The sequence below is a fragment of the Micromys minutus genome (assembly GCF_963924665.1).
Source record: "Micromys minutus genome assembly, chromosome: 15".
NCBI classification, from domain to species: Eukaryota; Metazoa; Chordata; class Mammalia; order Rodentia; family Muridae; genus Micromys; species Micromys minutus.
In genome coordinates, this window is record NC_137984.1 from 32,590,400 (window position 1) to 32,662,488 (window position 72,089).

Sequence of the window (72,089 nt, forward strand, 5' to 3'; positions counted from 1 at the left end):
TTCCATTTTCTGAGATCTTCCTTGATTTTCTTCTTTAGAGGTTTGAAGTTCTTGTCAGACAGGTCCTTCTCTTGCATAGTTAGAGTCACACCAAGGTATTTCATAGTTTTTGTGACTATTGTGAAGGGTATTTTTTCCATAATTTCTTTCTCCACATGTTTGACCTTTGAATATAGGAAGGCTACTGATTTTTTGAGTTAATTTTTGAGTTAATATCCAGCCACTTTGCTGAACTTGTTTATCAACTGTAGGAGTTCTCTGGTGGAATTTGTGGGGTCACTTAAGTACACTATCATGTCATCTGCAAAGAGTGATGTTTTTACTTCTTCCTTTCCAATTTTTATTCCTTTGATTTCCTTTTGCTGTCTAATTGCTCTGGCCAGGATTTCCAGTACTTTGTTGAGTAAGCAGGGGAAGAGTAGGCAGCCTTGTGGAGTCCCTGATTTTAGTGGGATTGCTTCAAGTTTTTCCACCATTAAGTTTGATGTTAGCAGTTGGTTTGCTGTATATTGCTTTTATTATGTTTAGCTATGGACCTTGGATTCCTGTTTTTTCCAGGACTTTTAACATGAAGGGGTGTTGAATTTTGTCAAATGCTTTCTCAGCATCTAGTGAGATGACCATGTAGTTTTTTTCTTTGAGTTTTTTTATATAGTGGATTACATTGATGGATTTCCTTATATTAAACCATCCCTGCATCCCAGGGATGAAGCCTACTTGATCCTGGTGAATGGTCTTTTTGATGTGGTCTCAGATTAGTTTTGCAAGGATTTTTTTTGAGTATTTTTGCATAAATGTTCATAAGTGAGATTGGTCTGAAGTTTTCTTCTCCTTGTAGAGTCTTTGGTGGTTTAGTAAAGAGTGTTATTGTAGCCTCAAAAATGTGTTAGGTAGTGTTCTGTCTGCTTTTATTTTGTGGAATAGTTTGGAAAGTATTGGTATTAGGTCATCAATAAATGTCTGATAAAATTCTGCACTGAACCCATCTGGACCTGGGCTATTTTTGGTTGGGAAGCTTTTGATGACTGCTTCTATTTCTTTAGGTGTTTTGGGATTATTTATATGGTTTACCTAGTCCTGGTTTAACTTTAGAATCTGGTATCTGTCTAGGAATTTATCAATTTCCTTCAGATTTTCCAACTTTGTTTAGTATATGCTTATATAGTAGGATCTGATGATATCTTGAATTTCCTCAGTTTCAGTTGTCATGTCTCCACTTTCCTTTCTGATTTTGTTAATTTAGATACTCTTTCTTTGCCCTCTAGCTAGTCTGGCTAAGGGTTTATCAATCTTGTTAATTTTCTCAAAGAACCAGCTCTTGGTACTACTCAACTATCAGAAACAATGACTTAATGAAAATCTTAAGAAAATGGATGCATCTAGACAATATCATAGTGTGTGAGATAACCCAGTCACAAAAGAACAGACATAATATGCAGTCACTGATAATGGGATACTAAACCCAGAAAGCTCTGAACACCCCAGAAACAATGCACAGACTGTGTGAAGTTCAAGAAAAAAAAAGAATAGAAAAGAAAAAAACCATTATGCTCAATCCTTACACACCAAGAAAACTTTGACTAAATCCGGGTTACTTACTGTTTTATATGTACTTTATGCTCATTGTAACTAGCAAGACCTTAATGCACAGTATCAAACCTTTGGGGAAAAAAAGCCAAGCACTGACAAAAATGTATTTGTATACTTTTATGCAAAAATGCTTAAAATTTGTTCATTTTTCTTTGTTTTTTTAAAATAAAGCTGTTCAAAAAAGAAGAGAGGGGAGCAAAATCATCACAGAAGTTAGAGAGATGAAGTGACCTGAGTTGGAGAGAGAAGGAGAGGAAAGAAGTAGGAGGATCAGGTATGGGAAGTGACAAGAGAGAAGCCCACAAGGTCAGGAGAATGAATAAAAATATGTAGCAGTGTGGGTGGAGAACTTTGTAGGGGGATCTACTAGAAAGTCTTGGACGCTTGGGAAGTGAGAGGTTCCAGAACTCAACAGGGATGACATTAGCCAAAATATCCATAGAGGGAGATAGAACCTGAACAGTCTACCTCCAGTAGATAGGCATGGCCCGAAGTTGAGGGATGGGGCCACCTACACATCTCAGAATTGTTACTGTATAAAGAAATATAGGGACAAAATTGGAGCAGAAATCGAGGGAAAGGCTATCCAGATACCTTCCACCTTAGGATCCATCTCATCTGCAGAAACCAAAGCCTTACACTATTACTGATGGCAAGAAGTGCTCATACACAGGAGCCTAGTATGACTGTCTTCTGAGAGGCTCAACCAGCATCTGACCAAAACAGATGCAGATACAGCCAACCATTGCATAGAACCCAGGGACTCCAATGGCTGAATTAGGGGAAGGGCTGAAAAAGCTAAACAGAATTGCAACCCCATAAGAAGAACAACAATATCAACTACCTAAGCCCCTCAGATGTCCCAGGGACTAACCCACCAACCAAAGAGTATGTACATAAATGGGTTCATGGCTTCATCTGCATATATAGCAGAGGATTGCTTTATCTGGCATCAATAGGAGGGGAGGCCCTTGGTCCTGTGAAGGCTTGTTACCCCAGTGTAGGAGTATGCTAGAGGGTTGAGGCAGGAATGGATGAGTGGATGTGGGAACAAGCTCTTAGAGGCAAAGGGCAGGGGTTATTGGATGAGGGTCTTGTAGAGGGGAGACCAGGAAGAGGAAGGGACAACATTTGAAATGTTAACAAATAAAAAAAATTAATTAAAAAAATAAAAGAACCAACTCAGCTAAGTAACTTGTGAACAGTAGGAGATCTATCTTCTTCTAAATAAAAGCACTGAAATAATTACTAAGCTCTTTTGAGTTTTTTTTAATGGAAGTATAAGAATTGTGGGCCCTTTTTTAATCTTGTAGAGCTTAGTGAATAAGTCACTATATTATTGTTAGTGACTAGGACTCTGGGAGCAGCAGAGTGAGGCCTAGTAGAGAGGCCAGTGATGTCTGCTTTGTCCTGGGACATCTGTCTGTATCCTGGGGTGGTGATGAGGTACTGTTCAGCTTCCATGGTTTAAAGAAGGCAATGTGATCTACAAGCTAAGAATCCACTAACACTGATGTCTCTAGTTTCTAACACTCCATATGAAAAGGATCAAGAGTTCTTTCACTATGAGTACAAATGACAAAGGGGCCTGAGAGCCACCCTGATGGGATCTTCTGCCAATATTTGAAGAAATAAAAGCATCAAAGCATACAGTAACACAGGAAATAAAAAAATAATCAGTGAGTGCTTACTGATTTGAAGTAATGATAGACTGGTGATGGATGGTTGACACATGAATAGATGATGGGTTAATAAGTAGCTGATTGATAGGTAATAAATATTCTAGATAATAAATACATAGGAAGAAAATGGTGACAAAACAGAGTTAGAAATTTTTCATCCTATTATTCATAATAAATGAAAAGTGTTCTTCAAGCAAGTATAGGCTCCCAAGTGTGAAGTCTTGAAAATCAGGGCCAGGGCCCCTGTGAAATGCAAGCAGCACCCGGGCTCTTGCACTTAGTAAAATTCAGGCATTTTGTATAGAATTTAAACAGTTATTTCAAAGCCTCTGCAAGAGCTTTATACGAGGCTTAGGGTGAGCCTTATGTTGGAAATCTGTAGTCTCCAAAGCCTCCTGCCCATTGTTCCTACCTGAAGGCTGACACAGAGGAAGAAGTGTCAAGCCTTACAAGGTTATTCTTCACCAAAACCCAACCCCATTCTTCTTGTCATAGAGGGTCTGTAACCCAAATGCCTTTAAATGTCCAAAACCTCACACTGAAAACATAAAATAAGCAGAGAGGATGATTTCAAACTATGAAAAGGATCATGGTATTAATCTATGAATAATTAACTAAATATCCTGATGAACTAGCATGCCAACTTCATCTTTGACATTTAAAAGTGTTTTAATACTAGAAACCCATTTTTAAGTATACCATCTCTCTTCGGTAATAATTGCCTGCTGTATACAGTTGTTAGAAGAAACCAAAATTGACCTTATTTAAATGAATGGCTTAGAAAAATTAACTGTCTTCCATCTTTTTGAGGTCCCTCCAGTGAAAGGTTGGGATGCATCAAGAGATTTTGGTGGACAGCATTTTCATCTATGCACAGTTGAGTTAGTATAAAACTCTATACTAACCACTGGAGACTACAGATTTCCAACACAAGGCCCACACTAAGCCCTGTATAGTAACGCACCATAATACCTCCCTATCCTTGCCTGTGTAAGCACCTTCCAAAGCCCAAGATCTTTCCTCCATGTCATAATTGAGAGGTTCTGTGACTGATAATTAACTTGACATTTTCATGGAGTCATTCCTTGCTATCCTAATGATATGATAAAGGGTTTAGTTACCATGGCAACTAGAGGGTTTCTTCTTTAGCTTCTTAGATTTCTCAGTTCTCCTGACTGAGCTGGTTACTCTATGTAGATTTAGATTTTTCAAAACCTACTTAATAAGGGTTCTCAAATGCTTCATCTTCCCTCCTAGCTCCTCACCATCTAAAGGTAGAAGGAAATAGATGGTAAATAGGACAAGGGGATGTGGACCTGTTTAGAAGTAGTTCTCTGGGGGTCAGAATAATAGCCGTCCAGTTTAGTAGTGTCAAGATACCAACAGTCCAGTTCAAAAAAATTTCACCTAACACGAATCAGCAGTGGAGGCATGATCTACCAGAAACAGCCTGGCCTCCACCAAATCAGTATGAGTCAGCAGGAGTGACCAGGACCATCTGAAATGCCTCTCTCAATGAAGTAAAGATCAGTAAATATGAGAGACAAAAAAAAAAAAAATTACAAGGCTAGCTATGTAAGTGCCTGTTACTGACCGTTGAGTCTTACTCATACTTCCTCCAAATATCACATGAATCTGCTTCAGGAAAACATCATGGGACTCTGTATCACATGACAAAACCAGAAATTTTCACTTCATGCCAACTTCACTGCTAGCCCTGCCGCATGCCAGACTTTCTCATTTTACCTCTCTTGTCATTCTTATGGGCATATGTTTTCCCATTTCTTTTCCTTTACCCTCAATGTTCCAATACTTAACATCAACTCAAAATACTACATGTCTTTTCTGTCTCTTCACATTGAGAGCTTAGGGTTTTATAATCTCTTTTGTGCATAGGATGTAGAATTAGTACACATCATTTTCATCTATTTTCAACTGTGATGCAAACATTTATTGAACATCAACAATCTATTATTTGCCAACCTAAGGGACATATTAAGTTACATCTGAGAACATGTGCATCTTGGTACTATTTATGTAGGGTCTAAATGCCTGCTGTTGCTCACTAAAGTCCAGAATGTTCAAAACCCAGAACTTTTTTTCGTTTTTTTATTAGATACTCTATATTTACATTTGAGATGTTATCCATTTACCCCACCCGTCTCCCATCCCCCTCCCCTCCAGTTGCCTTCACAAAGGTGCACTCCCTTCTGATCCCCCTCTTCACCACATTGCCTTGTCATTCCCCTACATTGGGAAAACGTGCCCTCTCTGGAACAAAAGCCTCTTCTCACATTGATGCCAGATGCTGCTATCTTCATCTACATTTGCAACTGGATCAAGAGGTCTCTCACGGTGTACACAGAGGTTGGTATTTTGCTCTATGGGAGTTTTGGAGGGTTTGGTTGATTGATAATGTTCTTATCTTCCCATGAGGTTGCAACCCCTTTCAGCTCCTTAGGTCCTTTCTTTAGCAACCTCATTGGGATCCCTGAGTTCAGACTGATGGTCAGCTGCAGGCATGCTCAGCTGTATCTATGACTCTAGCATAGTTCCTGAGGGGGCATCTCTGTCTGGTTCCTGCCAGTGAGTACTTTTTGGGACCAGCTATGGTGCTTGGATTTGGTGACTGCTTATGTGTTGGATCCCCAGGTGAAGTGACTTCTGAGTGATCTTTTCTTCCATCCCTGTTCCTCTATTTAACCTTGCATTTCCTCCCATGAGAATTTTGTTCTCTTTTCTAAAAGGACCGAGGCATCCCCATTTTGGCCTTCCTTCTTTTTGAGTTTCATAATTTCTGTGAATTGTTTCTTGGATATTGGGTATTCAGAGCTTTCTGGTGCTAGTATCTGCTTATCAGTGAGTGCATACCATGTGTGTTCTTTTGTGACAGGGTTACCTCACTCAGGATGATAGTCTCTAGTTCCATACATTTGCCTACGAATTTCATGAAGTCATTGTTTCTAATAGCTGAGTAGTACTCCATTGTGTAAATGTACCACACTTTCTGTATCCATCCATCTGTTGATGGGCATCTGGGTTCTTTCCAGATTCTGGCTATTATAAATAACGCTGCTATAAACATGGTGAAGCATGTGTCCTTGTTATATGTTGGAGCAACTTTGGGGCATATGCCCAGGAATGGAATGGCTGAAAACCCAGAACTTTTAGAGACTGACAAGATACCAGCAAGAGGAACCTCCATGCCTGATATTTTGTTATCATCTGTACTGGAACACAGATGCTTCTAGCAAATAAAATATCTTCAGAATGTAGGTCTGCTGTATACAAGAAATAGCCATGGACTGTGCCTAGACTTAGTCTCCATCCACCAGAAGGTAGCCGTGTTCTCTCTGTGTGTGTGTGTACGTGTGTGTGTGTATGTGTGTGTGTGTGTGTGTGTATGAAATATAAAACATTCTTCCCACAAATATTTCAAATAAAGTATAATCAGTCTATATACCTGCATGGTCTAAATGAGATAGACAAAACCAACATCAGGTTTATGTTGGAGACTTGCATAACAGCTGCCTTCACCTTTGTGAGTGTCATAGTCAGAGTTCACAGCACTGTTGCTAAGCCTTTTAAGCATTACTCTCAGGAGCTCAACTGCAGTAATCAGTTCCATAGGCAAGTACTGGGCCATCATCAGAGAAGCATCAGCTCAGTTATCAACTAATCATTATTATACACAGTCCTCTGGAAGTCTCTGTATTCTTATAGCAGATCAATCAAGCTGAAGCAATTTGTTTTCATAACCAATCCTATTTATTTCAAGCCTATAATTTTAAAATATCTTTTTGTAGCTTTGGTTCATTACAGTCTTTTTCTCCTTGGTGACACTGGAGTTTAAGATGAAAAATCACACCAGAATGACATTTGTCATGATTGTCTCCGTTTTCATGGAAAACAAATATAACAGGCAGAGATGAATTAATACTACAGTTTGCTTACTAGTTCTTAACTCAGAATCTATCAGTCACTTTTTGTATTCTTGCCAGGAGCTTGGGAGAAGTTTAACTATTGATTCTAAATATTAAGTAAGATTTTTGTCTATCATAATAATAATTTTTAGCAGGCCTGCTGTACATTTCTTACCCTACATTCTTAGACCTGTGTATGTGTGTATATGTGTGTGGATGGTGGTATACATGCATGTATTTACATGTGTGGAGGTCAGAGCTCTATGACAGTTATCTTTATCAATTACTCTCTAATTTATCTTCCAGAAAAAGTCTCTAACTGAACCCGGAGCTCACTGATAAGCTTCAGAGATTTGCTGAGATTTTAGGTGCCTGTCACCACACCCAACTTCTTTTAACCTGTGGACTAAAAATTAAACTCAGATTCCTGCTCACATATAAAGCCCTTTTCTGACAGAGTTATCTTCCTAGCTTTTTAAAGGCTTTTAAAAGAGGCATATATGATTGTGTGAGTTCCTTGCTTAACTTTTCCAGCTTTCTTAGTTAGGGTTAATATTGCTATGTGAAATACCATGGCTAAAAGAAAGTTGGAGAGGAAAAGGTTTATTTGGACAACACTTCCACATGACTGTTCATCACTGAAGAAAGTCAGGATGGCAGGAATTGATTCAGAGGCCATGAAAGAATTCTGCTTCTGAGACTTGCTCAGCCTGTTTTCTTCCTTCCTTCCTTCCTTCCTTCCTTCCTTCCTTCCTTCCTTCCTTCCTTCCTTTTTTCCTTCCTTCCTTTCTTTCTTTATTTCCTGTATTCTTTTGTTTATCCTTCTATCATACAATACATGATGACTGCAGTTTCCCCTCCTTTGACTCATTCCAATTCCCCCACCATCTGCTATCTCCCCTAGATGTACTGCTACTGTTTGTCTTCAAAAAAGAGCAGATCCCTCGGAGATGTCAACAGAACACAGGATAGCAAAATGCAATAAGACTAGGTACAAACCCTCATATCAAAGGTTGTTGAGAAAACCTAAAATAATAAAAGGGTTCCGAGAGCAGGCAACAAAGTCAGAGATATCTCCATGCTCTAATGCTATAGGTACTACAAATAAACCAAACTAAACAACCATAACATATGCATAGGTAGGACCTAGTGTAGACCCATGCAGGCTTCATGATTGCTGCTTCAATCTCTTCGGTAGAGTCTATTATCCATACTTATTTGATGCAATGGACCTTGTTCTCATCGTGTCCTTGATCCTTCTGGCTCTTGCAATCTTTTCTCCCCTTTTTCATGGGGTTCCCTATTCGCCATCTAATGTTTGGGTGTGAGTCTCTGCATCTGTTCCCATCAGCTGCCAAAGGAAGCCTCTTCAGTGACAATTAGACTACCAGCCTGACTTTTTATAGAACCCAAGGCCATCAATTCAGGGTTGGCCCCACAAAATTGGTGAGACCTTCCCCCTGTCAGTCACTAAATAAGAAAATGCCCTACAGGCTCAGATGGGTACAGTCCAATCTTACAAAGGCATTTTCTCAATTGTAGTCCCCTCATCTTAGATGACTCTAGCTTGTGTCAAGTTCACCTAAGGATTAACTAGAACACTAGTCTTCATTATCATAAAGTGCTAACAATCTCCCATGTAATGCAATATCTTCTATTGGGTAGAAATTTCAAAATACCTCTCTTGTTAAAAGGCCCCTGAATTCTCCCAGTCCCTACCCTTTCTTCCACCCATGGTGAAGACAGATGTAGAAGAGACTCCTTAGCCCAGCTTTCATAGGAAAGGAAATTTTGTGATTTTGTGAAAAGAGTACACACATTATATTTTTTATGTGTGATCATGTATCACAATGCTAATATTACTAAGAGTGTCTGCTTCACAGGCTTAAGGGATCCATTCATCATTTTGGTCTTTCTCTAGTCTTTTGTAATTGGTGGTAATTATACCTTTAACTTTAATACAAATAATTTTCAATATAAAGACTGAAAAGTCAATAAATGAACAAATAAATAAAAGGCAAAGGCCTTCATGGCTTCCATACCTATTGGGCTTTCAGATGTCTATTGTCCCAACGGTCTGTGGGTGTACTGATTTCAGGAAGAAAATTGGTCAAGACACAGTGACTGCAGCATAGTAGGAACTTGGAATCATAAAAAGAGCCCGAGCCTTTAGAAAATAAAGAACTTGGAAGGTACTTGATAAAAGGGCCACAAACAGAAAACCTTGTTTTACTTGAAGAAGCAAAGCTAAGTCATTTCTTTAGAAGTCCAAAGGGGTACTTATAGCTCCTTGATGTTCTTCTCCTGTTACTGAGTGCAGTATATTATTTCACAAGGACTAATACACATGGTATAGTCATTTTTTGTGCCAGACACTTGGGTTGAACAGAAATGTCAAGAATGAGAAGTCTGTACATGAGAGGCTATAATAAATACAGCCATGTGCTAGTAGAAAAACGTGCCCAGATTCAGGAATTTCCAAAGAACAGTGTTTTGAAGGAGAAACTGAGAAAGTAATGCCTGTGTGAAAAAGACAAAACAAAACCTAAAAAGCTCCTAAACCCCTACAGAGCAAATGATTCTTGGCCTTCAGACTTTTCACAAAAGCCATGTGGATTTAAGGAATCTTGTCCTATGACATGACCCCATTCATTTTCTTCAATATTTAAAAGCAAGTCTAAGACATCATGTCATTTCACTCTTAAGTATCTCAGCATGTACACAAAATGCAATAGCCTGTACACCCTCAGTACCATTATCAGAAATAACATTAGGATTGTTTTATTGCCATCAAATTCCAGTCTATATTTAAATTCTCACTACCATTGTCTTAATTTAGTTGGTTCAAATAAACATCAAAGCAAACCTGGCCATTATATTTGTTGCTCTTTGACTTGTTTTGACATCTCTTTGAACTTAGAATAGTGTCTCACTCCCTCTCTCTTCATTCCTTAGTGCAAATAATTCATGGGCCCAGCTACATCAATCTCCTACCTTAATGCTTCAGCGTCTGCTAGTTGTCATTAATCATCAATGTCTGAAAACTGTATAACTCTACTGCTCTCTGTGTTAACTAGCTGGTTCTGTGTTCCTTGATATTTATATATGGGTACCTGAAATAGAAACAGAAAGCAAGACAAACTGCTTAAACTATTCTCTTATCTGCCAGCATTTGAAGTAATGACTTGATGTTCTAGAAATCTTCAGCATGTTCAGCTTGAGAATATTATTTCTGTCTGTGTCTCTGAATCTTTCTGTTTTTGTGATCTCTCTCTCTCTCTCTCTCTCTCTCTCTCTCTCTCTCTCTCTCTCTCTCTCTCTCTCTCTCTTTCTCTCTCTCTCTCCTACTCTCTTTCTGTTTCTCTCTTCCCCCTTCTTCCCCTAGTCCTCTACCTCTAGAACAATTAGAAGCCATTCATCAATATTCACTATTCTGGGTAATCCATCCTGAATAAAAAAAATGTTTTATGTCTATTCCTATTTTCATTTGACAAGGCCCCCTTTTTAAAATAAACTTATGTATTACCAAGATTTTTAGATGAAACATAAACATTTAATCATTTAAATAAGTTTAGATTACCCCATGTCCCAAATACCTAACATTTTTCATATGTAACTTTTGTATACAAGACTTGTAAAATTGTTACAGCTAGAATATTCTCGTGAGTAGATCATTCTTAAAAGGAGATTTTATTCACAAGAGAGAAAACCCAGGGAGAAATCTACCACAAACACAGATAGGAGCTGTTGAGCCAAAAGAGCAATGAAGTCATATTGCTTCATAACATTTCCAACGGTCTTGTTAGAAACAGTCCAGTGAATATTTGAGTTTTATCAAAGTCTTATAATGCACTTTAGTAAAGTTAATAGTGTGGTGACCACAACCACAAAATTATTTTGTAGCTACTTTATAATGATATTTTGACATCACTATGAATCATAATGTAAATGTCTGATATGCCAGATGTCTGATTGACATTTGACCCCTAAATAAGTCATAACCCACAGGTTGAGAACCATGGGTTTTAACAAATTTTCTCAGGGCATTCTTTTAATCATAGCTTTATTCCACAATTTAAATAAATATTAAAGTCCTACGGTAGCACTATGGGGAGGACACCATCCTTAAGATTTTCTCATAATGGCTATAATTAAAAGATTAAACAACTTTTGAAACTAAAAAAATATATGTTGGAATTTTTATGTATTTACATTTCAAATTTTATCCCCTTTTCCCCCACCTTCTTCTGAGAAGATTCTCTAACTCCCAAACATCTACTTCCACCTCATGACCCTGGCATTCCTCTACACTCAGAAAACTTCTCAGAACCCAGGGCTTCTCTTATTGATGCCAGGCAACACCATCCTCTGCTACATATGTGGCTGGAGCCATGGGTCTCTCCATGTGTACACATTGGTTGGTGTTTTAGTCCCTGGAAGCTCTGGGGTGGGGGGGGTTGGTTGATAATGTTGTTCTTCCCATAGAGTTGCAAACCCTTTCAGCTCCTTAAGTCCTTTCTCTATCTCCTCCATTGGGGTCCCCGTGCACAGTCCGATGGTTAGCTACAAACATCCTCAACTGTATCAGTATGACTCTGGCAGAGCCTCTGAGGAGGCATCCACATCAGGATCCTGTCAGCAAGCACTTCTTGGTATTAGCAATAGTAACTGATATGGGGTGAATTCCCAGGTGAGGCAGTCTCTGGATGATCTTTTCTTCAGTCACTGCTCCATTCATTATCCTGTATTTTCTCTGGTGAGTATTTTGTTCCCCCTTCTAAGAAGAATTGAGGCATGCATATTTTGGTCTTCCTTTTTTCTTTCTTTCTTTCTTTCTTTCTTTTTAGCTTCATGTGATCTGTAAATCATTTCTTGGGTATCCCTAACTTTTAGGGGAGTATATGCTTATAAGTGAGTGCATACCATATGTGTTCTTTTGTGACTGGGTTACCTCACTCAGGATGATAGCTTCTAGTTCCATCCATTTGCCAACAAATTTCATGTAGTCATTGTTTTTAATAACTGAGTAGTACTTCATTGTGTAACTATACCACATTTCCTGTATCCATTACTCTGTCGAAGGACATCTGGGGTTTTTCCAGCTTCTGGTCATTATAAATAAGGCTGCTATGAACATAGTGGAACTTATGTCTTTGTTGTGTGTTGGAGCATCTTTTGTGTATATTCCCATGAATGGCATAGCTACATCTTCAGGTAGTACTATGTCCAACTTTCTCAGGTACCTCCAAACTAATTTCCAGAATGGTTGAATCATCTTGAAATCCCACCAACAGAAAAAAAGAGTGTTTTTCTTTTTCTACATTCTCACCAGCATCGGCTTTTGTTGAAGATATTTACTGGTCCTTTTAGTTGAGAGTTGTTGCTCTCTTCCATACCTATTATCCTTAGCTTTGGTCTTCTCAATGTGTCCAGGATTTCTTGGGTGTTTTGGGTTAGGAACTTTTTGATTTTTGCATTTCTCTGATTGTTGTGTCAATGATTTCTATGGTATCTTCTGCCTCTGAGATTCTCTCTTCCATCTCTTGTAGTCTGTTGGTGATGTTTGCATCTATGACTCCTGACCTCTTTCCTTGGTTTTCTATCTCCACGGTTGTCTCCCTTTGTGTTTTCTTTATTCTTTCTATTTCTGTTTTTAGATCCTGGATGGTTTAGTTCAATTCCTTCACCTGTTTGCTTGTGTTTTCCTGTGTTTCTCTAAAGACTTCTACTTGTTTACCTGTGTTCTTCTGTATTTCTTTAAGGGAGTTATTTATGTGCTTCTTGAGGCCCTCCATCCTCAACATGAAGTATAATTTTAAGTCCAAAGCTTGTTTTTTCTGGTGTATTGAGATAGTCATTACTTGTTGTGGTGGGAGAGCTAGTTTCTGATGTTGCCAGGTTGTCTTGGTTTCTGTTGCTTAGGGTTTTGCACTTGCCTCTTGCCATCTTGTTATTTTCACGTTAATTGATCTTGTTGTCTCTGATTGAAACTTGTCTCTCCTGTGTGTCTGTGAGTCTGTGGGCTCTGGAGGTAGACCAGTCCTGGGTGCTCAGCCCTCTACGGGCAGGCAATGAGTTCTGATGGCGATAAGCTGGCTCTAGCTGTGGGTGTGGGTAGAGTCCGGAAGGGTCCAGAACCAAGCAGTACTGTAATACCTATGCTCCAAGAGTTCCCGGCAGTCTCACTCCAGGTAGTCAGTGGAGAGAAAGTGAGGGCTCACCAGTGGGCTCAGGAGGGAAAGCATTCCTGAGTCTCTTCTGGGAGCTCACTTCCCTGTGGGCAGGCCGTGAGACTTGATAGCAGTGAGCTGGCTCTGGCTCTGGGCACAGATAGAAGTTGAAACAGTTCATTCCCAGGCTGCACCATGGTATCTGAGCCTGTCGATATTTTCTATGGTATCTTCTGCACCTGAGATATCTCTTCAATCTTTTGTATTCTGTTGGTAATGGTTGCATCTATGACTCCTAATGTCTTTTCTAAGTTTTCTATCTCCAGTGTTGTCTCTCTTTTGATTTTTTTCAATTCACCTGTTTGGTTGTTTCCTGTAATTCTTTAAGGAATTTTTGTGTTTCCTGTTTAAGAGCTTCTACTTATTTATCCTTGTGTTCTCCTATATTTCTTTAAGGACGTTATTCATGTTACCAATTCTCACCAATGTTTGCAATTCAAGATTAATGTCATGAGGCTTGTAGTCAATATTTTTTAGTCTTTCTCTCTTTAAAATATGTATTTCTAATAAAATTAGTATAATTACCATTTTTCTTTTCCCAGGTTCAAAATAACACTATGGACATTTTACCAAAAATAAGAATACTGTAGGCTGAGAATTCTTTGCACTTCATAGTATATAATCAAACACTGAATCCAAGCTCTATTGCAGTAATTATTTCTATGAATAATTATGTAACAAGATGTACTCCAAAAATTATCACAGGACTTGTTTTAATTCATCATCTGCTTTTAGATGACTTGTTGCTAATGTCATTAAATTATTTTAATATTTCTCTTTCACAGTTAGGGCATCCTAGAGCTTGTCTCTCAAGAAAAGTGCCTGAGTGACTTTGTTACCTTCTCAACACATCTGGCTGATTGTCACTGTAAATGTACCATGAGCTCCTTTTTCTCTCAGCTCTCAGGTATTATCCCCAATACATGTTTACAGCCCAATCCTCTTCTGGTCTAGTCTCTTTACCATGAGCATTCCTGACTAGTCCTTGGTTGTTATGGTCACTAAAGCTGTCCTCACAATTCCATGTGACTGATGGAAATGACTGTCTACATCCACTTGCTAGTCCCAATAATTCAACAGAAACAACATCACATGCAAACATATTAACATTTCATTTTTACAATGAATAAAATTAAACACCCCACTTTGTTATCTCTCCTTCTTTTACTGTTCCATCATTAAGCATTTTACATTGCAATAAACCTATTTCCACCAACCACAGTTATCACCAGACCTATTTCCATTTTTAAGTTGTCAGTTTTTCCTGTAGCGGTGCCACAATATTTATTTAAATTCCTCTGTTCTCTGAAAGCAGGTCTAAAGAAGCAAACAAATAAACCAACTAACCACCAGATCTTTTTTCAAACTCCAACTTCTTGTTGGAGAATTGTTCTTATTGTTCTTTTTCAAAACATTTATTTATGTTTTATGTTTTTTGTGTATATATACAACACATCCACATGCACATAAACGTTCACACAAAAACACACAGCATATATGTGGAAGTCAGGTGACAGCTTATGTGGATTAGGTTCTTTCCTTCTAGGCTGTGAGATCTTGGGATGTGACTCAGGTCACAGGCTGGCAAGTCCCTTTATCTACTGATCCACCTCACTGGACCCTGAATTGTTCTTACCTCAACTCTTGGGATAAGCTGTCAGATTCTTGGTCCTTCTAGAGGCTGATAATACTTATATTCCCTCTTGTCTCTGCCCTCACCCTCCCTTTTTTGTTCCTCTGTGGAGCATGTGCCTGTGCCTGTTTGTGTGTGTGTGTGTGTGTGTGTGTGCGTGTGTGTGTGTTCTTCCTACTGGCTACAAAACTGGAAGTTTCCAGGAACCATTGTAACTCAAAGCATCCCTCACCAATGATCTCAAGAAGATGTGTGAGAACATTTCAGCAAAAAGGGAGAGAGCAGAGCTGTCACACCAACTGTGATGTGACCCCCTCGAGTCTTCTATTCCCATTCTTCCTTGCTCCATCTTGCCTCTCCACCTCCTTCTTCCCTGAAATCCTCTTCAGTGTCAGCTTTAGAATTAAGCCTGGGCACTGGCATCTGTCACTGCTGTGGTGTCAAAGCTGTAAACACACATCCCGAGATTTACCTTTGTACAGTGTGTGAGTTCACCATAAGGCTTGCTAATAGACGCCCCATGGTAACATGTGGTGATAAGAACAAAGGTACCTGTCTGATGGAAAAGGCTGGACTCTGGCAAAGAATTCATTCCAGCTCCACCAGAGTTATCAGACACTCATGTGTCGAATGCAGGGCAAACAGAACACAAAAGTAAAAGAAAACAATTCATAAAATGTACATTTTCCTGTCAGAAAGCTGGAGAATTAAAAAGGCCATATCTTGACATTTATAATCTTAAAAAGGTCACATATTCGTGGAGAAATGGCTCTTATGTCTTTAAAAATTATACAGATTTAAAAGAGAAAAGTGGAGATAATTTTGGCGATGTCTAGGTATAAGTCATGATGAAGAATTTTCTTACTTTCCTGTCAATCTCTTTTAAAAGTCTCATAAAATACCTTCAAACAAATATGTAAATTGAATCCACAACTGATCACAATATCTACCTTCTATTCATAATTTAAATACCTTAACTTCTGTCAAACACATTCTCTTTACCTGAGGATTGTATTAGTTTTTTCCCCTTGGAGACCATTGAAAAGCAAGTTCCAAGTGCAGACTATACTAAACTAAGCAGTACTTCAGGAGTTATAAATTCAACATTGTAATGTTTTATATACTTATGTTGATTGCTTAATTATACAGAGAAAAGTAGGCACTTCTTCCAATAATCCTGTGGTGTGTGTGCAAACACATAACAATGGGCCATTCTCAAAATGCATACCCAAAATGCTATGTCTGTTTGGAAGTAGCCTTCTGGTCTCTAGACACTGAACTTCCTTTCAATTGTATGATCAATTCTTCTGATTCTTTAAACTTCCAGTGTGCTCACTTTTCAGGGAACCCCACCCATTGCTGAACCTGTGCAGACTCCTGTCACTCTTCCCGTGGGAACATTCTGAACAGATTCTTGTCATTCCAGGACACTAAGGGAACACGTGTTTCACTTGGATTTCTCACCAATGTGGTAAAATACTTGGCAGAAGAAACAAGAGAATTTGTTGGAGTTTCTAGTTTGAAAGGCACACATGCAGTCTGCATACCAGCTTGACAAGCTGACATAAGCAGTAAGCAGTTGTCTCTAAATGATCTTTTCCTCAATCCCTGCTCCTCTATTCGTCCCTGTATTTCCTCCCATGCGTGTTTTGTTCTTCCTTCTAAGAAGGACTGAGGCAACCACATTCTGGCCCTCCTTATTTTTGAGCTTCATAAGGTCTGTGTATTGTTTTTTTGGATATTCTGAGCTTTTGTGGCTAGTATCTGCTTATCAGTGAGTGCATACCATGTGTGTTCTTTTGTGACTGGGCTATCTCACTCAGGATGATAGTCTCTAGTTCCATCCATTTATCTAGAAATTTTATGAAGTCATAGCTGAGTAATACTACTTTGTGTAAATATACCACGATTTCTATATCTATTACTCTGTTAAGGGACAACTGGGTTCTTTTCAGCTTCTGGCTATTATAAATAAGGCTACTATAAACATGGTGGAGCATGTGTCCTTGTTTAAATGTTGAAGCATCTTTGGGTATATGACCAGGAGTGGTATAGCTGGATCCTCAGATAGTACTATGTCCAATTTTTTGAGGAACTGCCAGACTGATTTCCAGAGTGGTTGTACCAGCTTACAACCCCACCAACAGTGGAGGAGTGTTTCTTTTTCTGGGGATCTACCCCATATGCAGCCACCAAAATGAAACATTACTGCTGATGCCAAGAAGTGTTTACTGGCTGGCCCCTGATATATATATATATATCTTCAGAGGCTCTACCAGAGTCATACTGATACAGAGCAGGATGCTTGTAGCTAACCATTAGACTGAACATTGGGACCCCAATGAAGAAACTAGAGGAAGGACTGAATGAGCTGAGTTTGCAACCCCATGGGAAGAAAAACATTATCAACCAACCAAACCCTCAAGAGCTAAAACCCCAGGGACTAAAACACGAACCAATGAGTATATACAATGGAGAGACCCATGGCTCCAGTTGCATATGTAGCAGAGGAGAGCATTATTTGGTATCAGTGGGCAAAGAGGCCTTTGGTACAGTCAAGGTTCATTTTCCCAGTGTAGGGAAATGCCAAGGCTCTGAGGTGAAGTGGGTGGTTGAGAGAGGAAGCACCTTCATGGAAGCAAGGGGACAGGGAGAACGGATGAAAGTGGGGGGAAGTAGGTAACATTTGAAATGTAAATACAGAAAATATCCAAGAAAAAAGGAAGAAAAAAGCAACAGTTGGTTGAGGCATGGGATGCCTTGAGAAGGCTGCTCATGCCTTTTCTGTAGATAGGCAGTAAAGAGCCCTGTCAGCAAAAGTGGATGTATCCAGTAATTCTATAGGCCCATCTCTCGGCATCTTACCTCTATGTAAGCCCCATTTCTATAATGCTCCACAATTTCCCCAAACAACAGCGTAAGTTGAGACAGAGTACTCAAACATGCAGGCCTGTGGGGTGATTGACATATAAATATAGCAAGGTACTAGAAATAGCTTTTGTCCTTTATCCTCAAAAGGATGCTTTAAACATGTCTGCTGTGAGTAATTAATGCATGGTAGGCTGCCTTGGCTGCAGCACTAAGTTTACCTGCCAGTGCTGGACCACCTCCACCAGCAAAAAGAGGCATTCTTGTGTCTTCAGGCTGTGAATTAATGACAAAATGTGGAGCTCTGTCAGTATTCTGTGAGTTTGCCTCTTCTGATTTCTCATTGTAGCATCCAAGGGATTCTCATTGCAGCAATTTAGCTTCCCTATCTTGTGTTCTGGGAAGTATAGGACTTTGGTCTATGTTCTATATGGAAATCCAGAGACAGAGAAGGAGAGACATTCAACTACTTACCTAAATGAGTACTGAGTCTTGTTTTAATGGTTTTTCTTATTTTCCTTTTAAATGGTTTTTATGTCTCTCTACCAACCCTAGGTGCAATAGCTTCTTATTTATTCTACTTCTAGGGAACCAAATTTTGTATTCAATCAGAGCAGGAAGCCAGTGGAATCTTTTAGGTGCTTAATAGGAGAAAGGGAAGATACAGCATTTTAATTCCAAAAATCTGAAAGTATTTACAGGCAAATGGTTCAGTCACAAGTAAGGCAAATCTTGGCCTCCAGATCCCCACTTTCTCTAGCTAGGCTCACCTCCTAAAAACTCCACAGCTTTTCAAAAGGTATAGTTTGAGACCTAGTAGTCAGACAATCTAAAATGACTATGGTGGATGTCAGTCATAAATTTAAGTGTCATAGGAATCTTGAAATGTCAGAAGCAAAGCCCATCTCAATCCTGAACTCTGGTGAACATTGATAACTTGTCACCTTTGTAATTTTTCTCTAGAATCAAGGTAACAGGCTTAGCTATTGTCCCTCCATGTTCATGTGTGCAGTTTGATTTTGCTTTTATTTGTTAAAACTTTAATAGTCTAAATTGCTTAACATTACATACATACATACCTTCGACACCGGTATGCAGAAGATCTCTAGAACTGACAGTGCTGGTTATAATATTCTTAGCCCACAGGAAGTGGCACTATTATGTGGTGTGGCCTTGTTGGAATAGGTGTGTCCTTTATGGAGGAAGTGTGTCACTGTGTAGGAAGGCTATGAGGTCTACTAGTGGTTGGGCCCCACACAGTGCAGAAGAGATCTCTCCTCCTGGTTGCCTGCAGAAGAGTCTCTTTCTGACTGACAATGATTAAGATGTAGAATTCTTGGCTACTATAACACCAAGTCAGCCTGCATGATGTCATGCTTCCCACCATGGTGATAATGAACTGAATCTCTGACACTGTAAGTCAGCCCCAATTAAATGTTTGCCTTTGTAAGTATTGCCTTGGTCATGGTGTCTTTCCATAGCAATGGAAAAACCTGAGACTGACCTACCTAGCATAAAAAGCTTTGGCAAAAGAATTGTCTCCATACACCAGGCCCCACTGCCTATAAGTTTAGTTATGAGAGATAACCCAAAGAAATAAAAATATTAGTGTGTGCCCTCCTGTTGCTAGATCATTCTGTACAACATAATGCACTCAATCTTTACCCTTTTAGTGGCATGTAGCAGGATTTCCTTTTTAAATATAAAGCTTAAGACAAGAAATGTATATGATTACATGCAACACAGGAAATTATGATGAGGGTGATAAGACATTTTACAGAATGGGGAAGAAATCATTTCCAGCTACACATCAGATGGGAGATAGTATCTAGAATATAAAAAGAATTGCAAATATTATACATCAAAGAACCCTCAATTCATATAGTTAATAAGTGAGCTTCTGCACTTTATATACAGTTCTCAGGAAAAGAAATACAAATGGTCATTAAATATTTGAAAAAATACTTGAAAAGGTAGTCACCATCTTAGGTACCAGGGAACATTTTTGAGATTTCATCTCATACCAATGAGAAAATTTATTATCAAGAAGACAAATGACAATAAATATCAAATAAGATGTGGGGAAACTGCTGGTAGGAATGTAAGTTTGTGTAACCACAAGAGGCAGATGGGGGAGGGTAATGGATGGGAGGGCTGGGGATAGAAATAGAAATAGAATCAGATGTGGGTAAGGACAAGAGTGATGGCTATAAAAATGAATGAAAATCTGCAACTGGTTGGGGTAAGGAGGTGAGGGGAATCCCCAGGACAGAGACCTGGGATAAAGAAGGTGCCCCAGAATCAATGGGGGTGACCCATTGTAGTGAGATGTGGCTCACTACATTGGAGATATGGAACTCTAAGAGGCTACCTCCTGTAGGAACCCCAGTGGGGCAATACAGACATCAACCCACCCACAAAACTTTTAACCCACAATTTATTCTGCCTATAGGTAATGCAGATATAGGGGAGAGAGAAAGAGAGAGAGAGAGAGAGAGAGAGAGAGAGAGAGAGAGAGAGAGAGAGAGAGAGAGAGAGAAAGAGAGAGAGCTGAGACTGAGAGAATGGCCAACCAATAACCAGCACAACTTGAGACCCATCCCATGGGCAAACATTGATCACTAAAACTATTAATGATACTGTTATGCTTGCAGACAGGAGCATGTTGTTCTCTGAGAGGCTCCACTTAGCATCTGACTCAGATAGATACAGATGCCTACAGTAAAACAGTAGATGGAGCTTAGGGTCTTTTACGAAAGAAAAGGAAGAAGGATTGTGGGCCCTGCAGGGAATAGTAACTCCACAGGAAGACCAACAGAGTTAACTAACCTGAACACTTAGGGTTCTCAGAGTCTGAACCACCAACCAAAGAAATACACCCGCTGAACCTAGGCCTCCCTGCCCTTATATAGCAGATGCTCAGCTTGATCTTCATGTGGGTCCTGAACAATTGGAATGGGGGTTATCTCAAAATCTGTTGCCTATGTGGGGGAAATGTTCTACTATCTGGGCTGCTTTGCCTGACCTTTATAGAAGAGGAAGCCTTCCCAGAGACTTGAAGAGCCAGGGTAGGGAAAATACTAGGGGGCCCCACCCAATGAGAGAGGGGGAAGGGACAAAGAACCAGAGGATGGGATGACCAGGAGGAAGAGGGCAGTGAGTGAGATGCAAAATGAATAAAAAAACATTTTTTAATTAATTTTTTAAAAAAATAAGTAAGTGTGGAACTTAAAGATAAAAACCAACCAGTCAACCAAACATAGACAAACAAAAAAGTAATAATGAACTCACCGCAGTTTTAACATGATGTGTGAGGGGTTATGGAACTAACTAGAAAGACAATTGTGAGAAGGGAAGTTTTCTGGAGAAGGTGGACAATTAAGAAGGTAACAGCCTGGAGGGGTGAACCTTGACACGCTGTCCTTCCCCTCAGCTCTAAAACCATTCAGTTGCTACAGTTATGCATAAAACCTGTTTTATGTTTTCTCCATCTTAATGTCATTAAGAAGTCAAAAAAGATGAGACACCAAATTGGCACAAGCAATGAACTAACTACTGGGAAAGTGTTCAGATAGTGGCTAAATTTTCCTTCCCAATAAGCCACGTAATGCCCATGGATAATGTCATCTCAAACCCAGTTTCAGTCTCTGAGCACTGCAGATCATTCTGTGCAAAGCTGAAGAGATAGTCCCATTTGATCTTCACAGGTTTCTATGGAAACACCTTTTCAGATGTCCTTTACTAGAAAAGAATATTTTGCTTTATTGTAAAGGGAAAGGCAACACATTCCATTTATCTATGCAAAGCAAAGGTGTTTGATAGATTTGGAATATGGTATAAAACGTACTTTCGTCACTTGTCCCTCAAGAGACATTATTAGAGACATCATGTCCCAGAGTTGACACCTAAGAAGATGGCTCTTTCTTCCAGGATAAAGGGCATGAGGGAGTTCCTATTATTATATCTGTATCATCATGTAAAACTGAGATGGCAGATCCTTAATGGCTGAAATTTTTTCACAAAGTTATTTGAAATTTTAATTACATTTTGCCTTTAGTAGTTCCTATTTGTTGTTAAAATGAAACTAATTTTCTTAGGAAAAATGCACAAGTATACACACTGATGTTCATCTAACACACAAATGTTCATCTCATACACAGATGTTCATTTCACACATAGATGTTCATCCCTCACACACACAGATGTTCGTCTCACACACAAATGTTCATCTCACACACAGATGTTCATTTCACACACAGATGTTCATCTCACACACAGATGTTCATCCCTCACACACACAGATGTTCATCTCACACACAGATGTTCATCTCATACACAGATGTTCATTTCACACACAGGTGTTCATCTCACACACAGATGTTCACATCACACACATATAGATGTTCATCTCACACACAGATGCTCAGCTCACACACAGATGTTCATCTCACCTATAAAATCAAAGCCCTTTAGGAGTAAACCTGGAGTAGCCGTGTAAACTTCATTCAAAAATTTACCTCCAAATTTTCAAGATTTCAAGATAAAGTAGTATGTATCCTATCTATGATAATTAAAATTTCATATTTCACTCTTGCCTGGTGTCAGCTCCATGGTGTGTCCTCCATGAGAGATTTAGTTTTGATCTATGACCTTCACTTGTGATGTTAAGGCACTTGTTATGTATACACAAAAGTACAGATGCAGAGTGCATCAACCAAGAGTTATGGCCTTTCCTTAGGGAAAATAGCTGTGTGGCAAGAAATGCAAATACCTTCATGTAGATTCTATATTTCTAAAAATCATGCCAAAATTTAAACAATTAATTGAATTTATTTAAACAGCTAGTTAGGTAACAGTACCCCACTAACCCAGGCCAGGAAGTAGAGGATCATAGGATAGGAAACAGAGAATGACATAATTGGAAATATCTTTATACTGTTATGATTTTTCAAACTGAACACTGGGGATACGTTCTACTGTTGTCATTGTATGAGTATCATAGAGTATTTACACAAACTTAGAAGTGTGTGTCAATCACTTGATAAGGCCTCTTGACATAATCAAGAGGTGTGGTAAACCTGAGATGAACGGGGCTTATTCTGGTGTAGCCCGCTGTGCAACTTATCGTAATGTTAAAAAAATAAGCCTGAGTGCACTCTAAAATAATGACTGAAATACATAAAACAATAACACAGATGCACACAAACAGATATGTGGGAATAAATACTAGCTGACCAGGATTATTAACTCACACCCAAGACAGGGTTAAGTCAAAACTGATATGCATACTCTTCCTCCTTTCAGTTAATATTTATCTCTCTTTCAAATCACAGACAAAGCCTTGGGCCTTTAATCAGGAACAGAGATCAGCCACCTGACAGACAAGCACCTACTAGGCAATAAAAAGGGACAGGTGGCTCTAGAGAAAGAGTAAGAAAGCACCAGGAAAGAAAATGTACTTGAGCTCAGCCAGCTTCCAACGAAAGAAGGAAAAATAAGTATACCTTTTTGAGTCGGGACTCAAAGTTAGACAGATCCAACAGAACCCCATGGCAACCCTGAAATGACTATGCTAGGGCCAGGAATTCCGGAAAGTAAAAGCACAATATCCCATTAAAAGGCATAATTTTACTCTCATCTCTTTAGTATGGCTTCAGGGGGTTCCTGGAGGGAGGGGGACCTTTAGCCAAGTGATCGAGTGACGCAGTTGGATTTATATTTTGCAAAGCTTGGAATGGCAGCCCCTCTCCAGAGAATAGCTTCTCTATAGTGCGACATTTTCTTTTAATTTAAAAATACTAAGCTAATTTCCCTAAAAAGAAAGTTGCATTATATCCTTTCCTATAAAAAATTGTTTACACAAAATTTTGCTCTTTTTATTATTGTCCTATCTATATGCATTTTTTGTTGTCTAACCCGGATCTTATGCTAATCCATTTTCCAGAGAACACCAATGAGCCAGGCAGAATTTTTCTTAAGGCTGCATGTACTGAGTTTACCTAAATTTATAGGTATTTAATGTTGACCCAGTTGACTACTTTTATGTACAAAATCTTGAATGCTATCTTCATGGTTGTTCCTACCATCTTGTTCCTTGTGGCTCACCAGGCTCCTCGTCACTTTTGATTTACAACAGTTTTGTTTGCTTGTTTGTGTGCTTGTTTATTTGGTTGGTTGGTTTTTATAGAACTAGCCAGCATGGGTTTTGATATCAACATCCAGTGTTCATTTACTGTCTTGCAGGAAGCCCTGTCTGGCCCCTTTCTGTCTATTCCTGTCTGAGTATTTGGACTCAGCTACTGTGACAGTTTTTACTCTTCTGATGAGAGCTGAGCCTCTGGATAATATGAACTGTCACCCATCCATTGGAACTTCACTAGAGGTAGCAATAAAGTATCAAAGGAAATTAACTCCAGCCTCTGTATGCTATAGTGCATTGTTCCTAATTCCTCCTTTTCATGAAATTTAAGAACATCTTGACACCAGGCAGAGCAAAACACTTCACCTTTGTCCCACAGCTAAAAATACATGCTCCACATACAGGTCTTCAGTTGAGAAAATGGACTTCCCTTCACCTGGGACAGTTAGTCTTTTAAAGGCATAATAACTAGATCTAAAAGTTTTATAAGCCCTAAATGTGAAAATAGAAATGTAATCTTTTATGAAAAGGATGACTTTTGCAATGAAATCATCAATCTCATATCTTATAGTCTCATATCTTATCATCATATGGAAAAACAAAAACAAAATTAAACAAAAGAACAAAAAATACAAACAGGATAGATAAAACAATTCTGTACAATAAAAGAACTGGAATTATTACCATCCCTGATCTCAATATTTAATACAAAGTAATAGTAATAAAAATTGCATGATATTGACATAAAACAGACAGGGTGATCAATGTAATTAAATTGAAAACACAGAAGTAACCTCACATACCAATAGAAACCTGATTTCTGACAAAGAGGCCAAAACTATAAAATGGAAAAAAAGAAAGCATCTTCAACAAATGGTGCTGAACCATCTGTTTATCTGCATGTAGAAGAGTGCAAACAGATATATATATCTACCAACCTGCATAAAACTCAAGGCCAAGTAGATCAAAGACCTCAACATAAAACTGGATACACTAAATCTGATAGGAAGGAAAGTAGGGAATACCTTTGAACGTATTGGCATGGGAGACAGCTTTCAGATCAGAATACCACCATGTTGTTCAGGCACTGAGATCACCAATTAATAAATGAAACCTCAAGGAACTTAAAAGCTTCTGTAAGATGAAGGACACCATTAAAGATACAAAAATGGCAGCCTACAGCATGTGGAAAGATCTTTACCAACCCTACATCTGAAAGAGGGCTGATGTCCAAAATATATAAAGGTCTCAAAAACTTAGACATTAATGAAACAAATTACCCAATTAAAAGTAGAGGACATCCTGTTTTACATGTACTTTATGCTCAATGTAACTAGTAAGATCTTAATGCACACTATTAAACCTTAAAAAAAAAACCAAGCACTGAAAAAAATGTATTCGTATACTTTTATGCAAAAATGCTTAAAATCTGTACATTTATCTTTGCTTTTTAAAATAAAGTTGTTCAATTAAAAAAATAGAGTACAGATCTAAACAGAGAATTCTCAACAGAGGAACTTCTAATGGCCAAGAAGCACTTAAAGACATGCTCAATGTCCTTAGTTATCAGGGAAATGCAAATCAAAATGACTATGAAGTTCCATTTTATACCCATCAGAATGGCCAAGACCAAAAACTCAAGTGACAGTGTATGCTGATGAGGATGTAGAGCAAGAACACTGAAATGGAAACTTCTAGTTTCTTTGGGAAGTTAGTCATGTCAAATGATGTTTTGCTGGGGCACACAGGTAAAAGGATGTCTTGCTAAGGCAGACAGGTGAAAATATTGTTTCCCTGAAGCAAACATAGGTGAAAGAGTGCTTTAATAAAGCAGACAAGTGAAAGAATGTTGTTCTGAAGCAGACACAGGTGAAAGGATGTTCTGCTCTAACAAACATGTGAAAGGACACATGATGAAGGGCTATAAATATGACCCCACAGACAGTGGGAACTGGAGTCTTGGTTTGCTCTGCCTCACTATTCTTCACTAACAACTTTCATGTATTGGTTCGCCTTACATAGTGTTGTCCATCTCCGCTTCTGTTAACACTGCTACTCATGAGATTCCTGTGGCTTCTTGCTGCTTCGGCGGCCTTAGACCGTTTGGGAAGCCTTGCAGTTTCTTCAGGACTGAAATACAACTGCTGGTTTATGTATGGTGTCTGCTTGGTGGGAAGACTGTAGTGTAGCTGTAGTTCATGTAGCTTTTGCTACCCTGCCTAAGTTCTGGACAAACTGCACTACCAGGTCCTGCCCAGAGAATATTGGATTTGCAGAAGAAAAACACAGATACATATATTGCTTAATTTTAACTTGCCTTGTTGGCTCAATAGCTGGGCATTATTAATCGTCCACAGCCAGTGTGCTCTTAGCTCAGCACCCTAAATCTATCCTCAGCTTTATTTTCTCAGTTACCTTTAGTCCCAACTCAACATTCCCAACCTCCCACCTGTAGAAGCAGCCTGTGGTCACTCCATTCAATATCTCACATGGCTAGTAACCTTTTCTCCCTCAGAAGCATGGTGAACTCTCTTCTTTCCTTGCATCTGATAGCTTGGCTGCAGGGATCCTGAAGTTTTGCCTATTCCCAGAAGGACACACATGGTATGTACTCACTTATAAGTGAATATAAGCCAAGAGGTGTGGAATAGCCATGTCATAAAACACAGAACCAAGGAAGTTAGGTAACAAAAAGAGCCCAAGGCAGAAAATGTGACACTTTCTGAGAAGGGGAAATAGATTAGATATCAGGGGTACAGTGGGGGAGGTTTGACAATGTTAATAAGTGGGATGGGGTGGGGAGTACTGGGGGAGAGAGAACTAGAAGAGGCATCTGAAGTCTGAGAAGTGGGAGGGGGCATCTGTGGGATGAACTAGAAACCTAGGACAAGGGAAAATCCAAGGAGTTTCTGAAGGTGACCTTAGCTAAGAAGCCTAAGAACAGGGGTATGGAATCTGAAATGGCCACTTGCTATAACCAGGCAAGACTTCCACTGGAGGGATGGGGACACAAACCATCCACAAAACCTTTGACCCCAAATTTTTCCTGCCTATAAAATGTGCAGCGATATAGATAAAGCATAAATTGAGGGAATGCCCTACCAGTGACTGGCCCAACATGAGACCACCCCACATGAGAGCCAACCTCTGACACTCTTAATGATATTCTACTATACTTGTAGACAGAAGCCTAGTGTAACTATCCTCAGAGGCTTCATCCAGCCCATTGATAAAAATGGATGCAGAGACCCACAGCCAAACATTAGGGATGTTGGGGAATTCCATGTAAGAGGAAGACAAAGGATTGAAGGAGCCAGAGAAGTCAAGACACCACAAGAAAACTTACAAAATGAACTAACCTGGCCCATGGAGGCTTAAAGAGACTGAACAACCAGAGAGCATGTATGGGATGGGCATAGACCCTCTACACACATGTATATAATTTGGTCTTTATGTGTGACTCCTAACACCAGGAGCAAAAACTCCTGTGACTCTGTTGCCTACATTTGGATCCCTTTCTGCTAACTGGAATGCCTTGCCTAGCCACAATATTAGAAGAGATGCCTAGTCCTCCTGAATTTTTTTTTTTACCAAGATTGGTGAATATCCATGGGAGGCCTCCCAATTTCTGAGAATTTTCTGAGGAGAACAGGAAGATGGGAGGTTGTTGGGGAGTTGAAAGTTCATGATTATCACATAAAAAATTTAGATTGAAAAACATCCCAGAGGATAAGGCAACTCCCATTTCTGTTGTTGACAAATAGGTGGGGCTGGACAATTGTGTCTATTTTGGGTAAAGTGGGAACTCTGGGTTCTGCAGAGGTCTTAAATGATCTCCTATAAATTAGCTTCACCTATGTCTACAGGGGTGATCTGCTTAGTGGACCAGCTACAGAGCAATGCCACTGTTTCATAATGACAGTAAGTCATCAGGTACAAGGACTCAGATTCATGGTAATTGCCTTATACCAACTCATAGTTTTCCTGTACACAAATTAATTGTATCATTAAGTAAATTTTCCTCACAGAATACAAACAAAAAGATTAACTTTTATGCAACTCAGTTGACGCTTGAAACTCACGGAACTGTTTTTGCTGGTTGAACTATATATGCATTGTGTAGTTAGTGCCGTGGTCTTCCATAGAATAGCAAAAATGGAGGCTTTCTTAAGTTTGCGTTTTTATAGTTGTGAAGAGACACTATGACTAAAGGGGCTCTGGGCAGCTCAAGCATGGTACACATAGCTCCCACAGCACTTGCTCTTCTCCTGAATTCCCTCTGCCTTGCTAAAACTCTTAGATTGCATTCCTAAAGCTAGCCACCATGGTCTATTCCCTTATTTGGCAGACTGGGGCTGACTACCAAGATCTAGCTTTCAAAGTATTAAATTCCAGCAATCAAAAGCTCCCTTTAGCTCACCTAATTAACGTGCCCAATTAAAATTAAACATCTCCTCCTAATTCTGAGTTTCCCCTAGTTTCTTCCTAAACTGCCATTTCCTACGGGCTATGCCTGTCTCCTCTATCCAGAGGCAGTCCTTTGCCTTCTCTCCCTACCACAGGACAGGTACCCATTCCAAATCTCCCTTATTCCCTTTGCCTATTCTCTTGCTTTCTATCTCCAGTTTTTGTCTCTTATTCTCTGCCCTTTTTCTCTCTGTAGAAAATAAATCTTTGTGCTGAGAACTTGGTCTTGGGGTCCTGAGCAAATATAAGCCATAAGGTGTGGGATAGCCATGCTATAAAACACAGACCCAAGAAAGTTAAGTAACAAGAAGAGGCCAAGGCAGAAAATGTGACACTTGCTGAGAAGGGGAAATAGATATTAGGGGTACAGTGGGGGAGGTTTGATGATGACAATAGGTGGGATGGGGTGGGGAATATTGGGGGAGAGAGAACTAGGGGAGTTTCAGTGAATCCTGCAATTCTTATAAAGAAAAAAGTCAGGTCTGGTATACACTTTCGGAAGCCTAGTCCATTATTATCAAGGTAGAAAGCCTGGCAGAATTCAGGAAAACATGGTGCTGAGAGTTCTGCATCTGGATCAGCAGGGAGTCAGAAGAAAGACTGAGAAACTTCTTCCAATAAGACCACACCTACTTCAACAACACCACACCTACTCCGACAAGGATACACTAACTCCAAAGATGCCACACCTACTCCAACAAGGCCACATCTCCTAATAGTGCCATTCCCTATGAACTCACCTGGACCATTTTCTTTCAAACCACCACAGATGCCCATAACCAAAGTTACTTTGAAACAATAAAACTTTGCTGTCTGGAAATGTGGGGACCATATGTCTGAAACCATGGAGCCAGCAGCCTCTCTGTGAGTCTATGGGGGAATATGTTTTTGTCTCTCCTAGATTCCTCAGGTCCCTGGTCCTCCTTGCTTTATGGTGGCCACGGGTCCATATCTGCCTTCATCTCAAATGTCCTCCCTTCTGCCTAAGGTCAAATGGGTTTGCTCTTCTAAAGACATTACTCACTGGATATAAGGCTCAGTGAATCTTATGGTTATTGATATCTGTAAATTGATTACATTTTTAACTATTCTATTTTTAACACAGTCACATTCATAGATATACAAGGAGACGCAAATCTAGTTCAGGCTTATCTTTGTGGGGATAATTAAATGCATTACACACTGATTTTTTGTTTCCTGTGATAGACATACAGCTCCAATCCTGTCCCCACCTATACCCACATGTTTAGTAAGAACAACTCTTTAAGACTTACTTTCATTGCTAAACCTGGGTTTTGTCCTAACCTGTAATCAATCTCATCTAAATAAGATGGTCTAAGCTGAGTTAAAGGAGATCTTTTCATTTAAACTGCATGCCTCCCTTGTAGGAGCCAGTCTGTGCCTCCCCAGGGACAGAATTTTCCGATGAGATGCACGTTTCCCTCAGTGGTAGGCTGGCAGGGACCCTGCAAGAATCATCTGTAAAGAATCCAAGAACCACAGAAGCCAGAGGAAGCTGAAAATTTTCCCTAGTGGGAGCATTTACACCATAAAATTTTCTAAACGTTACAGCAAGGGCCTCCTCCCCAGGTCCCAGAGGATGCACCCTCATCAACAATAGGCCCTGGGTGGTTTGGCAGTTTTAGAAGAAAAGTAATTACTTGATTTCACTCACCTACAAATACTGTTACTTCTTTTGATAATTATTTCCTTAAATAACATTCAAGGGCACAAGGATAACCATGTAGTTGAGAGTGTGCACCAGCCCCCAACAGTGAATGTTTGGTAATACAAGTCAGATGAGGACTGGAGAATGATCCTCCCAGAATTCTAAATGACAAGATAAATTAGTGACCCGATTTCAGAAAGGCGGAAAAGTAATAACAAAGGAAGTACAAACGTCTGCCCATCAAATATGTAAACAGCATTTCAGTGCAAATGTAGAAATTAAATATTTTCACAGACTTGAGAATAAAAGTTGCAATTTTAGAACTAGCTTAAGGTAGATGATGCTGAGGACAGATCCAACCAGCACCATCTACCTGGGTCTTGTGCACTGTGATTCTACAGGAAATGCCACAGATAGGCAACACTCTCATTTCTAAAGCACGGTGACCCTTCTGGTCTACGAACAGTTTTCTGAATGAATGCCTGGTTGGTAAGATGCAGTTGAGTCTCTCATGGGACAAGTGGGATCTCAGTATGCTGGCAATGCTACATTCACAGGAAAGAACAGGCGCCACAGAAAATTCCCTTCTCACACAGACCCGCTGGGTCTCATTTACAAAACAGCCTCCTGGAGAGAGTTGCTCCTGTCAGTATATACAAGCTACTGCAAGGCACCTGTCCAAAACCTGGGAGGTTACTCATTACCCGATACACTTTTGTGAGACCCTTGACATTTCACAAATGTTGCATGAAAATCTGGACTCATGGTTTTTCAAAAAATTCAGGACAAGACTGTGTGTGCTCAGACTGCCACTATATGATTCCAGTGTGTGCAACATGGGGGATCATTGAACTCATCAGTGCCTCCCTGCAGGGGTGCTGGCAGAAGCCTCCTCAGCTACACTGAGGTCTTTGGATTCTTAGAAAACTATGTCATACATACATACATACCAAGGAATGGGATTTACTATGGCATTTATGGACAAGCGTGTCTTTTTAGGACGTTCATATACATCTCTCTACCTGGCCACCTTCCTGGGCTCTTCTTCCCCCTTTCCACTTCCAACAAAGGTGATCTGTCATCTTCTCTTTCACACACTGCTCTAAGCTCCTCCTTCCCCTGTTGTGGTCCTTTTCATGACCTGTCACACCAATTAGAATTTAGATTCTCCATGTGAGAAATACCTGGGGCTTTTGTCTCTCTAAGACTGTCTTATTTCACTTAATATAATAATCTCTAGTTCCATCTACTTTTTCAAAAGTACCACACTTTTATTCATTTACTTGCTTATTTATTTTTATTTTTCTCTCATACATTACATCCTGACCACAACTTTCCTTCCTTCCACTCCTCCCAGTTACCACCTCCCCATATCCACTCCTCCTCCATTTCCCTTCAGAAAAGAACATGCCTCTCAGGAATATCTGTCAAACAGAGCATAAGAAGTTACAATAAGACTAGGCACAAATCCTCATATCAAGGCTGGATGAAGCAACCCAGTAGGAGGAAAAGGGTCCCAAGTATAGGCAAAAACAGAGAGAATGTGCTCCCACTGTTAGGACTCCCACGAGAAGACCAAACTACACCATCACAACCATATATACAGAGGGGCTGGTGTAGACCCATGCAATTGCTGTAGTTTACTCTACAGTCCTTGTGAGCTCCTATGAGCCTGCTTAGTTGATTTTGTAGGCCTTGTTCTAATGGTGTCCTCTACCCCTCCGGCTCCTACAACCCTTCTTTTCTCTTTCTGTGAGGGCCCCTGGTTACACCTAGGGTTTGGCTGTAGGCCTCTGCATCAGCTTCCGTAACTTGCTGGATGGTGCCTTTCTGATAACAATTGGACTTAGGCACCAATCTATGAGTAGAGCAGAATATTATTAGGAATCATTTCATTGCCTTTTTTCAATCCTGTTTTGTTCTAACCTGGGTCTCTGGACTGTCTAGATTCTAGTTCCTGGACACCCAGTCAGTGTCAGATATGGGTTCTTTCTCATTTTGTGGTTCTCAAGTCATGCCAGTCATTACTTGGCCACTCCCACAGTTCTTGGCCCTGCTTCCATGACCACAGCACATTTTGCTGGCAGGGTATATTGTTAAGTAGAAGGTGTTCTGATTGGGTAAGTGTCCCAGTCCCATTGCTTGCCTGGCTCTATAGTAAGCAAAGAAGTTGACTCACTGTTTTGAAACTACACCTCTACTTTTAAATTCCTAGAAGAATGAGAAGCAGCCTTAGTGGTTCTGGTGATCATGCATACATCTGGTCTTTTCTTAAGCTATCATATGAACCTACCAAAGTACATGAATAAATGGACAGTGTACATACATCTAATATAGCACCTTTTATTGATACTATGGTACTATTTTACTTCTTATACATTGAGATGAAAAGAAACTAGTGGTTTGTAGCTACCTACTATATACATTACACAGTAACTCAAATACAGTGTTGTTCTGTGAAAATATAAAATGTCAACCCAAGTAAACCCTTTATACTCTTTTGAGAAATTTAATTTGTGGTTCTCTGATTAATTTTCTTCCTCTTTTGACATAGTTAGAATTATATGCATCTTTCAAAAGCGGCTCATCACTAAATATTTTATTTGACAATAAATACACATGTAATAAACATGTTTATATCCTTAAAAAAAAAAGGAACCTTGCCTGGTTATAGAAGATAGCCAGCTAGGGCTCCATGTTCCCCATTACTAGGCTTTGCTAGGGTCACTCACATAGATTTCAGGGAGTTTCCAATGCATTAGGTTTCTACATCACCCCAAGTCTCCCCCGGACCCCCACCACCAAGTGCCTCTTATTTTTAGTCATCTAACTCAGTTTTACTCCCTTCATCTCTTCCACTGCCTGCCTGATGGCTTCTGTCCCCACCCCCACATGCCCTCATCCACAAAGTCTACTGTATTCTCCCTTGGGTCTGTGGATTGTAACGTGATCATTCTTTACAGCTAATGGTCACTTATAAGACAGTACTCACCATATTTATCTTTCTGTATCGAGGTTACCTCCCTCAAAAAAATTTTTTTTCTAGTCATGTCCATTTGCCTGCAAATTTCATAATTTCATTATTTTCTTAGCCACTGAGTAATACTCCATTGTGTAAATGTACAATTTCTTTATATGTTTTTTGGTTAAAGGAAATCTAGGTTGTTTTCAGTTTCTGGCTATTATGAATAAAGCCACAATGAACATGGTTCAGTAAGTGTCCTTGTGATAGGATGGAACATCCTTTGGGTATATTCCCCAGAGTGATACAGCTAGGTCTGAGGAACCACCCTATTGGTTTCCATAGTGGCTGGACCTAGTTTGCACTTTCACCAGCAATGGAAAGACATTCCCCATGTTCCACATTCTCAAGCTGTTGTGTGCACATATCGGTTTTCTTCCTTTGCTCATCTGTATGTGAACATCTAGCCTGGTTCCAGTTTTTAGCTGTTGTGGAGGGTGCCACTAAACACGAAGTGCAAATGCCAATATTGAAGGCAATGGTCCAGATTAAACATACAGTCTTACTGTTTTATCAAACTTGTATTGTTTATGGAGATGTTAGTTTAACGAGGTTTGATAAGATATCCCATCTTTGTGATATTGGATAGTGTATGGAAAGAAACACATGATAAACCAAAGTAACTTGTTACATAGAAAATATGACAGCTGTAGTCCTAGAAAATGACCATGTCATGTGGTTTGACTTCATATTTTATTCTTTTAAAAGATTTACCTATTTTATATGTATGAGTGTTTGCCTATGCATATGTCTATGGACCACACCCATGCCTGGCATATCTGAATGACAGAAGAGGGTATTAAATTTCCTGACAGTGGAGTTGCAAGTTATTGTGAACTGTCATGTAGGTACTGGGAACCTAACTCAGTTCCTCTGCAGAAAGCAGCAAGTGCTTTCTCAGCAGTCACTGAGCTAACTCCAGCCCCATCATTCTGAGATGTCAGAAGATGAAAAATAGATAAATCATTGTCAGACACAGATAAATGCATGAGCCAAGCTACAAGATGAAGAAAAAGAGTGCAAAGGAAGGAGGGCATGCTGGCCAGTGAGAGGCAGGGCAGTCTTCCCTATGTGGTCTGCTTAGGATGCTGGGCTGAGTGAGACTGGCAGTGAAAACAGGACTTCTTTCTCCACTGATGGATATTAACTTCAAATTACAGCTGATCACAGGAGGTATTTTTAAAAATGAGGGAAATGGTTAATAGTGAGTCATCATATACCAATGTTATGGCTATTCGCAAACCTAAGCTGTGGGCTGTGTGCATAAAAGCTATGCCCATGTCTTGTAAGCAAGTCTTTGTCCTCATAGCCAAAGGCCAGTGCTGCTGCCAGGACTGGGGACATCAGGGTTTTATGTTGACTAGGCATCAGGATAGGAAACTCTACTGCTAAGGGTTTGGGTTGTCTCCAGTGTTTGTCAGAGAAATAAATGGGATTTATCTTTAGCTAAACCACAGTACTACAACAGAAGGTTTGTTATGAAGCCCGCACTGGCTGCCATCTGAAGAGAAGACAGGGGGCAATGCCCATGTCTTCAAGGTAATGCTAATTTAGCTTTTTTTTTTTTTTTTTTTTTTTTTTTTTTTAGAATGCTGGAAATAGACTTCAGTAGAAAACTCCAATATTTTGGTTATATAAGTTGTCTGAAACCTGGACCCATTTGAAGGAACTAACAAATGCCTTGCTTTATAAAAGCTATCATAATGCTCTTTCTTTTCTGCCACCGCCATGCCATCCAGACTGAGAAAGACCCGGAAACTCCGGGGCCACGTGAGCCACGGCCACGGTCGCATCGGTAAACACCGCAAGCATCCAGGAGGCCGAGGCAATGCTGGAGGCATGCATCACCACAGGATCAACTTTGACAAATATCACCCAGGTTACTTAGGGAAAGTTGGTATGAGGCATTACCACCTGAAGAGGAACCAGAGCTTCTGCCCAACTGTCAACCTGGATAAATTATGGACGTTGGTCAGCGAGCAGACACGGGTCAATGCAGCAAAAGCAAGACTGGAGCTGCTCCCGTCATTGATGTTGTTCGATCAGGCTACTACAAAGTTCTTGGGAAGGGAAAGCTCCCTAAGCAACCTGTCATGGAGGTGCTTGTGTTCTTGTGGCTTAAAGCTACTTCAGAGGTTAATTAAATGCTAACATTTTCCATGTGGTCTGAGTAAAAAAAAAAAAAAAGCTATCATAATCAAATGATTTCTGGATTACAGAGATAAAAAACAGATATCGGGAAGCAACCCTCACTCCCTAACCCTGAGCACAGATATCCAGGCGAGGCAGTGAGGCAGAGAGGTCTGGAGGGCAGGGCAGTGTCTGTTTCAAAACTCAGACACTTGGGTTGCAGTCTCATCTTCGTTATTTAATTGTACTTAGTCAATTCATAGCCTTGAGAAACTTGTATAATGTCTCTATTATACTGAAAATACTCCCAATGCCAACCCCATGACATCAATGTGACGGCACATTGCTAGGGCTTGTAGAAGAATTGAGAACTGAAGTGGGAGGAGCTTTTTATGAAAACATGGGAACTTTAGCTCAGATCTTAGCACCCATGTAAAATCTGTGCAGAGTACAGTTGTGGGTGCTTGCAATCCTGGTACAGAGAAAATAGAGGTAGGAAGATCCCTTGGCCTCTTCAGTCAGTCATCTTGGCTGAATTGCCAAGTTCTAGGATCAATAAAATGCTATCACAAATATTCAGGTAGTGAGTGATTGGGGAAGATGTTGACCTGACCTCCCCACATATATGCATAAAAGTGCACACAAACTTGCACGCACACACACAATTTGAGAACAGGAACAGCTATGCAGTTAATAATGAACAGGTATTAGCTTAGCATGTCACATGATGTTGTGGTAACTTGCAACACTATGCACAGACCCTGTCCCCTAGAAGGACCTTGAAGACCCTGTCACACATGTCATTCCATCCTGTGCCTCTACTTGGTGCAGGTACTAATGTAGCCAGCCAAGCTAAAAAGAGTGAGCACCCCGGGGAAGCTTTAGCACATAAAAATAAAACCAAGTGCCTAGAAACAGCTTGTTTTTCTCGTTCCTTGTCCCCTTTACCCTCAAGTACACTTTCTCTGTACTTCATAAGCAAGCCACTTTGTCATCTCTGTGAAGGGTTGTGAATCTCACACTTGTAAAGCCTAACTTTAGACTGTTTTATTAAACACTCAACTAGATCTAAAAAGGTTTGTGGAGTTCAAGTAAGTCCTCTTCGCAGGAAGAGGTTGAAACCACAGATGCTGTGAGGAGGGCTTACTTGAACTCCACAAAGCTCAGCCTGACTTCTTATAGCACTGAATACCACCATTGCAGAGGAGGCACCCTGCCCAGGGAGCTGAGCCCTCTCACAACAAATCAGTCATGGAAAAAAAAAAAACAAAACAAAAACAAAAACAAAAAGCCCCACAGGGTTGTCCATAGGCCAATTTGGCAGAGGGCATTTTTTTTTTCATTTGAGACTCTCTTACGAAAAGACTCCAGTTAATATAAAAACAGCCACGCAGCAAGCCATGAGGAGTAAGCCAGCAAGCAGCATTCCTGCTCGGCCACCACTTCAGTGTCTGTCCCCAGGTTCCAGCCTTCTGTTCCTGCACTGACTTCCCTCTGTGATGGAATGTGACCTGGGAGTTGTGAGCTGAAATAAGCCCCATCCCCCATGGTTTGCTTTTGGTTGTGGATTTTGATCCCAGCAATAATAATTTCTAAGATAGAAATTGGTACTGGTGTCATGAATGTTTCAGTGACAAACCTGACTACATTAGTTTTGGAAAGATTTGGAGGGACTTTGGAAATTTGTGTTAGAAAAGTTGTTGAGTGCTTGGAGATTTGTGGGCTATTCTGTGAGATCATGGGACAGAAAGAAATGTTGAGAGCAGATGATGAGGGCTGGAGGAGAGAAAGGAAATAAAGACTTTGTCTCTATTGCTCCTAATCATCCTGTGGAAAATATCAGGTGAGATGCTGAGAAGGGGCATTTAATCCCATATAAACACAGGGGCATTCCATTTATTGAAACTCAATATTTCACTGTGCTAATTTAAAGAATCTTCAAAAACTGAAACCTGCATTCTCTCAGAAATTCTTTAAATTAAATTTTTATGATGTTTTGTTTTGTTTTGTTTTTCTTTTATATTTGTTTATACTTATTCACTTTACATTCACTCTCTGCCCTCCTCCTAGTCACCCCTTTCCACAATCCTTCCCCCATCCCCCTTTTTCTTCTCTTCTGAGTGAGTGGGTGCCCTCTGGGTATCTGCTCCATCTTGGCACTTCAAGTCTCTGTAAGGCTAGGTGCTTCCTCTCCTGCTGAGGCCAGACAAGGCAAACTAGGTAGTAGAACATGTCCCACACATAGACAACAGTTTTTGGGATAGCTCCCATTCCAGTTGTTCAGAATTCATCTGAAGGCCAAGCTGCACATCTGCTACATATGAGTGGGGAGGCCTAGATCCATCCCATGAATGGTTCAGACTCTGAGAGCCCCAAGGCTCCAGGTTAGTTGACTTTGTTGGCTTTTCTGTGGAGTTCCTACCCCTTCACTCCCATTCTTCATCCTTCCTCCTATTCTTCCATAAGAGTCCCCAAGCTCCATCCACTGTTTGGCTGTGGGTATATGTATATGTCTGAGTCAGGTGCTGGGTGGAGCCTCTCAGAGGACAACATCCTTCTGTCCGCAAGCATCACAGAGTGTCATTAATTGTAGCATTAATAGATGGGTCTCAAGTTGCCCTGGTTTTTGGTTGACCATTTCCTCTGCTCCCTTCCCCCGTCTGTATTACATGTTGACAGGATAGATTTTGGGTTGAAAGTTCTGTGGGTGGGTTGGTATCTCAGTTGCTACACTAGGGTTCCTGTCTACACAGAAAGTGTCCTCTCCAGGTTCCATAACCCTAATGTAGTGAGCCACAGTTAAGGTCATCCCTATTGATTCTTGGGCACCCCGCTTATCCCAGGTTGCTGTCTCATCCTGGATATGCCCTGTTCCCTCCTCATCCCTACCAGTTGCAATTTTTCACTCATTTTCATGGCCATCTAGCCAGATCCTGAATTCCCATTCCATTCCCATCCTACCTCCCTCTGCCTCGATTAACTATTTTATTCCTCCTTCTGAGTGAGATTCAAGCTTTCTCACTTGGACCTCCCAAAAATTCTACTAGTGAATTCCTACAGCTGAGTAAACACCTGAAGTAAAGTGGCTAAAATCAAAATTAATTCAAAGAAATTAGTAGCCCTCCTTTATACAAATAATAAACAGGCTGAGAAAATTAGGGAAACAACATCCATTATAATAGCCATGTATAATATAAAATATCTTGGTGTAACTCTTAGCAAGGTAGTGAAAGAACTATATGCCAAAAAATTCAAGTCCCTGAAAAAAGAGACTGAAGAAGACATCAGAAGATGGAAAGATCTCCCATGCTCATGGATTGGTAGGATTAACATAGTAAAAATAGCCATCCTACCATAGACAATCTTCAGATGCAATGCAATTCCATCAAAAATCTAACACAATTTTTTATAGACCTTGAAAGAGCGATAAACTTCTTGTGGAAAAACAATAAAACCTAGGTTAGCCAAAACAATCCTGAATAATAAAAGACCTTCAGGATTGTATTTATTATCTGAAAACAAAAGTGAGACACTCCTACTTTTTCAGTTTTTACTATTATTGTTTCCAATCGTCTTCAAACTAAGTCACTAACATGTTGTAAATGCCACTTCCTCCTGTGAGATATATCACCCAGAGCACAGCATGCCCCAAAGATGTTAATGTCTCCTTTGTCCCATACATTATTGGAACTACAGGAACATGATAGTCAATCCCTGACTTGCTACATAGGTGCTGGGATCTGAACTAAGGTCTAATAACAGAGACCCTTGATATATATTTTAGGAACTTGGGATGATTTTAATATTTCAGCATTAGAGAAAGTTAGCTATAGAACAATGTTGTGGATTGGTTCTAATGCTATTTGTGTCCATTAGGCTCCTGAAATTACAAAGGAATTGCAAGTCTTTACCCAGTCAGCTCTAATTGGAAAATAAAGTTGCTGGCAGCCAATGACTGTCAGAAACACAGAGATTGCATGGACGTGTTCCTGACAGACACTTAGAATTCCTTGGAAAGAAACAGCAAAGGAGGGAAAGGCAGTACTGCCTTGTTGGGGAAGCAGGAAGGTTCAAGTAGGAGAGCTACAGAGGACAGAGCAGCATTCATGTAAGAGTCAGGGAAAGCAGCCCCAGGAGGATTACCCAGTAGGGTCCAGGGTAGCAAAGATGACTTAGTAACTATTAACTAAGGAATATTGGATGAGAGTGTGTATTAGCTGTGTGGAATTAAGGAGTTACCCAGCTGCTGTGCTGCTAAGGCATATTAAAAATAAGGCTGTGTATATGCATCTTTCATCTGGAAATACCAGAACACTGGGGCAGGTGACATGGAAGTGTGCTGGCCCAACAAGGAAGTATAAATTAGATCACCATATTACTGTTTCAGAACAAAAACTTAGAATTCTTTATAATTAATAATAACCTGAATTATTTTTATTCTTATCTACACTTAGAAAATAAAGTAAATACTGTAACTCTTGCCTGTTATAAAATTTTTAATTGTGGTACATAGTACATTCTTCTACATTTCAGTTTTAACTTGTGCAGTCCAGTGACATAGAGATAGAAATTAAATAGAGATAGAGATAGATTAGATAGAGATAAGATAGAGATATGGATAAGGGGATCTATATATATATATATATATATATATATATATATATATATATATATATACATACATACATACAATATATGTATGTATGTATGTCAGGGTTCTCTAGAGTCACAGAACTTTAGAATGTCTCTCTATATTGAGAGAATTCACTGTGATGACTTACAGTCTGTAGTCCAACTAACCCAACAATGGGCAGCTGAGAATGGGAAGTCTTGGAGTTTCCCAGTCCAACAAAGCTAGTTGTCTCAGTTGGTCTTCTGTAGAAGTAAATTCCAACAGATGTGCTGGCAAGTAAATGAAAGCAGGCAGAGAAGAGTGAATTGTCCTTCTTCCAATGTCCTTATGTAGGTCTCCAGCAGAAAGTGTGTCCAATATTAAAGACGTGCACACCTGGATCTGGTACTTGCTTTGTCCCAGACTACCTGGAACTCAGAGAACTTCTTGTCTTCATCTCCTGGAATTAAAGGCTTATACTACCTTGCCTGGGTCTAAGCTTGCCAAGATCCAGGTCAGAAACTTGTGTCTTCCAGCCTCAAGATCTGGATCACAGGTGAGCCCTCCAATTCTGTTTTGTAGTTCAATCCAGATATAGTCAGGTTTACAACCAGGAATAGCCATTACACCTTCTGATGTTTGCTCGTTGCAATGAACTGAACTCAGGACCACTGGAAGACCAATCAGTACTCTTAACTTCTAAGCCATCTCTCTAGGTCCTCTGATGGTCATTTTTTTTTTTTTTTTGTTACAACTAATTGCATTTTTTGTTCCTGGGGACAAAAACTCTTGTATATGTAATACATATAATAAAAAATAATAATTTCTATACCTATGCTCTCTACTCTGTTTCAAGACATCTCTGCTTTCAGTCTTCATTAACTTCTCTGTCTAGATATTCCATCAGTACAATCATATAATATTTTTCCTTTGAGACTGGCTTATTTCACTTAGAATAATGTTTTCAAGGTTTATATAGGCCACGGCGTGTGTAAGAACTTCCTCCCTGCTTATGGCTTAGCAATTCTCCATTACACGAGCATATGTGGTAGAATACAGTAGTATTTTACTTATTCACTTATTTGTTGGTGAATATTGGATTTAATTTCTCTGTGGATACTTTGATATAGGTTGTAATGACAACTGGAATGAAAAATCACTTCTAGATCATTTCCAATTCTATGAGATCTATAGTTAACAATAAGAATTCTAGATAATGTTGCAATCCTATGCTTAACTTTTTGAAATACTATGCACACAGTAGTGACAAAATTTTGCATTTTCATGAGAATCTAATAAGAGAATTCCAATTTCTCTACATGCTTATAACACATTTTCTAAACTTGCAAAACAAACCATACTCATTGTAGTGAGCATGCGGTGTAACTATGCTGAGATTTTTTTATTGCTTTTGCACAGTTACTAGTAGTTTTGAACGTCTTTTGTATGTTCACTGGCAATTTATCTTCTTGAGAGAAATGGGTCTTCCTTGATTATTTTAAAACTGAATTGTCTTCTGCTGTTGCATTGTATGAATCCTTTACATACTCTGAAATAACAAAATCTTCTCATATAATGGTATGTGGATACATTCTTTCATTCCACAGCATTCCATTTTAGTTTCTTGATAATGTGGCTATTTTTTAAATAATAGTATCTTTTTTTGGGATAAAAAGGAATACAAAAGCATTTAAAACATTAATCATGACAGTAATTGAAAATGCTGCACAGGAAATGGGTTTTTCTTTCAACTGATTCACTTTGCTTAACACAGAATAGATTAATTAACCATGTTTCTGTGTGTTTTATTGGTTTTAATTGGTGTACCTCCATCCTAAAGAGTTTTGGGATTGAAATAGATGAAACTGAGGAAAAATGAACATTTGTTTTATTTATGGAGTTATTTCTCAGCCCCTCATGTTAGTGGAATTAGGGAGCATTGAATGGGAAGAAGGAATTACACAGAGCTGAGGAAAAAATGATGTTCATTTGCTGAAGTCAAGGGAATGTGTATATGTTCAACAGCATGCTATTGACAAAATGGGTGAAATAGAGGAACTAATGAGTATCCTCATTTTGGAGATCATAAAATTTAGAGAAGCCATTTTGAATTTACACAATACAGAGAGTACAGTGCTGAGACCAAAGGATCATGCTCTACTATACACTTCTAGCTGTGATGCTATACTGGAAAATATTCAAAGCCATGAAAGAATTAGAGATGGTTCACGTTCTACCTATGAAAAAGGACTAAGAGGACTTCAAGGTTTAAGAACAAAGGTTCTTGATTGTGGTGGGAAGGGGGGATTGTGTTAAACTTGTACAATAAAAACTTTTTATTTTAACAATCTTCAATAGAATCTTTTCTCTAGGACTGGAGAGATAGTTCAGTAGTAAATAGCACTAGTTTTTCTTTCTGTGGACCTGGGTCTGATTCTCAGCACCAAGATGGTAACTCAGAACTGTCTATAATTACAGTTCCAAGGACTGAAAGTTCTTTTATTACCTCTACACCACATGCACATGTGGTGTACAGACTTGCATGCTGATAAACACCCATATGAATAGAAAATAATAAAATAACAATCGAAAGACATATCTGTCAGCAGGAATCAAATGAATATATTTAATATCTCAATTATGAAGTCTCATAAATTACACTGAAGAAATACACCCATAAAACAAAAAGTTAGTAAATTATCAAAATCTTCATATAGTTTAAAGGTTTTGTAGAATCATAGCGGTTTAGCTACTTTTCTATTATTGTCCAGACACTGTGACCAAGGCAATTTATAAAAAGAAGAATTTGTTGTGACTCATAGAGTCAGAATCATCATGGCAGGGAGCCCTGCAGCAGGCAGGCAGGCAGGCAGCAGGCAGCAGGCAGCAGGCGGCAGGCGGCAGGCGGCAGGCGGCAGGCAGGCAGGCAGGCAGCAGGCAGGCAGGCAGGCAGACAGGCAGCAGGCAGGCAGGCATAGCACTAGAGAACTAGCTGAGAGCTTACATTCTTCTCCACAGCACAAGGAAGAGAGAAAAAAGGAGATAACTGATAGTGTCATGGGCTTCTGAAATCTCCAAGCCCAACCTCAGCAACACATCTTCTGCAATAAGGCCTTAATCCTTCTATCCTTCCATCTTAAGCCTTCCAAAAGCAGTTCCACATGCTTGGAGAAAAACATTTCAGTATGTATGCTTATGGGGACCATCCTCATTCAAAGCATATATTCTAATCCCTGACCCCCATAGTCTTGTTACTCAATCAAAATGCAAAATATATTTAGTTCAACTTCAAAAGTCCACATAGTCTTTTATAGTCTCAACATTATTTCAAAGTTCAAAGTCTCTTCTGAGACTCAAGGCAATCTCCTATCTGTAATCCCCTATAAAAGCAAAGGGCAAATCATGTATATACAACAAACCATGACATATAATATTAGCTATCATTCTAAAATGGAGGAATCAGAGCATAGTGAAGAAATATTGGACCAAAACAAGACCTCCCAATCCTACAGCTCTATGTTGAATGTCAAAGGGCTTAGATGATTCCCCACTTCCAGCTTTGCTGACTACAACGCATTTATCTCTCTTAAGATGGTTCCACAACCTATGTGCAGCTCTTCTTGGCAGATAGTACATGGCTTTGGCACCTCTACACTTGAGGTTTCCAATACAATCCAGACTTTACTTTCAGACAGTAGCTTTCCCAGTCATCCATGTAGAGACTCTCCTGCCACATGCCTGGCCTCAGGAACTCTAAAGGAAGATTCTACAACCTGTTTACCCTGTATCCTTCATGACTCTAAAGCCAAAATCATGTGGATGAAACTGCTTAGTTCTGCTAACTGATTGGAAGAGAAACTTTCCCTCTCCTTAAAATACATTTGGGCAAGCCTTCCTTTGTTGTTGCTCTTTAGAGAAAGGTAATTCCTTCGGTCTTTTTTTCTTTTTTTCAAATCTTTAATAATATTTTACTTTAAAATTTAATTTTACCTTTTTTTCTTTTTGTGTGTGTATATTTAGGTTTTTAAAAAATTTATTGACCATTTTCTGTATTTACATTTCAAGTATTGTATTTTGCACAAGTTGCAGGACTGACTGAGTGGAGTCTTGCTCTGAGGCAATACTCCCATTAGTCTGTTTCTCTTTTCTCTTTTTGTACAAACTCTGGCTCCAACATTAACTTTCCTGATGCTTCTCTTCTCCTCAAACTATACATTTCGTATTTTTTTTTTTGCCCCACTTGCTATTTTTCATTTTAGATCTGCATAAGAGTGATCATTAAAAACCACTCCACATGATCAGTATTGGGGTACCTTAGAGTCTCCTCTGCCAGTGAAATTAGTGAAATCTCTTCAATTTAGCCCCCAGGAAAATTCATAGTATGAGAGCAAAAATCAGCCACATTTCCCCCCAAAATATCACATGAATGATCTGGCCCAGTTGCTAATATTACTTCTCTCTGAAATCACTTGAGCCGGGCTTCCATAGTCCACATTGCTCTCAGCACTGTTATCTTCTAAGGTACTTCTAGGGTGGTCCCTTAAGCACTACTTACAATGTTCAACTGTATTTCTAGTCCAAAGACCCTCTCCTCCAGTGACCCACTTCCTCCAGCTGGTCCCATCTTTACCTTTGTCACCAGTATGTGTTGAATGAAGTACCTTCAGAGAACAGCACAATAGTCTTTCCACCCCATAGCAGAAACTGAACTGGAAACCACTTTCAAATGCCTTGTAAAGCTGTTATGTTTGTCTTTTTTCATGTAGTAAGTTCAGTTGTGGAATGTCCTGGGAACACTGGCTGTATGTTTATAAACTGAACAAGGTCAAAGACCCTCAACACAATGAGATTAAGATAAGGAATGCTATCACCCTCCAGCACCCTTGGTAATCCCCTCTATGATCACAGGCATCGCGCCCTCTTCAGAAGTCACTGTTGTAATTATTTATAGTTTCAGCACCCAGGTAAGTATCCATAAACTGAATTTGATTTGAAAACTGTAATCTTAGGAATAGATCAGTTTTCACAGGAAAAGTTAGTAGGCTGCTTGTAGAGCACAGTTCCCAGGAGAAGATAAACGGAGCAGGTTTTAGGGCATAGCCTGATTTCAGCTTAACCAGAACTTTACGGGAACCTTTGGGGAAATTAGTAGGCCAGGTGATGGATGAGCACGGGAAACAGTCCATTTCCCTTGCACATCTGGCAGAGCAGTAGCATCATCTGGAACAGAACAAAGAGAAAAAGATTGTTCTCTATTTTCAGCAGTCAAGCCCACACTGCCCAGCAACAACTCTCAATGCATATTTAAGAAAATAAGTTCTGGGCTGGAATGGGTAACCCACGTTTGTAACATAGCTTTTTGGAGGCTGAAGAAGGAGGATTTCAAGTTCCAAGTCAGCATGGACTACACATTATCTACAAATAGAAATACAAGCACAAACAAAACAACAAAGCTTCCTGTTGATCAGCCTGAGATATTGCATCTGACCCAGGTAGCAGAACAGGTTGGAAGGGTCCAACATTTGCTGACTTAGATGACTCCTGCTGCAGTTTGAGCATCAAAGCTAATGATATGGGGCTGCACACAGTTTAGAACTTGAGTCCACCAAGGTAGAACAGCCTTAGCAAAGACCTTGGTTTTCAGCTCAAAATTCAGTCTTAACATACTTTAGAAATACAAACAAGATTTGTGTCCAGAGCTGAGGCTGTCTCATGTCCCTCCGGACACAAAGACTATCCACAGAGAGCTGGTCTTGCAGGAGCATGTGAAGAAAGAGGAACACTCCTGTATTGTTGGTAGGATTACAAGCTGATACAATCACTCTGGAAATCAGTCTGGCAGTTCCTCAGAATATTGGACATAATACTACCTGAGGACCCAGCTATACCACTCCTAGGCATATACCCAAAAGATGCTCCAATATATAACAAGGATACATACTCTATTATGTTCATAGCAGCCTTGTTTATAATAGCCAGAAGCCGGAAAGAACCCAGATGTCCTTCAACAGAGGAATGGATACAAAAATGAATACAGACAATGGAGTGCTACTCAGCTATTTAAAACAATGACTTCATAAAATTCTTTTTTTTTTTAAGTTAAAAATTCCTTAATTTTTTTATTCCTGGTACCAATACTACAATTTACAGGGCAAAATACCTGATGTAGTGAAAAGGAAAAGAAAAAGAAAAAGCTACACAGACCTCAGGAATGAACATCTAACTGACACTACATTGCATTCATCAATAGCTGAAGTTTTTGCAAACTGTGGCTGTGACCGTCCTGAACAAGACAAGTTTCCTGTTTGAGCTGCAGTAACTTTTCTGACTGTGGATTATCGTTCCTCCTGTGGCAGATCGTTACAGTTCCTCTAATGCATTTAGGACGACTGTCTCAGAGTAACCTGCAGCTTGCCTGACAACTCCTCGCTCTCTCCTGCTAAGAACTGTAGCCGTTTCTGTTTTATTTTAAAACCTTCTGCTTCCATATCCACTACTTCCACCTCCATATCCATGGCCACCTCCACAGGGACTGCCTGAGCTTCTGCCACCAAAACTGCCCCCTTCCTGGGTCCATAATTTGATTGTTGCTGTCCACCATAATTTCCAAAGTCATTGTAGTTCCCACCACCACCATAGTTACCTCCACCAAACTTTCCTCTTTCACTGTAACCATCATCTCCTCCTCCTCCACCAGATCCACTGCCTTGGTTTCCATGTCCTGGTCCACCACCTCCATAGCCTCCTCTACTGCTGTGACCAGGACAACCACCATAGTTACCACCATCACCTCCAAATTTATTATATCCACCATCACTACCCTCATAACCACCTCTGCTGTCACCACCTCCAACACCATAGACTCCCCTTCCACCAACGTTTCCTCCACAACTCCAAAGTGTGGTATTTCTGAACAACAATTATATCAACTGTGTCATAATCATCAAAAGTCACAAAAGCAAATCCTCTCTTTTTCCCACCCTGCCTGTCTTCCATAACTTCTATGCTTTCATTCTTGCCAGACTTGAAAGTAGTCTCTCAGATTATAGTTTTCTGTATCCTCTTTAATACCACCAACAAAGATTTTCTTCACTGTTAAATGGGCACTTGGCTTTACAGAATCCTCTCTAGAAACAGCTCTCTTTGGTTCCACCACACACCCATCAACCTTGTGTGGCCAAGCACACATTTCAGCATCCACCTGTTCTACACAAGTGTAGGTCATAAAACCAAAGCCTCTGGAACATTTTGTTTGAGAATCACTCATAACCACATTGTCCATAAGTGTGCCCCAGTTCTCAAAATGTTCTCTTAGGCTGTCTTCTGTGGTTTCAAAGCTCAGCCCACCAATGAACAGCTTCCTCAGCCGCTCTGGTTCCTTTGGGTCACAGCCCTCCCCACAACCCCTGGCGGCAGCAACAGAAGGAAGGAGTCAGGATGGGGTGACCGGGCGATGGTTTTACCTCCATTTTGAGACCGAAGTTGCCTCTTCCAACTCGAGTTCAATATGGGACCCAACCTCATGAAATTCTTAGGCAAATGGATGGAACTAAAAATTATCATCATCCTGAGTGAAGTAACCCAGTCACAAAAGAACACACACGGTATGCACTCACTGATAAGTGGATACTAACCTAAAAGTTCAGAATACACAGAAAATAATTCACAGACCATATGAAGCTCAAGAAGAAGGAAGACCAAAATATGGATGGTTTGGTCTTAGAAGAGAGAAGGCACAGGGAAAGGAGAGCCGATAGTATGGGAGCCATTACCAAAATGTCTGCAACTAGAGCCCATGCAAGACGAAGACTTTGCTTGTGAAATCATTGTTAGAACATTTCTGTGATTCAGTCCTCAGAAATCTTTTATGTGACTTCTTCCTTTTACCACCACAAGAAATATGCCAGTTCTGCATTCTTAGCATAAATGATCCTCAAATATCCCAATTCCAGATATTTCAGAAGTGACACATCTTTACCAGGAATACTAATACAAGGTTAATTCTAATTCATGCCTTTTCTCTAGGGAAACAGCTCGTGTTCTTAACCACTGAGACATCTTTCTAGCCCTTGAGTTTTGTCTGCAACTTCCTGTTCTAGGTAATCTGACACCAACTACTGGCTTCCTCAGCCACCTACATATGTGCACATACACAAAAGCAAATACTCATAAATTAAATAAATCCATAAAACATGTAGTGTCCAGCATCCACGTTCTTATTTACTGGTGAAGCTTGGACATAATACAGCAGACATGGAAATTGCCATCTTTCTTCTGGCTCCCAAAAGCTTCTTTGCCCACTCAGGAGCAGTGTGTGGAGCAGTTTTTGTTTGTTTTGTTTTGTTTTTTTTTTTTTTTTTTTTTTTTTTTTTTTTTTTTTGCCTATTCACTGACTGCAACACAGCTTTGGGGTTTCACAGCATCTGCTCAGAGAGACTAATAAAAGGAAAACATCCTTGTTGGAAATGAACATCATCTCTTCCATCTCCATCTCCATCTCCATCTCCTCCTTAGTGAAGAATGTAGAGAAACAGTCAAGTGGAATCAGTAGGATTCCAACTAGAGAAATGTGAAGAGTCCAGGCCCTTTGTAACAACTTAAACCTTTCAAGTATAAGTTCCTGAGTGCACTGAAAGTGTGATTCAGTGATGTTAGCATCATGTTTTCTCCCCAGATGTGTTTGCGCACAACTTTTTCATCTCATTTTACATCCAGGGAAAATTCTCTTTTCTCCATCTCTGCCATACCTTTACTATCTCTTCCATTTAGTTGAAGATCCCTTGAAGAGCAGGAGCACACAGGCTACTACAAAATATTCAGAACTGAACCTGTGTCCTATTGTTTCTTCATCAAAACATTATCTCTGTAAGGTAGTGGACCAGAGTCATGAGGATTGTGTACATAGAAGTTATAATGTATCTGGGAATAGTAAATAGTTCATTTGTGCTTTATGGATGAGTAAAAAAGTTCATGTAAATAATAGAAATTTTGTAAAGCATAATTTGAACCAAAACCTACTAGATACAATTTTAATAAAGAGTGAAATTATTTTTGTTATGATTTTTAAGAGTAGTGTCATTTTGCTGGAAAGTTCCAAAAGTTAGTGTTAAAGTATAAAAGATCTCCCTAGGAGAGGGAAATAGATTTAACTGTTAGACTGGCTGTGTGTTGAGCAGGAGCATCATGTGGTGGGGTTCAAGGAGAGAATTCATGGAAAGACTGCTAGAATTGAGAGGCATTTATGGTGTGTATTGAAACCTAATGCTGTGATAACCTCCTAAATTAAAAAAGATGATTTTAGAGGAGTCTCTAAATAATGGAAAAGATGAAGTCCCAACAGGTCATCTCATCACCAAGCGAAGCACACAATGAGACTGGGTTACATTCAGTTGAGTTGCTGGCCAAAGTGATCCCATGGAAATTATCAAAACAAAAAAACCCAGGCTGTTGTCAAGACAGTAAGTTGTTTCCCACAAACTGAGGACAAGGCCTCATTGCTGAAGACAACCATATAACTCATGGAAGCAGCTAGTGCCCTCGCTCTTATATCTTAGTGTCCTTGGGATAGGAAGAACTCTCAGGATACCAGAGGAAAATGTAAACACAAACTCAGTCACAACACTTTGACCTATAATGCTGCCTTTCCTCAAAATATGCTAGGGCAATGGTAGTGCAAAGCTGTGGGAGTAACCAATTAACAAATGATTGGACCTAAGACCACTCCAAGAGATGAAACCCATACCTGACACAACTTAGGTGTCTAAGAACTAGAAACCAGATAGTCCAGAGACCTAGGGTAAAACCAAATACAAAATACAAATAGATGGATAGATAGATAGATAGATAGATAGATAGATAGATAGATAGATAGATAGATGGATGGATGGATGGATGGATGGATGGATGGATGGATGGATGGATAAATGGATGGATGGATAGATAGATAGATGATAGATAGATAGATAGATAGATAGATAGATAGATAGATAGATAGATAGATAGATAGGTAGATAGATAGATAGATATTCTGCTATATTCATAAATCAGTGCTTTATTCAGCTACCATCAGAGATGCTTCTTCCTGCAGCAGATGGGAACAAATATAAAGATACACAGCCAGACAATGCCCAGAATGGAAGAAAATAGATCTTGTAACACAGCTCTAAAATGAAATGTCTCCATCAATTCCCTCCCTTAAAACCCAGAAAACTCCACAAAACAGGAGGCAGAAACTGTAAGAGCCAGGGAATGAAACATACCAAGAGAGGAAAGCCCTCAGTCTTAGTTATGGTTTTACTGCTGTGAATAGACTTCATGACCAAGGCAAATCTTATAAGGACAATATTTAATTGGAAATAGCTTATAGGTTCAGAGGTTCAGTCCATTATCAATAAGGTGGTAGCATGGCAGCATTCAGGCAGGAATGGTGCAGGAGGATCTGAGAGTTTTACATCTTCATCTGAAGCCTGCTAGGAGAATACTTCCAGGCAGCTAGCACGAGAGTATTAAAGCTAATGCCCACAGTGACACACCTACTCAAACAAGGCTACACATTCTAATAGTGCCACTCCCTGGACCAAGCATATACAACTCATCATACCCTCTAAATTCATGAGTCAGGCTTATATAAACTCACAGACTGACACAGCAAGAACAAGGCCAACATGGGTCTGTGCCCGGTCCTGAGTGTGTATTACAGCTTTCTGTTTAGTTCAGTTTTTTCACGGGAATCTTGCAAGTGTGACCAAGTGGGTCACTGAGTCTTGTGTCTTTTCTTAGGTTCTTTCTCTCTGTTGGTTTGCCTTGGCCAACTCTGTTTTGTTGTTATCTCTTAGAAGCCTGTTCATTTCTACCACGAGACAGAAAGGGAGTGGTTATGGATGGGAGTTGTGTAGGAACTGGGCATAGTAGAGGAAGGAAAATTGAAATCAGGATATTGGATGAGAAAATCTATCTTCAATAATAGATGGGAAACAAAAGTGTCTCTTTACCCTGACCTAAAACAAACAAAACAAAAACAAAAAAGGCAACCCATTGTCCTTTAGAAAGGTGTGAAAATAATGTCACATGTTAAAGGCATAAAAGAATAAAAAATATTTTGAGCAACTGCTTCTATAAAAATGGTTTTAGTAGATGCCACGAAATAGAAAATATTCAGAATTAAAGACAATAAAACAGAAAATGTAAAATTTCTATTTCATCAATTACACAGATTATTTCATCAAAAGCCAAAGCATTTTTCATCTATCTGGGGTACACTAGATAACCCATGTTAGAAGGAAAACAGAATCCATGCTTCTAGCTTCCAGCTCCATGGGAGAAAGTGAAGATACCAGACTTAGAAGCTTTTGATGATTCGGCACGATTCAGAAAAGTTATGTGTCCCTTGTTCGAATAAACAGTTACCAGCAGTCTATTGTATAATTCTAACTCAACTTTCATTTCTTAAGAAACAAACAAATAAACAAAAATATTCCCAGAAATATGGAAGTTCAACTATTATAAACTAACAAAGGTGGCTGCCTAGGCTAAAGCCTATGGTAGACTCCATGTTATAAAACAAAGGAACAGACTTTTGGGGCCAGCATTCCAGAGTCTATCAGGATGACATATGTGTGTTAGCTTCATCTATCTATTCTGTAGCCTTGTAGATATTAATAAGCAGCAATAAAATGACTCCAGAAGTTAACCTTTTCCCACTCCTTAATGTTGTTGTACTGAGATTAAAATGGAAACAATGTGTGATTCTAAAAAAAAAAAATTAGACACTAGCCATGTGGTGCACACTTTCAATTCCTGCACTTAAGAGGCAGTGGAGAGTCAGAGGCTGGCAGGTCTCTTTGTGTTCAAAGCCAGCCTGATCTACATGACAAGTTCTAGGCCAGCCAAGGCTGCATAGTGAGACTCTATTCCCCCATCCCAAAGTAAACAACGAAAACAAACAAACAGAATAGGACAGGAAGAGGTTCATTTCTGTGTAATTTCTCTCAAGCTCCTGTGCAGCTTTGTCTAATGTCAGATGCAATCTCAGGCAGCAAACACTCTCCCTTTTTTTGTTCATTAATTTAGCAGTGTGTATTAATCATGACCATGAGCTGTATGCTGTGCTGGGGTTGTAAAGTTAAAGATGCTGTGGTGTGGCTCAGTGGCAAAGCATTTGCATAATGTGTACAAAGTCCTCCTATGCTTGATCACAAAACTATAAAGATTTTAAAAACCCTATATTTTTTTAATACAAAAAGAAAACTGTAATGCTGGCTACCATCGTGTATCACTAGTCTAGATCACACATGTATACCTATATGCATATGTACACATACACATGAACATAAATGTACATACACACCTAACACCTATATATACATGCACACACATACATACATGTATGCATATTTAATGTAGATGACAATTACTATACTTTATTGTTTTATGAGATCTGCCAATGAGGTTCTTAAACTTAAAATGCCAAATGGATAATTTTTTTAAAGTTATTAGCTGATAGGATGGCAGAAATATTTAACAAGGAAAGCTAAATCATGGTGCCATACAAGAAAAAGGCAAACGGAAGATCTTAGGTACTTAGTGATATGCAAAATCAGAATTCCAATAAAGATAGAAAGAACTAGAAAAGAGGAGAAACTTCCTGATTCCGGAGTTATTCAAGCCGACAGATATGGAATGACAGACTATGGAAACAAATCTTTCCTCAGGAGAAAGACCTGACCTCAGACAGTCTTTAAAGTCTTCCTGGACTAGGATCACCCTGGAGGTCACTTACCCAAAGGGCAGACGACTCACTCATTTGAACTTCTTCTCCTTGTAGATGCCACCTATCAGTTCAAAAAAATCACAACAAATTTAGAATTCTAACCTAATAAAAGAAAACTTGGGAATGTCTTTAGCTAAAAAATACTCTCAAACATGTGAAACGCTTAAGATGGAAGCTATTTTTATCTTTTCCTATTTTGTAATAGCATTGGAGAAATAAAGACTCTGGAGACATCCCTGTGGCCAGTGTGTACCCTCCTCATACCCTGCCCTGTGCCGGCTGGATGACTCTGGCCTGTCTCCCTTGCCCACCCTGCACAGTACTGAGAAGAAAGCCATACCTTGTCCAGACCTTCCCCAAGCACATGTAACGAGTGAACATGAAGCATGTGCCCCATTCAAGCTAGTGGGAGAGAAAATTGTATGCAATAAATTCTGTTACCCAGGTGGCTCCTCCAACTAGGCTTAGGAGACAGAATAAAATTCCTAATGCCTTTCACTGTTTAAATGTAGAAAGTGAAAGAGTAAGAATCTTAGAAGAAAAATTTTAAAAAAAGAATTTCAATGTGAATTGGGGAAGAAACTTAGAATAAAAATTAAGAAACATAAAAATGCACCAAGAACTAGAGTTTAGTACATAGATATGACATTTCTGTTACAGAATTAAGTACATAAATATTACATTTCTGGGATGAAGATATTACAATTGACTGATGAGGGTTAGAAAAAGAAAAAAAGTCAAGTATTAGTTAGTTACAAATCTTAAAGCCGAAAAAGGACTAATGTGAAAGAGCTCCTAAGAATCTCTATTTTAGGACAAATTAGTGTAAAGTGGACAAAGGGTACAGGCATGAGAATCACAAATCATTAAGAAAAGGTCCATTCAGTCACAGAATCTCCTATCAAAACTGAAGCATTCATGTCCTCTAATAATGCAATTCAAGTCTTAGTAACCTTCTCTGTGTAAATAGAGCCAGTAGTTTGCCTAACAGGAAGCCAGGGGGTGGGGCAATACCAAAAACAAATAGATGGAGACAGCATGGGTATTTAACAGCCAATGGCTGAACAGATGCAGGCGGACGTTATTTGTATTAAATGAGGTGAGAGAGACACATTGCACATTGTCTCTCATGTGAACATTCTAGCTTTGAAGGTTTATATGTGTGTGCTTAGGTGGGACTGAGTATGTGTCAAGGCCAGGCAAGGAGAGAGGGGCCCACAGTAGGGAAAAGTTGGCTCTTAGAAAGGAAGCTCCTGGGGTTCCAGGACTGTTGATATGAAAGTGAAGGGGGGAATACTGAAGGGATTAAGTGAATATAGGGGATGAAAGAGTGAGGGGATTGGGGGAGGATCAACCAAACTGAAATGTATATGAAAACGCCATAAGGAAACCTGCGAGTCTGTGAGCTAAATACAGCTCTTTTCTAAAACGGCACTACATCCGCACTATGACATTTTACATCGTTCTTTTGCAAAGCAATCTAATTAGATCCCTCACTGTTGACGGGAAGAATGTGCACAATGTATTATTTAGGGAATAGCATCAATTCTGGAGTCTCTGTGATGTGGTCTGTTACCACCAAACAAGGCTGTGAGAGTCTGAGTGGAGAGAATCAGGAGAAGCACGCGTCAGACTGTAAGAGGCAGTTGCCACACAGGAAAGTAGAGGGTGGTGATGTTTCCATAGCTGATTCAGCTATGCCCACTCCAGAAAACCTTCCCCATCTGACCCCATCCTCCTGTCTGTCTCAGACCCTCTGAGATAGCATCACTGGTCCTTACTCAAGGAAGCTGTCGATCAACTGATACTTTTGGCGGTGGCTACACAATTAGTCTTATTGACTTTGTTTTAAACTCTAGAGTATTATACCTTCTGGTATGAAGAAATGGAAGCATGGGTGAGAACCTCACTAACATCAAAAAACTAACCTGATTTGAATCTAGGAGTTGATCAGGGCTTGTGAGTCTTAAGGCTAATGTTTCTCGTAGATTTGAGTTGGATTACTATTAATGAACATAGCAAATCTGGAATAATAGCTGGTATTAGTAGATGGGTGGTATATCCTGCTGAGGATGGTTTTAATATGAAGCCTTCTAAAGGCTCCTGAAGGCAACAGAAAGTGAAATATTAAGTTCAGGAGAGAAAATAAAATGGGGATGATATTGAGGTTAAAGTGTGGGATATAAGATGACTAGTGGAGGTACTATTGAGAGAAGAGACAATGAAAGGAAGAACTCCTTCTTTAAGGAAACAGAACAGAGCTGCAAACATGTCCAGGGCTGGAGAATTCTAATGAAGGAGAACATCACTGAAAGTGGTCACTGTTACAGGAAAAGAAATCACAAGGACACATCGGATCCAGTTATTAGAGTGCACGTCTTTGTTTTTATAAAAGTTAATTTCAACAGAGTGACGGGAATGTGCCCCTAGTTTCAGAAGTGGGTGGGGGATAGAGAGATCCCCGTAGGTTTTGATGTCTTTACAGCAGTGAGGGGATTGTGAAGGAAGAGAACAGCTCACAGAAAACTGCAGTGGAGGTGGATGTGCTGCCATGGTTGTGATGGGAAGATGGGCGCACAGAAGATGGGAGAGGGGAAGAGTGAGCACTACTTCTGCACAGAGCTGGTGGGTTGTGCATTACACCCCTCAAGCAGATATGGAAGGAGTGGGAGGTGAATTATACTCTTTTTTCTTTTATTATTTATTTTTTTACAACTTTATTTTAAAAAGAGAGATACACATACAGATTTTTATAAAAGTTTGGCATAAATCTATATGAATATGTTTTTGTCAGTACTTGGTTCTTTTAGAGGTTTGATAGTGTGCGTTGAAATCTTACCAGTTACCATAAGCATAAAGTACATGTAGACAGAGCGTAACATGGAAACAGTCAGAGTTTTCTTGGTGTATATAGATTAAACATAATGATTTTTTAATTCCAAAAATTGCCACTAGGCTATCTTCTTAGCTCTTGAATTATTAATGATTTAAGGTCTAGGTGTACCACACTCTGAGAGGGTGCTATACACTTTTTTTTTTTAAGAAGGACTGAGGCTTTCACGTTTTGGCCTTTGGGGTTTTTTGGTTGTTTGTTTGTTTTGGTTTGGTTTTTTTTTTTTTTTTTTTTTTTTTTTTTTTTTTTTTTTTTTGAGCTTCATATGGCCTGTGAGTTGTTTCTGGGGTGTTCAGAGCTTTCTGGGGTCAGTATCCAATTATCAGTGACTGCATATTATGTCTGTTCTTTTGTGACTGGGTTATCTCATTCAGGATGATAGTCTCTAGATGCATCCATTTTCTTAAGAATTTCATAAAGTCATTGTTTCTAATATTTCAGTAGTACTCCATTGTGTAAATATACCACAAATTTGTATCCATTCATCTACTGAAGGACATCTGGGTTCTTTCCAGCTTCTGGCTATTATAAATAGGGCTGCTATGAACATGGTGGAGTATGTGTTCTTATTGTATGTTGGAGCATCTCTGGGGTATGAGCAGTAAATTGTACTCTTAAAGCAGATAGATAAGGAAGGGGGTAGGTGAAATGAAGAACAGGTTTACACTCCTAAAGAAAATAGGGAAGGTGGAGGGGAAGAGACGTGAAAGGAAGGCCAGGTTTGTCCTGAGGGAGTTTTACTAAGGCATTGCCTTCTGGCTAGTAAACACTATCAGCAATGCCTAAAGTTTCTCTAATAAAAATAGTGTTTCTAAGGCAGCATATTTTGAATTTTAAATTAAAATATATTGTCAGCAAATTAAAATGAGAGAAGCATTTGGTATCCAAAAAAAATGCAAAATAGAAGTAATTCAACAGGAATTTAAGGGAAAATATAGGAGTAAGTTCTGTGGATGAGAGCCAAGAACTTGCAAACACAAAGCTAACAATTATGTTGGCATGTATTATGATTTTGGGTCCAATTCTTAATTTTTTCACTCCTTAGAGTTTACAGCCTAATTGTTAGCTTTCCCAACTGTAAAACTGTGAGCCTGTCAGGCACTGCGCAGCTAACAGAACAGTGGTGAGGTGTTTGCTTAACTGTCTCCAGAATAAGATGCAAGAATTGTTCAGTGTTTGAGCGTGTGTATTGATGGATCCAGGAGGCATGGAGGAGATGCACAGAGAAGTGCCTTTGTTGGATGTACCGGTGGCTTCAGCTAATTTTTTTTCTTTTCAACTGAATCCATTTTCTCCTTTGTGCTTCTCTGCTTAGCTGCAAGTACTTTCATCCATTTGGATCTGTCTCTTTACAAAGATAGGAGATGGCATTGTCAAAATTCGTGCAGTAACTTAAATTTCTAATTTCAGTACAGTTTGTGATGTACCACAGAGAGGTGGTTAGAAAGTCAGCAATTCAATCTCAGTGACGAAAAGCAATGTTTGTTCTAATGCAAACCATTAACAAATAGCAGCCCATTACTTTCCACAGAAAACAGGGGAATTTGCAGGTCAACCAAAAGCCAGATTTTCAGAATATATCCCAAACTATTACAAGGGCAAAAATAATTATTGAAATTAAAATTCTTTGGAGCACTCAATTTAGGAGAAAGTGTCATTGACTTCAGTAAGTTTGTGACTTGTCTGAGTTGTGACAAGTCCTCACTTATATTGATACTTGCTTTGACCTCGGACCCTTTGTATTGCATTTGTACTGTGTTTAGAAAATGTACAAAGACAAACTCTAACAGATTAAAAGGCTTCTTCAGGACTTTTAGAGAGAAACAATGATTTGGAGCAGTGGTGCTGAACCTGGTTTTCAACTTTCGTCTGAAAATCCCGCTTGACAGATGGCAAGGTGTAAACCAGCGTATCCTTGTGGCAGAAGCACAGACTGACTTTCCTGTAAGCAAACTTTCAATCATCAAAAGAAAGACAAGAATTAAGAAATAGCTTATAACAGTGCCATTTTGAAGAAAAATATACATACTTTCTCTCTTAAAGTATGGAGGTCCAGTGTAGAGCCAAGAAGCAGTGAAGGGTTATGGCAGCCGTGGGAATTAGATGTAGTGTCTGCGGACAATGCCGTGGTGCTTCAAGTGTTCAAAGTATCACTAATATTGGGGCAGAGATGGTGACTCTGGGACCCGGATAACAACCAGAGGCAGTCCCTGGCCAGCACCAAGGGGTCATAAATATTACCCAGACACTGTGGTCGATATTGCCTGAGCCTTTTAAATAATCTGCGAAGCTTTTTAACCTGAGACTTTGGAAAAGGACTAAAAAATAATTAACAGAAAAGTTAAGTATGTTAGTCTAAATATAATTATACATTCTAAGCATCCAATGGTTGCTGTGGGATGTGTGTTTCAGAGTTATCCAGTACTTTACCCTGTTCTGTTCTTCCTAAGCAGTGTTCTTTTCCTAAGTCACGGCTATGGTTAGTTCCCCATGCAGGCTCCAGTGTTGATCCTGCAGCGGACACTCTTTTTGCTCTTAATTCTGAGTCTACCTTATTTGAAATTCAAAGACTGCCATCCAGCAAGCCCTGAACAGCTGGGCTGTGCGGGCACCATGCTGTCCTCTGAACCACGCTGTGTTGTACTTTCCTGAGTCATGGAACTATTATGCTGGACTCAGCGACTCTTTCTGTGTTGACGTTGAAACAAAGGTGGGACAACTCCTCATCTCTCTGCAGATGCTCTACACTGAGGCAACTGATATCTGAGCATTTGTATTTGTTGTTCCATTGATGTCCTGTGTATAAGACAATGGGACAGGGGGTTGGCAGAAGGGAAACCAGAAAAGGGGATAACATTTGAAATGTAAATAAATAAAATGTCCAATTAAAAAAGTAAAGATCAAAACAAAAATGTCAAAAAAAAGAAAGAGAGAATGGGAGCCATCGTTAATTTTGTTCTTGCTCCTTTGATTTTGTCTCTCTGAGATCCATCTAGTACTGTTTCCCATATTTGAACCCACTTCCTCTGATCTCTCTTTCTTCTCCCCTTTCCCTCTGTTGCTGAACTCCTTTTTTTTTTGTTTGTTTTAGAATGTTTATTTTTTTAACAACTTTATTTTAAAGAACAAAGATAAATTACAGATTTTAAGCATTTTTTGCATAAAAGTATAAAATACATTTTTGTCAGTACTTTTTTTTTAAAGGTTTGATAGTGTGATCAAGATCCCACCAGTTACAATGAGCAAAAAGTACATGTAAAACAAGATGCAACCTGGAAATACTCAAAGTTTTCTTGGTGTGTAAAGATTTTTTTTTAACAATGAGCAGACAGTACATGTAATACAGGGTACAACCTGGAATTTGTCAATGTATTTTTGGTGTGTAAGGATTGAGCATGACTATTTTTTTTGTTTTCTTTTTTCTTGGACTTCCTACAGTCTGTGAGTTGTTTCTGGGGCAGTGCAAGCCTCTGGGGTTAGCTTCCCACTATCAGTGACTGCATATTATGTCTGTTCTTTTGTGACTGGGTTATCTCACTCAGGATGATATTTTGTAGATGCAGCCATTTTCTTAAAAATTTGGTTAAGTCATTGTTTCTGGTGGCTGAGTAGTATTCCATTGTGTAAATGTACCACAATTTTTGTATCCATTCATCTTCTGAAAAACATCTGGGTTCTTTCCAGCTTCTGGCTATTATAAATAGAGCTGCTATGAACATTGTGGTACATGTATTTTTGTTGTGTATTAAAGTGTCTCTGGGGTATATGCCCAGAAGTGGAATAGCTGGGTCTTCAGCTTCAGGAATAGCTATGTCCAATTTTCTGAGGTATCGCCAGACTGATTTCCAGAGTGGTTGTATTAGTTTGCAACCCCACCAACAGTGGAGAAGTGTTTCTCTTTCTCCACAACCTCGCCAGAATCTGTTGTCATCTGAGTTTTGGATCTTGGCCAATCTGACTGGTGTGAGGTGGAATCTCAGGGTTGTTTTGATTTGCATTTCTCTGATGGCTAAGGATGTCGAGCACTTCCTCAGATGTTTCTCAGCCATTTGATATTCCTCAGCTGAGAATATTTTGTTTAGCTCTGTACCCCATTTTTTAATAGGGTTATTTGATTCTCTGGTGTCTAGCTTTTTGAGTTCCTTGTATACCTTGAATATTAGGCCTCTATCTGATGTGGTGTTGGTAAAGATCTTTTCCCATTCTGTTGGCTGCTGTTTTATTTTCTTGACAATGTCCTTAGCCTTACAGAAACTTTGCAATCTCATTAAGTCCCATTTGTTAATCTTTGCCCTTAGAGCTTGAGCCATTGGTGTTTTGTTCAGAAAATTTTCTCCTGTGCCTATGTGTTCTAAGGTTTTCCCTACTTTGTTGCTGAACTCCTAACCTTCACACCAACCCATAAGACAGAATCCTTTCTGCCTTTCCCCCCTTTTCAGGGAAGATAAGAGCCATGAGGCTACAGCTAAAGCTAGTGTCGCTCAAGGAGGTGATGCTGTTTTTTTCTAACTGTTGAGATGGACAATGCCTCACAGCTTTCTGACATCACAGCCATGACAGTCTATCTTACAACAGCAATGAGCTCAAACTTTCACCTTAAAAACTACAAACTTATAATGGCCTGGAGCCCACCACATTCAATTGGAAAAGAAGAAGAGCCAAGGATGATAAAGTGGACAAATTTCACAGATAAAATGGATTGCCATAAAGCTGTGCCAAATGTTTATTCAGTGTGTGTTACAAATTAGAAGAGAGCCTGTTGCCATAAACTCACACTGAGTGGGTTGAAATAATGAAGAAAAATAAGGAAAGGAACATTTGACTAGAAATAAATCTTCAATCTAGAGTGTCTTGCTTGTAATTTTTCTTTTGAAAAACAATGACAGCAAAGGCAACACATTTGAAAGAGAGGAAGGAGAGGTGTCTGGGAGAGTTTGGAGGGAAGAAGGGAAAGGGGAATGATGTAAATATAATCTCAAAAACTGAAGGAAATGTGTTTAAAGTAGTTCAGAAAGCCTTGATATCTTGACATGCACTTCTCAATGCCTCCCATGATGCCATGGGGTCAAATCAAAACCTTGTTTATTCCTTTGTTCAGAGAGCATTTATTGAGCATGTTATGATAAATATATAGGTCTCTGTTTCTGGCTGTGTTTCTCTTTTACACTGAATAGCATGGGATATTGGAAAAATCACTATAGGAGCTCAACCCAACCTTGAGACTCCACTTGGTATTTATTAATAGAAACAATATATAAGTTAAATCACAAAAGGGGATAAAACAGAAAGTCTGTGCTTCCACACTCTCTAAACTTGTAGTTGTTTCCCACTATTACATGAAGATGGAAAAGATAAATTATATAGTTGCTTTCCAACATTTTCTTCCTGGTCAACCAACTCAGTCTCCACAAAAATAAGTTAGGAACAAAGACAAGATTTTTGGAGCAAATTATATTTACTATTAGAGAAACTTCTTTCTTTTACAACTACACACACACACACACACACACACATACACACACATATATGCAGGAACACACATATGTACATAAACAGCTTTTAGTAATCAAAGACCCAGAAACTTATAAAACTAATTAAGAGAGGAAGCATTGAAAATTCAAATTACACATTGTCCTTTCTGAAACTCCTGTAAATGGGAGTTTGATCTTGCAAACACAGAGTGTAATAGTTTAATTCTATGTGTCAACTTGACTTTATGCCCAAATATCTGGTTAAACATTAATCTGGGTGTGTTTGTGAGGGTGTTTTTGGATGATGTTAACATTTGAATTAGTAAGCTGAGAAAAGCAGATTGTCTTCCTGGTGGTGATGGCTTTCACCCAATCTGTTACAGACTGACTAGAACAGGAAGCTCCATAAGGGGAACTTTGACATGCCTTACTTTCTCCTGCTTTCAGACATGAACTTAAGATAATGACTTACTCCATTTGGCTTGGGGAACTATAGATTTGCCCCTGGGATCACCCATCAGTTTCCCTGGATCTCCATCTCACCAAGTGCATATACTAGGATTTTCCAGCTTTCACAACAATAACTGTGAGCCCATTCCTTCAAGCCCCCATTTCCTTCCAATTCTTCACCCCTAAACACACACTCACATCAGATGTTTAGTTTCTCCAGAAAACCCAGACTGGAACAAAAAGGGTTGTAGAATAGATGTTAACATACTTTGGGGGCTTTCTGGAATTGGCTCTATCATTTGAGTGAATTTAAAATCATTAGTTGCTTTATTTCCATTAATAGCATACTAATCATCTATGGTATGATCCAGCAATAGAAATACAGTAATATTCTGACTATCTATTCCTAAGCAAGAAGCAAAGTCAAATGTGGCTGGTTGGATACATTATAGCATGCTCAGAAAACTGGTAAAATTATAGAGATTGATTGGGACTCTTGATGCCACTGGACACAACAGATAAATTGTCTATCAAGATAAATTTTCCCTACTTCTTGGCCCAATAAAGGTGAAGTTACCATGTGTTTTGATATACTTTTTATTTACTGGTGATGGGGACAGAATAGGCCCTGAAAGGGGACACCTAAGTTTTGTCCCTTATTCCTGTTACATTGTCCTCTCTCTAATAGCATAGATCTATGGTCTCATAAATGGTAGCCTATAACCAACAGAAAGTTGCAGGCACACAGGAAACCAAACAATTTCACCTGTAGTCCCTTTCTGTGACATCCCAGATGACAACTGAGAAGAAAAAGAGACCTTTGAGCAGTGCACATGATTGTTCCTTTCCTTTGTAGATAGAAATGTCATGAAATGAAGAGGGAATACAAGATGTTGCCTCTCACAAACGTACTTTACATACAAAGTAAAGGAGGCATCCCTCTCACAAATCTGTTGTTCCTGGTAGGTTTCCATCATTATGTATTGTTGATAGATTACAATCAGGCATAGTTGAAATTTGGCTACTCAAATAGAGCAGAATATTATAAGATAGCTGGTATAATAAAAATGAAGCATCCAAGTTTCAATCTCTTTAATCAATAAGTATTTTTTGCAAAAAAAAAAAAAAAAAAAAAAAAAAAAATCAAAGTTCACTGTGGCAGGAGGGATTGTGGAGAGTTGTCATTTACCACTATCATTTAATGATGAAAATATCTTCAAAGGGACTAGAAAAAAAGAAGTTTCAAAGATGTCTTTATACAACTGACCAGGAGTATAGCTACACTTGTAGGCAATCTACTCATTTTTATCTACATTTCATGTCTGGAAATATGCTTTATACCTTTGTGCAATGAAAAGGGATGAAAATGTAGTTCCAAATAAAGGAGGAGGGTAAAAGATAGAGGAGTGGAGGAAAAGAAGAAATAATGGGAGAAGGGAGGGAGAAGAATCTAGACAATACCATAAACCAAACTGATCTACTACAAGCAAATTCTAAATTCTGCTGTAGAAAGAGAAGATAATAAGGAAAAGACATAACATCATAGCAGCTGGTAATTAATGCTGCAGATATATGCTGAAGAGAATCCAGAAATGTGTTCTGAAACCACCATGGACACACACACACTCACTCACTCACAAGCACACATACAGAGACATATACAGATACAAACATACATACATACACACACACACACACACACTCACTCACAAGCACACATATACATGCATGCACACATACAGAGACATATACAGACACAAACATACATACATACACACACACACACACACACACACACTGACACCACATTTTAACATCTCACTGAGTTCATTAAGACATAGCACTATTTTCTTTTAGTAGCACTGAAATCAATTACATGCTACTGATTTTCTTAGTGTACTCATGCTATTCTAATAAAATATACACTTGATGAATGATAAAGAAATGTATTTTATTTTTTAAAAATGCTAGAGGCTAGCGTATCCAAGATCAAGACACCAGGCAGCTCTAATGAGGCCCTATTTGCTGGTTTACTGTAATTCACATGGTAGACAAGTCGTTGCAAAGAACAAATGCTCTGTTCCAACACACATATGGCAGGTAAGAGCTGATTATAATTCCACTTCCAAAGGATAAGATATCCTTTTTTGGCATCTGTAGGCAATTGACAAAACACTTGTACACATAAAATAGACACAATTTTAAAAATACCTTGTCTTTGTTACGTTTTATATTGCTGTGATAAAACACAAAGCCCAAAAGCAGCTCAGGGGAGAAATGGTTTATTTCACCCTACTCTTACGTGTATCACAATGCATCACTGAAGGAAACTGGGACAGGAACCCAGGGTAGGGACCTAGAGGCAGGAATTAATACAGGGGTTATAGAAGAATGCTACTTACTGGCTGGCCTGCTCTTCATGGCTTGCCTTCCCTAATTTTGTTATAGCACCCAAGACTACCAGCCTAGGGGTAGTAGCATTGTCTAGCATGAGTGTGCCCTCCCACATCAATCATCAATCAAGAAAATACCTACAAGTTTCCCCAGAGGTCAATCTCATGTAGGTACTTCTCAATCATAGTTGCCTTTCTCAAATAATTTTAGGTTGAGTCAAACTGACAAATAAAACCTAGTATGTATGAAATAACCACAGAAGGTCTTTCTCCAGTGGTGTGATTGGGCACTTGAATGGAGACAGGAATGTAATGATATCAACAGGGAGGAACAGAACATCTCGGGTAGACAAAAGAAAGAGAGCAAAAGTCACAGAAGAAAAACTACTTGCCTACAAAGAACCAGCAAAAGTGTCCACTTGAATGAGCCTTTATTTTCAAAACTGTGAAATAAAAGATAACAACACCTGTCACGTATGTATAAATGAAGCAGGAAATGTGACCAAAGCACAAGTAGCAGACATGACACACACGTCTTCCCTCGCCTCAATATGGGCACTAATCAAGAAACCGTTAAAAAAAAAGTAGTCACAATAATCTGTATCTCTAAACTAGTGTAGAACTTCAACTTGTAAGCTTTGAGTATACATCTTCATCTAGTTGAGCATACCACTTCCTGTTAGCTACTAAAGTGATACTGTCTGGATATCCATCTTTCTTAAAGTAAATTGTCAAAAGAAGATGCTTTATGCCAAACTGGGTAGAGTGCAACATACACAACAAAATGAAACACTCATTCTTTATGTCTCTTCATATGAGGTATTAGATTTATAATTAGATAGATAGATAGATAGATAGATAGATAGATAGATAGATAGATAGATAGTAGGGAGATAAATATTAATTTGATGGAAGATGTGTCAGGATAAAGAGATGTTTAGATCTTGCAAAGACTTCTCCATGACTGCTAAAGTCTGCTGACTTGCTGTAGAATTTCATCTTAGTATTACCTCTTCAGCTATTGATTTTAATCATAACAAAAATAGTAGGTGTTAAAAATGTAATGTTTTAGTCAGTTACACTACTGATCCAGAGAGTCTAGAACATGGGACTGGTGATCAGACATATAAACGAGCCCACGTTCTGTTCTCTGAGATAGTCAGGTACAATCGAGTACTATGTCACATTCCAATCTTTTGTTTCACATTCCTATTGTTTGTGGAGTTTTTATTTTTGGCAATTTTATACATGCATATAACACATGCTGATTACTCTTTCTACCCTCTCATCTTTTCTTGTTAGTAAGTAGTAAACAACTATTGAATACAGCTTCTCTTCTCCCTGAATACACCAGTAGTGAATAGTTGAGCATTGAGGGGAAGGCCACCTCCATCCACATCTGTTGATAGGGCTATTCTCCTGCAGAAATTGATGTAGGTATTTGCAATTACTCTGAGTTTTTTGTTTCAATGGTTGTATCTTGTCCAGAAGGCACATCACTACCATGTTTCACTCTTCCCACACTTACATTCTTTCTGTTCTCTTTTCTGCAGTGGCTCAGAAGGAACCTTAGAGCCTTAGAAGGAACCATATAAATGTCTTCTTTAGTACCAAACACTCACCCATCACTTATTTTCAGCACTAGGTGCAGCCACCTGTGTCTACATTCATCCCTGCTGAAGAAAACAAAATGGCTCTCTGATTAATGTTAAAAATATCATTGGTCTATAGGTATAAAAATAAATATTTAGAAGGTGGCTTGATACTATGTCAATTGAATTAAATTACAGTATTCACTATCATGTATAGGATCTATGTAGTGTCACATATTAGTAGGATATGCTAAAGGGATAGAAGCAGGAGGATCACATTTTAGTCTTACTCTGCACATTTTCAGAGCCATGCTCTTTTTCTTGGTTCCTCTGGTTTGGAGGAGATATGTCCAAAAGGCTTCTTGTATTTAAGGCTCAGCCTCCAGATGGTGAGGCAATTAAGATATGACTGGGTCAAAATGATGATAAAGATATCAATGGATAAACCACTGAGTTAGTTAATACCTAAGCTTACTTTTAAGAGATAAAACTGATTCACAGAATAGGCCTCAGAAGAATACCTCTGAAGGGTATAACTTGTTTCCAGACATTTCTGCTCTCTTTGATTCCCATGCAATATGATATGTGGTTGATATGCAGTTGAGGGCAGGCACAAGATAAGACAAGGCCTGTGATTGGACAGTGAAAAAGTAAGGCAGAGACAGTTTTGGAAAGGCAGGAGGAATAGGAGAGGAAGGAGAAAAAGCCAAGATGGAGGAGGAAGATAATACACCTCCATGTAACTTTAAATAGCCATAGGTAGTTATGAATATCTTATAAGATATGGATTATTATAAAACAATTTGCCTTATCTAGGGAGGCAGTTATCAATTGTCTCTGAGTTTATTGTGTGGATGTTTTGTGGAGTAAAAATTTTCTGATATAATCTTATTGATAAATTACAAATTTCTAGAGTTTTGATTTTGTCCAGCTAGTGGTGACAAATTGTGATAAAAAGAAAAAAAAACCACACAGGGTGGTGGTTGCTGGGAATGTGAGAATGGTTCACAGCAGAAAGCCTGTTTCTTTCTTTCTTTTTTTTTTTTTTTTTTAATATTTACCACTCCGGTATGAAATGAGCCAGTTTGTCACAAGCTCCCCACTGTGACACTCTGTCTTTACATTCAAACACAGAAGCAATATAACTAACTACTTTTGGCCTGAGGATTCTGAATCCATGAACTAAAATAAGTGGTCACTCCATTAAACTATCCCAGGCATTGTGCTGTGGCCATACAAAGCTTTACACAGCAATAATTACTCCGAATTCTACAACTTACTTCTTTGAAAGGTCAGCCTTGTACCTAGTTAGGGAGGTCTACAAGAACACTCTGGATGTTGGTAATTACCCACTGAAAACTTGAAGAGTACCTAGTATATACACAAATCAAAAATGCAAAATAAGGCCACTACCTGACACCCATTTATGAAAGCTCATTGAACCATAAATTGTGCTAGGGGCTTGAGACTATAATTTCTTATAAAAATTATAACAGACTTCACATAGCTCACTGTTAATATGAAGAACACAAGAAGTGGCAATATGCAATTTATTTACGCAGAATAAATGTGTAATAATGGATGTATGGGAAAATGATGTGCAGTGAGCTTGTCTTTCAGTCTATTATTAGACATGTATAGAGTAGAGAGGGATTTTTATAATCCTTACAATAAAGAATATTTTAGCAGAATTAATATTCAGAGGGTGAACTGAGTTCAATGCCTTTTTTCTTGTCCTTAAACATAAAGGGTGGTTATATAAACTATGGAAAGATCTGTCTTAGTCCCAGAGGAATTAGGAAAGAAATGGTTCATGTGTTGGGAGATAAGAGTCAGAAAATGGGGACCAGTGTACCTTGGCTCATTCTGGCACTCCCATAAACCTGTTAATTCATACACCTAGAAGTCATGGAGTATGACATCTAAATTTTTTTCATCTCTAATCACTTCTGACAGGTTGTCCCAGTGCTGAACAGGTGATAACCACAGAATAGCACATACATACTCTATGTAGAAAATGTGAGTGTGATTGTTCCCATGTCTAAGATCCTGTTTTACAGCTTTGTCATCTGGCAAAAGTCTTTGCTTTACAACCTGCTTTACCTATGTTCATTATGAGAAAAGTCAGTGTTGTTGAAATGCAGATTCCCTGAATGCACTAAGCCTTTTGATATCAACTACTTATGAAAAGACCTTAAGGAACATTGTATAATATCATGGGCCAAAACACAAAAGTCTAGTTCAACAATATCACTGCCTTCTGCTCTGACTGACCACAAATTGTATGCTATTTTGGTGAAATCTATTTGATTAGCATATTGAAAGAACTTCTGATTATCTATCCCTACAGATGAATATTTAAATTTAAATTCCAAATTGTTATCATATATTCCATTTTAGTTCTGATGAAGGTTCGAATTTGATGTTGGACTATGGTACAGGACACCCAGGATTATAATGGTTAACAAAAAGTCCAAAGCCTTAGTCTTCTTTTTTATAATGTTTCTTAATTCCCACTTTAATTGAACTATATTTTTAAATTATTGCTAGTCTTACTAACCTTTTTCTAACAGACAGAATACTAAAACATTTCTGTGAGATGCATTTGCAAAGATGCTTATATATGAAGTTAAAATAGTAGAATAAACCAAATTGTTGATAAGTTCTAAGATTAAAAACATTGTGTGCATGTGTGCTAGCCTGTGTGATTTTATGTTCACCAGGTTCACATCAGAGTCCATAGCAGCCAGAAGAGGGTATTGAGTCCTCTGGAAGGAGAGGTACAGGTGGTTGTGAGCTGCCACATGAATTCTGGAAACCAAATCTAGTCTTCTGCAAGAGCAGTAAGTACTTGTAATGTCTGACTCACCTCTCCTCATAATAGATGATAAATTCTACATTTTAGAGGTGGACCAAAACCATTAAGACCCATATAAACAGGAAATGGAACGTCTGGACATTTGTCTAGCTGTCCTAATTTAATTTATATGTAAAAATAAAATATTGTAACTTTTCAGTTGGGTGAAAGAAGACATCTAAGTTCATGACCCGGCAATGCCCTGATCTGATGATTGCATGGTGAGTTTCATTATGCCTTTTATGGTCTTTTAAAACATACCTCATAATGGAATATTTTGCCCATTAATTTTAAATGACTGGTCAATTTACTCCAGAACATTTTTTATGATATGCTGCACAGCCTAGTAGATTAAATTCCTGATTCTCACTTTAACATGGCCAGCTGCCAAAGAATGTACTTGGAGATAATGTATAATATTAAAGGTATAAGGGTGAAATATAGGGAAAAAAATAAACTAATTTACCTAGTAAAAACTAAAAAGGCTAAGACTAAATCGTGCCCCCTGCATGTATTTATGTATCTTAACATTTGGCCCTACCACCAGTTTAGTGACAAAGCATTCTATACCTTAAGAAGGAAAAGGAGGAAGTTAAGTTGGAAGAGAAGAAGGAGGAAGAGAAGCAGGAAGGAGGAGGGAGTTGAAGTCAAGGGAAGGGGAGGAGAAGGATGGAGAGGAAGAAAGGAATAGAAGAATGAGGTTCAGGGATGGGAGGAGAAGAAAAAGGAAGGCGATTAGGGAGTTATTTCTAACTTTTGAATTTCTTAACCTTGTGCTCCGGTTTGGCTCTATTGTTGCTGCGACTATTGTGATAAAGTACTGATGAAAATAACTTGGGGAGGAAAGGGCTTTTTTCACTTTATGTGTTAGAGTCTATTATCTAGAGCATTCAATGTTAGAACTCAAGGCAGGAATTGAAGCAGAAACCAGGGTGGAATGCTGTTTTCTGCCTTGCTCCTCTGGCTTGCTCAGCTACTTTTCTGATGCAGCCCAGGACCTGTGTAGTAATGGTACCATCTACAATAGGGTACGCCATCCTACATCAATCATTAATCAAAGCATGTCCCCACAGACTTGCCTAGAGACCACTCTGATAAGGCAAGTTTTCAGAGGTTCTCTTTTCCCAAGTCACTCTGATTTATGTCAAGTTGATAGAATTAAACCAGCACACCTTGAACTCAGATGATAAAAAGAAGGAATTCATATGAAAAAGATAGCCCACAAAAATCCCAGGTAAAACTAAAAAATTAAAATCTGGCTGGAAAATAATCCATGTTAGTAAGATTAGGTCATAGTGGGAGGAGACCCTGCTCAACAGCTCAAGTGAAAACAAGTTTAGAGTCTATCTTCTGGTTATCAGGAAGTTTGAAGAACCAGCAAGATTTTATGATTCTTTGGATGCTCCCTGATACACAAACAGAACACCAGATGCAACAAAGTGCCATGAGGATACTGTTGGCACTCCTGGAATAGCTGAGACCATCAATTCTCCAGTTCACGTTTTTCTCAGAGACTACTTCTCCAATTATCCTTGCATTATAATGGGAATAACTTTGCAGAAAAACATGTGATTGGAACTGAGTCTATACATGGTCTAGTTACATTTATTTTTGGGTAGAGATTGAAGGAGGTATTTAAAAGTATTTGTGAATGGAACAAGAATGAAATCCTGCAGATAAAATCATGCTTGTTTATTCTAAAGGAGATTGTGTTGGTCTGCATAATGGAATATTTTATGGAAACAATTTATAGCCACTGATTTTCTACAGACATCTGTTGACATAGTGAATCAGACATTTCTTCTAATCTAGTGTGCATGTGTGTGTGTTCACACGTGTGCATGCACACTCTTATGCATACCTAGAAAAAAGTTTAAGCCAGATTGTAGCCTAAATGTTTCACACATATTATTTAATTCTTTACAATTTTGTGGAAATTGTGAGAGTTAAGTTTCTCAGTGACCTAATTTAGGTTGGGGACTAGAATCTTCAACTGTTATTGTTCAACCCACCATTTAGCTTTCTTGTCAATAAATTGTCACATGGGCAAAGCTTGAACTGTATTCTACAGAAAGATTTAGTAGAAGAACTTGACCTACAATTAAATATATAGCAAAATATGTCTATCCATGGATTTTGCATGGATAGACAAAGTCTATGTTGGAGATGTCAGAGCTAATGTAATGTTTAAGCCAGGAAACATTTGCTTTGTTAAAGTTACTGATTCAAAAATGGAAAGAAATAGTTCTCAACCTGGAAGGACTCAGCCCCAGGCTATAAGCATGAGTGAAATAATTTGAAGTCCTCTTCAGAAGTGGAAGAAAGTACAGTGACAGCTAAAGGCAGGGACCAGAAGGACTTCATAAGAAGTCAAAACAATGCAGGAGTCCAGACAGACCAAGGCAGAGAAATAGCTCCAGAAATCTAGAACATAATTAGGGCATACTCTACCCAGTTCATTCTTGCCTTGGAAATGGAAGGGAAGTGGCCAACTAAGGGAAGAGTTATGTCCAACCATGTCACAGTGAGGGTGAAGACAAACCAAGAAAGGGCCGTACCCTCTTGTTTCAGCTCCAAGGACAGTAGCTTTAACACTAGCGTTTCTGGAATAGTGAGAAGTCCTTGCTGTCAACATTAATGGGCTCAGCACTAACTGGAGGGCTGAAGAGGATCCATATCTGAGAAGATATTTTCAAAGCAGATTATCAGAGAGGAAACCATCTTGGATATGAGTGGTATCATGTCATGGGCTGAGGGTCCAGACAGAAAACCGTGGGGAAGGAGAGAAAGCCAGAAGAGCACTGACAAACTGATTGTCTGATTCCTGGCTTATCATGATGTGCTTTCTCTCTCATGCCTTCCCCACCTTAATGTTCCAACAGCTATAAAACTATGGACCAAATGAACCTTCCCTCATTAACAATGGTTCTCAGGAGTTTTGATAACCATGATGGAAATCTTGGTCCATGGTCTAGCAGAATTGTAATCCAAAGATGATGATCAGAGAATCCAGGTAACCTTGGCCTTGCATTCAGAACACAGAGTTTTCCCACTCAAGAACAGCAAAGAAGAGGGGCCAAAGCAAAAGGTCAAAAGATACCTTAAAGTTACTGCTCCACTTTGGCAGGGGTATGCCTTCAGAAGAAGATAAATAGGAGTGTCTTCAACAGCCAAATGACCCAAAGCATAGAGGGACAGGATGAGGTCCAAAGGTTTTAGGGCTTTCAGGTGGAGCAGGTCCGAGCAGGACACTGGCTATTCTCTATCTGCTCTGAAGAAATAATCAAACCAGTTTAAATAAAATATGCTAAGGCAACAACAGGGGTCAACAGCTTCTGTCCATTGGTTGGGTGTTTCAACAATTTGAAACTAAGTGCAGTTTAACTTAAAAAACAAAAATCACAAATCCTTCTTCCTTGCCCATTAACTGTTTGGTCTGTATAGCCCAGGTCTGTCTCCCTGTGAATATAAACACAAATATTCTAAGTAGGTCCACTTGCACAGTGTGGGCTAGCTTTCCTCTAAATGGGAGCTTTTCTAATGGTGAAGCCATCGTGAAATGGCTGGAATTTTCCCCGAAACAAACCATAATAATTTGGGAAACTAAGAAGAAATTTTTAAACATTTTTTGCATTTTTTCTTTTTCTTTTATTTTATTCTTACACTTAAGATTTTATTTCCCTCCCAGTCCACCCTCCT

General features: G+C 39.1%; 1 protein-coding gene across 1 annotated transcript; it reads left to right on the forward strand.

The window, feature by feature from the left end:
• Nucleotides 1-34,951: 34,951 nt before the first annotated feature.
• LOC308430438 (large ribosomal subunit protein uL15-like) lies at nucleotides 34,952-35,374 on the forward strand (the record flags this gene model as incomplete). The annotated part of the gene is made up of 1 exon (XM_080929595.1): nucleotides 34,952-35,374. One exon carries the CDS (start codon nucleotides 34,952-34,954, stop codon nucleotides 35,372-35,374), a length of 423 nt encoding a protein of 140 aa, XP_080785721.1.
• Between the last annotated feature and the right edge of the window lie 36,715 nt (nucleotides 35,375-72,089).